The 71532-nt window shown below is 47.1% G+C and overlaps 5 protein-coding genes across 7 annotated transcripts in view; 3 read left to right on the top strand and 2 right to left on the bottom strand.

Annotated features, from left to right (window-relative positions):
- Positions 1-2993, top strand: part of LOC119458115 (leukocyte elastase inhibitor A) — a 210968-nt gene extending 207975 nt beyond the window's left edge. For 2 of the 3 annotated variants that reach the window (XM_049670755.1, XM_049670754.1), the window contains exon 2: positions 1-2993. This exon is cut by the window's left edge and continues 261 nt beyond it. In XM_049670755.1, coding sequence (XP_049526712.1) covers positions 1-899 — 899 coding nt within the window. In that variant the 3' untranslated portion in view covers positions 900-2993. The other variant, XM_037719936.2, reaches the window with a different exon arrangement.
- Positions 2994-6775: 3782 nt separating this feature from the next.
- On the top strand, positions 6776-23354 carry LOC119458117 (leukocyte elastase inhibitor A-like). The gene is made up of 2 exons (XM_037719940.2): positions 6776-6990; positions 17654-23354. The coding sequence occupies exons 1-2, from the start codon at positions 6966-6968 to the stop codon at positions 18823-18825; spliced, it is 1197 nt and encodes a 398-aa protein (XP_037575868.1). The 5' UTR covers positions 6776-6965; the 3' UTR covers positions 18826-23354.
- A 16062-nt stretch (positions 23355-39416) lies between these two features.
- On the bottom strand, positions 39417-41441 carry LOC119458910 (endothelin-converting enzyme 2). The gene has a single exon (XM_037720767.1). It carries the CDS (start codon positions 41439-41441, stop codon positions 39417-39419), a length of 2025 nt encoding a protein of 674 aa, XP_037576695.1.
- A 6952-nt stretch (positions 41442-48393) lies between these two features.
- LOC125946771 (uncharacterized) lies at positions 48394-54743 on the bottom strand. Its single transcript, XM_049670758.1, has 2 exons — positions 54099-54743; positions 48394-48918 (listed from the first exon to the last, which is right to left on the bottom strand). The coding sequence occupies exons 1-2, from the start codon at positions 54654-54656 to the stop codon at positions 48808-48810; spliced, it is 669 nt and encodes a 222-aa protein (XP_049526715.1). The 5' UTR covers positions 54657-54743; the 3' UTR covers positions 48394-48807.
- Positions 54744-68945: 14202 nt separating this feature from the next.
- Positions 68946-71532, top strand: part of LOC119458911 (uncharacterized) — a 3652-nt gene continuing 1065 nt past the window's right edge. Inside the window, exon 1 of the mRNA XM_037720768.1 lies at positions 68946-69494. Within this exon, the coding sequence (XP_037576696.1) occupies positions 68946-69494 (549 nt within the window). The remainder of the gene's footprint in view (positions 69495-71532) is intronic.

A 71532-nucleotide genomic window follows, 5' to 3' on the forward strand; every position in this document is an offset into this window, starting at 1 on the left:
AAGTTGCAACCTATGCACCTGATGTGACGCTAGATGTTGCCAATCGCATGTACTCAGAAAAGACATTCAAAGTTCTGGAAGACTACCTTGCCATACTGAACAAATTTTACAACAGCACAGTGATACCCGTCGATTTCAAGAACGATGCTGAAGCAGCCAGACTTGCAGTCAATGCCTGGGTAGAAGAAGCCACAAAATCAAAGATCAAGGACCTCCTTCCCAATGGTGTTGTGAATTCCGACACTGCGCTTGTGCTGGTCAATGCCATTTACTTCAAGGGTCTGTGGAAAGAGCAGTTCAACCCCAGAGCAACTTCCCTGCAGAAATTTCACACGTCCAAAGAATCAGCTAAAGAGGTCCACATGATGTACAAGCAGTCACATTTTAATATCAACACCGAATGCACTGGCTTGAACGCCAATGCAATCGAAATCCCGTACAAAGGTGGCAAGACGTCCATGGTGATTCTTCTGCCCTATGAAGTCGACGGCCTTCCAAAGCTGGAGGCAGCACTCACGCCATCGAAACTGTCGGATGTATTGAAAGGGCTTGACTCGACACTTGTTGACCTAAGTCTCCCACGATTTAGGATCGAGTACAGTTTTGACCTAAAGAAAACACTTCACGCCATGGGTGTAAGAGATTTGTTCACCGACAATAAGGCAGATCTCTCGGGAATAGATGGAAAAAAGGACCTCGTGATCTCGGCAGCAATTCACAAAGCCTTCGTGGAGGTTAATGAGGAAGGAACAGAGGCAGCAGCTGCTACAGGAATGGTGGCAATGGCAAGGTGTGCCATCATTGGCATTCCGTTCTCAGTTGACCACCCTTTCATGTACTTTATTCGAAGTCGCGACCCGGATGTTATTCTTTTTGCAGGGTCAGTACGTGATGTATAGTGGCTTACGGCTGCTTGATTTTGACACATTTAACTTGTGATCATTATCACACTTTAAAAAAAGTGATCAGAGTGCAATATCTCCAGTGAGTTGCTCATCGACTATCATATTCTGCTGTTGAGCACAGGGTCGTGGGTTTGTTCCTATTGGTGGAGGTTGCTTTCAAAAGAGGGCAGGATGGACAAAAAAAAACACTTCTGTAATTTTGGATGAATGTCTGTGAAGTGCTGTTTATGAAACAGAAGTAATAGTGCAAGAAAGCACATTTGCGAGGCTGCTGCAAGAAAATGTTGAGTTATATATATTCATAATTTAGTGTTTCTGCACTTTTACTTCGGTGTCGTAGTTCAATTATACACTATCATCAAGCATTATTGCAGTACTACTTTCTAAGTCATGCTAGTTTGTTCCGTTTAGGAAACATCAAGTGGATGATATGATTGTGTAAGCCGTTTGTGCAACAACCACTGCATAATATGCATTAGGTGCAAGATACGAACTATGCCCGTCCACTATTCTGTCATGGTCAGTCAATCAAGAACTGCATTTCACTGTCTTATGGTTGTTGCTGCTTTTATATTGATCTTTGGCCTTCCATTATACTGCACGTCTATTTGGGATATTTTGAGCATCTGTGGGCTTGTGTTGTTTTTGGTGGCAGTTAATCTCTGCAGTGCCTTCAGAAGCGATGAATTTGTGCTTCTATTGCTGTAAACTTGTGTAAAGTTCTGAAAGAGCGCCCACCTAATTTTCAATGGCATCATCTAAAAAAATGCGCACTAGACAATTCTTTGTGTTTAAACTCTGAAATGGCAGGAATAAGGGTGCACTTCAAATGTGAGCAGTACGTGGGCACCTATTATGTTGAGTCTCGTCAATATTGTCATCACTATGACATTTAAACCATTCTTTGCTGTTAGAATCAACATTCAGAATTGGCTCTTTGTGTGTCAAGCTGTTCAGGCTTTCTGTGCTGTTGCACTACTTCCAACGGTTTTCTGATATAAAATCAAGTTTCAATGCGCTGGCATGTACCGCTGGACATAGAGAAATGACTGTGATGTTTCACCATGTGGTCACTTCCCTCTCTACTTTGATGCAGGATTGGAGTGCTGAATTGTGGTGAGGAACGTGTCCCTAAACATGATAGCACCAGATTAGTATGGATTATCAGGCATGGCAATTTTAGGTTATTTATTGAAATAGGCGATGGGTACTGAAAAACATGGATGAATGATCAAAATTTGGGATGTGGGCATGTATTTGTGGCTCCATGGTACGTATGTTGTGTGCTGCAGTTTGATATGTGTGCTGCATCAATTGCAATACTCACCACTGCACTGTGAAAGTGCTGGTGTGATGCAAGATTTTTCTTTTGCCTGTCAACCACGCAGATTAGGTTATTGTTTACATGGCAGCCACTGAAATGCACCTAGCATGTCAGTATTGGTTTGTTCCCAGCTGCTCATGTTGTTGGTACTGTCGGTTTATGTAAAAAGGGTTTCTTTACATTTGACTGCATTGTAGCCAACATTTTATTAATCATGACAGAGTAAAACCTGTTTCACCTGTGTTTCTGCTATCTGATTGTGGCACTGACTTCAGCTGTATGAACAAAGAAAAAAAAAGAAATACTGTACAGTAAAAATAAACACCGATAGTGCTTTGTTTTTTTCTCTTCTCTGAATGAACATTGTGTTTGCAGTCTTTCATTGCTTTCTCAAAGGGCCCCTCAGCAAGTTTGGGCATTGCGAACAGACATTGTGGTGCGTAGCTGGCTAGACCATGTCGTGATCACCGTGTCTGCAAAGTACACCGTAAGAAAAGTGTTTACCCTTTGGGGCTTATCTTGTTTCCAAAAATTAATTGTCATCCATCTTGCGTGCCTTTCCTGTCTTTAACGCTGCACACCTGATACTTCCAGGTCATGAATAGCATGCATGTTATCAATGTGACATAGCATTCTCAACAGGAAAGCACCGAGTGCAACGTTTTCAAGAAAGGAGACGTAAGCAAGCCAGACGACGGTTATTGTTTGGGGACAAAACATGCCCCAAAGGGTGTAAACATTTTCTGACAGTGTATTGTACCAATGTACAGCATGAAAGCAGCTGCAAACAAATTTTCGCGCTCAAACAAAGCAGCTCAAACAAATTTCATCAGTTCAAACTGCCATAGGTTCAAACAAAAGCCTGTGTGCCCTTCCTGAGAGGAGTCACTCCCGCCACCAGCAGAGATCGTGGCACACGAGTGAAGCCTTCGCGTCACGTTCATAGCACCTGCAGCACACAAATGGCTGGCAGCAGTGTTAACAATTTGGCGATTCCCGTGAAATCGCAACATTGCCCCTGGAAATGCACCATATGCAACGAGGAAAGCAGTGAGGCAAGAAATGCAGTGGTAAACTAGGCGGTAATGCAGTTCCACTCAACGGGAAGGCTGGGGAAGTGTGGAGCAGTGATTTGCCGGTGTTTCCCTTGTGTTTGTCTTGTTTTATTCCGTGTTTATCTTGTGTTTAGCAATCCATCATCCATTTTGACACCTGTGCTAAGGCACAACTGGTGGGAAACCGCCACGCACATGGAGCAAAGCCTTTACTGATGATAGTTAGAAGCGATTTTAATGAATTTCTGTTAATTAATGCACTTAATACTTGATTATTCCTGTCTGTTAAATTATTGTGAATCATTTTAGTTTATTTTGACTGGTTTCAATCAATTCTGCACTTGTTTTGACCCTGTTTTGAGCCCTTGTAGCTATTGTTGCTACTGTACGGTCATACATTGCGGACAAAATAGTACTTTCAGACTATGTTTGTCTGCCAGTGCCTGCTAGCATCGAAGCCAGTGTCCTCCGCTGTGATTCGTAGAGAGGGCAGTCGCAAAATAGATGTTGGAGAGTTTCAGATGCTTGGCAGCGTTCACAGTTCGGGCTATCCGCATGGCCAATGAGATGTGCATAGCGTCGAGTCAGGGTGACGCCCAGGCGAATCCGGTGAAGCATGCTTGCTTGGCATCGCTTGACTTTAGCCAGTAGGCGAAAAGTCCTGCCGCAGTCTATTTCCCGCAGGTGCCTGTACTGATGGTCTGGTTGAGTCCAGTCATCTGCTGCGCAATCTCGCATGAGTGCAGTCAGCAAAGAGTTTACATCACTTCACGAGTGTGGAATCGTTACGTCGACGGCTTTAAAAATATCGGTTCTTGCTTCCGCATCAGCTAGTTCATTGCTGGCCAAGCCACAATGACCAGGTACCCATTGGACGGTAACTGAGTGCCCGTTCCTCTGAGCAAGATCAGATATTTGTAGGATGTCTAATGCTAGCATGTAATAGTGGCCTCTCCTCGAGAGAGAATTGATGGCTTGCAGTGCTGATTTTGTGTCGGAAAGTATAGTCTATGTACGTGGTGTCAGGTAGGAGACAAAACGGACAGCTTCCCATATTGCAGAAAGTTCTGCAGCTGTTGAATATGATGTGTGGCCTAATTTGTATTGGCGAGATGTGCTGAGCTGAGGGATCACAAAGGCCACGGTTGAGGCGTATGAAGTAACCGATCCGTCTGTGTATATGTGCACAGAACCATCGCATAGCCCTGCCAAATAGGCCAAGGCCAGTGGCAGGAATACTCGACTTCTTCGGAATCCCAGGTATGTGAAGGCACACCATTGGTCTATGCAGTGTCCACGGCGGCACTTCAGAGATGACGGTAGGTGCGAAGCCTGAGGGAATGATATGCCTGTGAGTAGTGAGACATCTTGAGTAGGTGCAGCTTGGGCGGTTTTTTTTATTTGAAGACAAGGGATGGGTGTGTGTGTGTGTGTCGAGTCAGTAGTCGGAGGTGAACTTGAAGTGGCTCACAAGACATGTAACCTTCAACTGGATAGGTCCGTGATTCCTTTATGGTGCTGGAAGTCGATGTACACCGTGGCAGGCCAAGCCATGTGCACAGCACTTGGGCCTATTGGCTTTCCAACAACCGAAGACAAGCTGAACGTACATTGGAAAGCACAGGCATGCTGTATTGTAGGTAGCCCACAAATGACACCTGATATAGCTGCAGAAGACTTTGTTCAGAGGGGCCCCGTCTTAGTCCAGCTACAACACGGAGAATGTGTATTAACTGGATAGTTTGGTCCGCAGAGCACTGACGTGCTTCGACCAAGATCGGCTGCAGTTGATTATGACAATTAAATATCACAGCAGGAATCATTGCTCCGTCAGCGAATATCGGATACCGTGTCATTCATTTCCTTGTGAATGCCACTGCAAGACATTTTGCGTGGAAAGTTGCAAACCTTGACGGTGCAAGTATTTCGATGTCATGGTTGTGGCCCGTTGTAGTCTTGCATGAATTTGCGGACGGTTATTCGAGATGCCCATATGCGTATATCGTCTGCGTGTACGCTGATAACATTGTCAGAGCGCTCAGCTCCAAGGCCAGTAAGCGTGATGTTGAACAACATAGGACTAATTAAGGACCACACCTTGTGGAACCCTATGGCCAACATAGTATCTGTTGGTTTCACCGTCAGCTGTCCACACTAAAATGGTATGCCCGCTAAGGTACCTGAAGATCCATGTGTTGAGTCGACCACTTATGCCAAGGCCTTCAAGCACATCTAGAATGGCCTCATGAAGAACGTTATTGTAAGTGCCTTTTATGTCCAAATTTGAAAAATTGCATCCACTAATCGCCGCCATTGTTTTTCCTGTTCTACACATGAAACAAGGTCGATAAAGCCGTCTATAGATGACTGTTCTCTGTGGAATTCATTGATAAAATCTGGCTCGGTGGAATTTTTCTCCAAGAGCCATTCCAATCTTGTCAGCACCATGCATTCCATCTCTGCCGATGCAACTGGTTAAATAAGTGATAGGCCTATAGGAAGAAAGCTCGTATGTGCACTTTCCTGGTTTCAAGAGAGCCACTATATGGCTCTGAAACTTCAATATTGGCACCAACATTAAAATATGGCACGATAAAGGTGCCTCTAAAATATAGTTAGTGCAAGGAAAAAAATGGCATTTTGCCTAGAGTTCTGAGGAGAGGCATATATATGTACAGAGAAGTACAACACATATATGTAAGTACATTGAAGGATTCAGTAGCTAGCAAATATACACAGTGGTACATACCTAATCGCCGGGATATGAATTGGTAGTCTAAATGAATAAAAAGAAAAAGTTAAGAAAATCAAAGAGGCCTGCGCATGTGCTTTAGACAGCAGACATTATAATATGTGCTGATTTTATTTGTGGTTTAATTAGTGTTTTATCACGCAGAACAAAGGTGCGCTCACTGGCACTTCTTAATTTGTCGGCCAAAATTTCGTGCTATATTATTATAACCCGGAGCATCCGGTGACACGTACGTATATATCTACCCAGCTGCTCGGGAATGAAGAAATTTGGCAAAATCAACGAAGCCGTTGAATGCAATATGTGTGCACTCTTTCATTAAGAGAGTCTCTGTGCTGCTTTTTAATATTTCTATGAACATACGTAATATGGACAGGTTTTAGGTCGTGATTAAACATGCATAGGCGAGCTCTGTTTTTTAGGGGTTAAACGTTTGCTGTGTGTAGCTACATCGGCGATACGGTGTAGCTAGACATATCCTTTCATTTCCGTGATCGTGCTTTTTTTGGTGTTTTCATAGGCAAAGAAAGGTGTGCTTGGAAAACAAAACCAGATAGGCAGGTAACAGCGCGCGCAGAAGAGCACTAGCGAAACGAATTCGGCTCTCCCACGCGTATAGCTAGTCCCTAGCCTAGAAGCGTATTTCTCCCTGTGCATATTCCCTAGTTGGCATCAATACAATTAGTATAGATTCCCTAGAATACTTGTTAGGGAATCCGGACCCTTGACACAGTAGTGACAGCAGACAGCTGCATATGTGATAAAAAAATTCGTATGCGGAGCAACTCCGTACGTGCCGTCCACGTAGTTTCGTTTACCGTTTAGTATGCACCGGTCCGCACATTTCCTTCGCGCTGGGCCGCACACTGCCTTGCATCGATACGGTAGATACGGACAAAGCCTATGAAAGGAGGCAAATACGTACGGTGATGGAGCCTGTGACAGCTGCACACGGTGAGTGCTCCGCGTCGATATCGGTGGCTCACGATCGTCTTCAGTCACGTTTGAAGCATGTTTATGGCACTGACAGCGTGTTCTGTGCTGACAGCTTGTGCTACCATTAGCACATTGAATCATTTCGCGATAGTAGCGCCGTCGTCGACACATCCTCTCCGTGGATTGACCATAATGTTGGCCATCTACCAACGTGCATGAGAACCGTTCACTCTTAAAACAAATACACGAAAAACACATCTCGCCCCTGTTCGTTCTACTGGGAATTGATAGTAAGCTGTGGTCATGTCAGGAAAGCTAATTAGGTATGGGAAACTGCACTGTTATTCAGTAGGAACAAATGATTAAAGAATGATGCATTGTATGCGTACACTAGAACAAATAGGAATTGTTAAAAGAGTTGCCTTTAGGAAGTTTGCGCATTTACAACCATTCTTTTAAAAGCACATTTTGCAATGGTGAGCACCTATATATTTAGACAAGAGCAAAGTTGTGGACCTATGTGTCTATAATGGTGCATAATCTGCACATATATGTATAGGTCGTGAACAAACATGTAACTGTTCAACAGAATGTTGCATTAAGACTTCCATTACACAGCAAATCATAGGCTGTGCAGTGGAAGGTAAGGTAGGTGTCATTACTGAATCAATGCATGCTTCTGTGAACATCTAGCATTGTAGTAAATAGCTAGTAAAGGGTTACCAACACTCTGCAACAGATGGTACATTGCTGCAGTTACTAACTTTTTACTTTTTTCAAGAGTGTTCAGGCAGGGACAAAATATTAAACTTTGGTTGGCCAATTATCACCGCAGGTGTACAGCTGGCTGCTTCCTTATGTGGCGTACATTTTACAACCTTATGATGTCCAGAACAATCCGCTCAAGGGTTAGTTGGCACATCTTCTTGAACTGTACACAGTTTGTGCAGCGCAATAAAAACGAAGACAGGAAAGGAACACAGAAGACCGCAGGTCATTCCCTATACATACACAGAATCAGCTCCAGTCCATGTCATTTCTGTGTTCCTTTCCTGTCTTCCTTTACTGTCGTCGTTTTTATTGCGCTGCGCAGACTTTGTACAATTCGATCTCATGATGTGTTGCTAATTTGCAGCCTGGGGCAATTATCATGTCTGTGTGGTGTATACTTCTGACAGCAAAATATGTATTTGTGTCACAGCCTTTACCAGCCTGCAATTCTTTATGTTAACGTGTATCTGTGTTGGTCTAACACCTTATCAACTTCACAGTAAGGTTCCCTTATGCTTGTGTTCTGGCCTCTTCCCAGCATATTGGTAGTGTGTAATTGTAGATGTCAAGCCAATTATTGAAGCCTAATCTGCTGAGATGGTCAATGGCCAGTCCTGAGTGGACCTTTGTTCCTGCTTATCTGGCTGACTAAATCAACCAGTAGCTAGTTTTCAACTTGTCACCAAACATCTGCCACAACCTCTTGAGCAGAAAACAGATCCCTAATGCCGTTTTGCCTAGCCTGTGCCAGCACATATCTTTTTCTTCAGATCATGACAGGCAAAATTATGACATATCTAATTCTCTTGGTTTCATTTAGGCTCTTTTCAGCTGTATCGACACCATGCTAAATTGCTAGAAGACGGACAGTCATATCCACTTTAAATTTTTCATACCTTCTTTTAGTAGCACACATGCTACTGAAGAATTGACTGATGCATATTACCAGATATGCATATAAGCTCACACTGTTAGAACTATTTGATAGATGTTGTGAAAAAAATCAGTTGATTTTCTAGCTGCAAATATGAACCTGATATTGTGAGTGGGTACAATAGAAGTAGAAGTATTTGCTGATCGTATGTCATCAGTATTGAAAAACAAAGATGGCTCAAGGCTGCATCAAAATCTGCCCCTCAGCACCATTTGCAGATCCCATTAGTGTCCTACCAAAGTGTACTCACTGCTAGCTTTCGTAGCTCACATGAGATGGAATGAGAAGTCCATGATTCTATGTATGTTTAGCTTGGAATGGCATGGGAAAGACTAGGCCAAATTTTCTGGCTGTTTTTAATGCACGTAGACCAAGACAATCTTTGCAGTGAAGACTATGCACAATTCTCATATTGAGCACCACATGATGTTGTATTTCAGTGTAACTTTAGGTAAACATGATTTTAATTAAATGAGACAAACTTATTTTAAATGGTGTCTGAGGCTCTAAGGGTGCAGGTTAGTGCTAGACATGGATTAAAAAATCTAGCCCATTCATTTGAAATCTCATCTGTTTCGGCCATGCGGTCTCATAAGATTGTACCAGCGATGACGTGGGCTTGACCGGCATGCAGCATTATCTGTAAAAGTGCGCTGCTGTCTGGAATAAGCACTCTTCTTGTGTTGCTGCCACTGATGCGTTGTCTGCTGCTTTAGAACAGAACATCTGGCAACAAGGATGGGATCGGCGTGCAGTTAACCGCCGCCGGCCAGCAGCAGTGACGAGGCTGAACTGCTCACGGTGCAAGGCGACACGGAGCCCTTGCTGCCAGGATTTCATCGACGGCCTGGAGTAGTGCAAGAATGTTGCGAGGAAGCAAGGCGTCACGGACCCCTTGCATGGACTTTAGCGGCTGGCTAGAGCAAGTACCCGCCGGGGTGGCTCAGTCATCTAAGGCGTTGCGCTGCTGAGCACGAGGTAGCGGGATCGAATCCCGGCCGCGGCGGCCACATTTCGATGGAGGCGAAATGCAAAGACGCCCGTGTGCTTGCGTTGTAGTGCACGTTAAAGAACCCCAGGTGGTCAAAATTAATCTGGAGCCCTCCACTACGGCGTGCCTCATAATCAGAACTGGTTTTCACACACAAAACTGCAGAAAGAAGAAAGAAGAATGGCTAGAGCAAGCGAACAAGAACCGGTAATACGGACAACGCACATAGAGGAAATCAGCTCTGCAGATAAGTGAACTTTGCTGATTATGGCAGAAGCAGGCAATGGTCCAGAAGGCCATGTTCCCTAAGCTTGGCAGAATGACAGAATTCAGCCCGAAAATCGACAACATACGCTTGTATTTTGAACGCTTCGAGAACTACGTTGACATAAATGATGTCCCTGAAGACAAGAAACTGAAGCTGTTTCTGAATGTACTCAGAGCAGAAGCTTATGAAGAGCTAAAGAAGATAGTCGTGCCTCATTTGCCTTTTCAGAAGAATTTTGAGGACATTAAACAGCTTCTAGAAGCTCATTTCAGCCCAGCTCACTCAATCATTGCAGAGCATTGTAAATTTAATTGCCGAATGCAAAGAGAAAATGTAAGCGTCAAGAATTTATCACTGAACTGAAGCGAGATCCCAATTTCGGTATGTTTCTAAATGATGCCTTAAGGGACAGACTGGTAGCTAACTTGTGTGACGAAGAAACGCAACAGGCTCTTTTCGCATAGGCAGGCCTGACGTTCCAGCTGGCACGGAAAAGGGCGCTACAGAAAGAGCTAGCTGCACCACAGGTGGAGCAAATGCGCGAGTTTGACGGAAAACCATGCAGCGTCAACGTCATTTGCGGCAAACGAGACCGTGATAAGGGAAATAAATCGGATACAATTGCATGGTCCAAAGATGGGTAAGGTAACGAGCAACGAAGTGTTTGTTGGCATTGCGGAAAGCGTAATGAGGCAGAAAAATGTTGGTGTCGGAACCACACCTGCCGAAACTGCAACAAAAAGGGGCACTTGCAAGCTGTCTGCAAGGAAGGAACCAAAACAAAGGTTGTCAAATATGTCGACACACGGACAACGAATCCGAAGACTTGAGTTGTCAAACTGTGTTCTACTCTGGCAAAAGTTCAAGTGGCTACAGCATAGACCTCAACGTTGAAGGGAAGACTATTTCGATGATAATTGACACAGGTGCAGCAGTCAGGATCGTACCAGAGCGTTTGTATAAGCAATATTTTCCACATGTCAAGGGCGTGAAAACAAATCTGTCATTGCACACTTACACAGGGGAAAAGCTGAAAGTACTTGGAAAAGCAAACGTCCTAGTAGAACAGCAAGGAAACGAGATCACTTTGCCCGTAGCGATGGTGCAAGAGAACGGAACGTCGATGCCCGCTGTCATGGGAAGAGAATGGCTGGAAAAACTAAAGATAAACTGGAAAGCAGTATACAGTCTGTCAGCGGATAGACCAGTGGAGCAGAGGGTAGAAGCTCTACGGAAGAAGTTTCCCAAGGTATTCAAGAGCGCCCCGGGCATCGTCAAGAACTTTGAAACTCGCATCCTTGCAAAGGAAGGGGCTGAACCAGTGTTTTCAAAAGCATGGCCAATACCATTTGCTATCAAACATGAAGTAGCAAAGGAGTTAGAAAAGCTCGAGCAAGATGGAATACTGAAGAGGGTCACGAAAAGCGATTGGGCAATGCCCCCAAGAAAGGCAATGCAGGACTGAGATCATGCGGCAACTACAAAGTCACGGTTAATCCTGTTCTGAAAATGGACCATTATCCCTTGCCATTGCCAGAAGGTTTGTACTATTCTATGCTTGCCGGAGGCAAGATCTTCTGCGTCCTAGATCTATCGCAAGCCTATCAACAGGTACCGCTGGCTGAGTAAAGCAAAGTGTTGTTAACGGTGAACACGCATCACGGATTATTTCAGCTTCAGCGTCTTCCATATGGCAACTCTAGTTCCCCCGCTATCTTTCAGTCTTAATGGACGAAGTTCTAAAAGGGATTCCAAAAGTGGGGTGCTATATCGATGACGTCATCGTCGTAGGTGACAACATAGACGACTGTCAAGAAACAATGGAAAAGGCGCTTCAGCGATTTGCAAAGCATGATATCACCGTAAAAGAACAGAAATGGGAATTTTTCAAGCAGTCCGTCATTTATCTTGGGCACAAAGTGACAGCAGATGGAATTTTTCCAACCGCGACAAAGATAAAAGCCATCTTAGAAGCCCCTTAGCCAAGTAACTTAACTGAACTGCGAGCCTTCTTGGGCCTCCTGAATTTCTACGAAAATTCATCAAAGGCTTGGCTACAGTTGCTGCACCAATTTACGACTGAGCTGGGCGTGGACGGATGCATGTTCAAGATCGTTCGTGGATTACAAGCAGTGGCTTATCAACAGTCAAGTTCTGACTTTTTACGACGTGACAAAGCCAACGGGTTTAAGCTGCGACTTGTTGGCCTGCAATCTCGGGGTTGTAATTTTTCACGTCATGCCCGATGGTTCAGAAAGACCCATCGCCTTTGCCTCCAGAACACTGAACGCAGCGGAGCGCAACTATGCTGAAGATGAGAAGGAAACCCTGGCCATAATTTTTGGTCTAAGCAGGTTCCATAAATACCTGTACGGATACAAATTCACGGTGTGTACAGACCACCAACCACTGTTAAGCATCTTTGCTTTGGATAAACCAATTCCTTCTCTGGCTGCAGCGAGGATTCAGCATTGGGCTATCACGTTAGCAGCTTATCAGTATGCACTGCGGTTCAGAAACGGCAAGAACATGGAAGTTGCCGATGCCCTTTCAAGGCTGCCACGTCAAACATAAAGATGACACTCAAGAATATCTTGCAATGTTTGATTCAGCGCCTCTCACCGTTAACCAGGTGGCTGGTGCGACTAAATGGGACCAAATTCATGTAGTTCACCTTATCTGGCTGGCCCATGCACTATGATCAATTTCAGCCCTTTTACGTTCGTCGAAATGAACTTTCATACAAGCAAGGCTGCGTCACGTGGGGCCAGCGAGTCATCATTCCGGACAAACTTCGAGAAGTGGTGCTAACATTGCTGCATGAACAGCACACAGGAATGCGAAGAATCAAGATGCTCGTTAGGTCGTTTGTTTGGTGGCCGTCGATTGACAAGGACATTGAAGCCACTGTCCGTCAATGTAAAGTGTGTCAAACAACCGTGCCTGCAAAAGCACCAGGACCATTGCATCCATGGACTTATCTAACTTGTGTTTGGCAGAGAGTTCACGTTGAATTCGCTATGAAGGTTGGCTCCAACTCATTTCTTCTAGTAGACTCTTACTCAAAGTGGATAGAACCAAAATGCCTTTGCATTACAAAACATCGTATGGCTATCAGTGATAATGGACCTCAGTTTACTGCGCAGGAGTTCTCCGATTTCACCTCTTGTCACAGAATTCGACACATGCATACGCCACTGTACCATACTTTGTTGAATGGGGCAGCAGAACGGTTAGTGCAAACACGAAATCCACTCTACTCAAGCAAGTTCTTCACGGTAACTTGACAGGCCAACACAGAACTTTGCATCAGCAACTTAACGGCTTCTTGCTTGCTTACAGGAACAGCCCAAATTCCGTAACAGGAAGAACACCGGCTGAGCTGTTCCTGAAATGACAACCTCGAGTAAAGCTTTCGCTCTTGAAGCCAAGCATTGTGCAGGATATGAGGAGTCGTCAAGACCGAGTTGCCACCCATTGCAATGAGGGCCGAGGAAGGGACCCGCAGATAGAAGCTGGTGATGAAGTTTTCGTGAACACTACGAGAGTGGAATCCCTGTCGTGGGAGGAAGCTGACCTGGTACGAGTAAGCGACTCCACGTTTGTAGTCAAAATCGGAGACCATTTTCGTTTCGTGCATATCGACCACTTGAGATCCACCTGGACTTCGGGCTTAAAGTCATCACTCCATCCGGACATCGCAAAAGCTCATACACAGTCCACTCCACACGCCCATAATCAGCAGGACATTCCATCAATGCCCGCAGGAAATGATCCCTCTGGTGATTTCATGGTTAGTGGTCCTAGTGCAGGACCAGCTTGAGGATGTACGCTTAGACGATGCCACTTCAATGGAGCAACTGGCATCGCAGCCTGAGCCAGAACACTCGGCAGCGCAGCCTTCAAGCATCACCACGGCTTCAACCTTGGCATCACCCGAAGAGGCCCCTTTGTGAAGAAGTAATTGCACAAGTAATCGCCTGACTGCTATTAAGCCTCCAATTATGATCGCAGAAAGAAACGCGTGTAGCTTTAAATTAAGGAGAAAGGAATGCTCTGTATCGGCCGCGTGGTCTGACAAGATTGTACCGGCGATGACGTGTGCTTGACCGGCATGCAGCGTTATCTATAAAGGTGTGCTGCGGTCTGCAATAAACACTCTCTTTTTGTGTTGCTGCCGCTGATGTGTTGGCTGCTGCTGTAGAACAGAACAAAATCTTTTAATGAATTATTTATTAAATGCATGGGATTTGTATACGTATGTGAGCTAAAATACAAAACAAAATGGGTGCTTTGTGTACAGTCAACCAAAATTTTACGGACCACGGGATCTCCGAAAACGTCCAATTTTCGAGCAGCCTGCAATAGCAGTCAGTAAAACCGAACCTTGCAATGTTGTTTACATATACTGGTAGAAGCTGTAAATGCGAATACTAGGCTGCGTCGTAAACTTTTTGGTTGGACTGCACATAAAGTTTGAAGAATAAAGACACTGCTACAAATTGACGGTTCTCTTAATCCCTATAGCACTTGGCATGAGTGGACATTAGAGCATAACACACTCATTTTGTCCAGCTGCAGGGGCAGTGAAGCTTGTTAATATTCTCTTGCAGTCACATCACGGTATGCACAATCCTTAGCATGTTGCTGGCCTTTTGTTCGATGCCCATTCACTACAGGCTGTAACAGACACTGCGTTTTCTCTCTGCTGGCTTCAAGTGCAGCAATGCTTGGTTGGCTTTTCTCCTTGGAGACCTGCAGGTGCCGTCTTAGCTATAGTTCAATCCAGCTTAACTATAACTCAAGCGTTATAGTTGCTGAATTTGTTCCCATTCGTGCAAGTGAAGTGGTGACAACACTTGCTTGATTTTGCTCATGTGACCTGAACCAATTAATGGCGATAAAAAAATCAAGTGTGAGTAAACCTTCTGATGGTCACATCAGTCTCGCTTTTTGTGGCAGCTTGACTGCCCTATATGTGAAATATAACAACTATGATTGAATATTTCTCTGTGACGACGTTTTGGACCTCGTTAGACCATTTTTTTTTCAGTTTCGCTGCATGTTCGTTAATGATGCGGCAAATGTGGCAGATTGCTTACTTCCTCTTTCTTTCTTAATATTTTTCGCAATTTTGCTTTTTTTTTCAAGCCGAGAGGACAATAAATGAAGACTCTTTGAGCAAACCTTCTTTCTCGCACTAAATTAAGGACACCGATGAATTCCGAGCCCATTTCCCGCATAATTACTTATTGAAAATACTCGAACACGTTTTCATGATAGCCGTGCGCTTTTTATGATTTTGGTGAGGTTAGGCATTTCACTTCGCCACATATAACCACACCTACCAGCGATGAATTATCCATAAGTGCCTGATTAGCCTCATGCACTTAGCACAGCACTGTATATGAGAAATGCATAGCCTTTGACGTTTTCTATGAAACATTTGTTTTCCGTGAGCTGTTGTCATACTGGGCAGCCCTGAAAGACAATGCTGATGCAAAGGGGTGCTCACTAAACACAGCAAAATTGTGCAAAACAAGCAGATGCTGTTCATGTAGTATCTACGATGCACAGCTAGGCCACTTCTGATCGTTCTACAGGCAGCCTTGAGGAGGTAGAAGTTGGCTGTGATGCATAATGTAATGCCTTCGTTGATGAAAATTTCCTAGGTGGATGGTGGGTCGTATGCGTCCGCCTCTTTTCTCCCATGCAAAATCTTGTTAGCTTTCAGGCTTGAGTTTCTGTGAATGCATTAGTAATGCATTAAACACAAATTGATTTATTCTCTTATCGTGTCCATCGAATGGACAAAGCGTTAACCACTGCTAATCAGAAAGGTAATCGATAATTTGCCCAGCCCTTGGGTGAGGTCTCTGAGAAAATCTTACCCAGTAACGTTCATAATGTATACCTTAAGAATGCCAGTTCAGTTAAACACCATTTCCTGCAGAGAATTATGGACCGATGGCTGAATTATGGTGCGATGGCTGAATTATGGTTGTGTAGAAAAAGTTTTCCTCGTGGGTGTAGTTTAATGATGTTAATAATGTCTTATTAGAGCGAACCTTTTCTTTGTGCGGATGCCTGCCATCTAATTTAGACGTGCCCTGGGACAAAGACAATTCATGAAAGTGTACTTAGAGGTGTGAAATTGAACAGTGATCAAGCTGAAGGGTTTGGGTACGGGCTAGTTGGTATTCCATTGCAAACATGACTTACAGTGCATACATAGACAAAGGGATAGTAAGAATGATGAAAGACAAGCGCTGACTTGCAACTGCAATATTATTTCGAATGACATGCATGCATAGCCAAGATACCATGACAAAAGCGCCCCCTTCAGAACACCAAGTCAACATGAGCAAGCACTCAAAATTTGAACTAACCCCAACCGCCCGATTAGGATGAACGAGAGCGCATGTGCGATCCCTAGAAAGCAAGTTCTTTATCCGTTAATGCAATCGACGGCTTACTGATCGAGTCACCCTCAGCAATCGCTGCTGCTTCAATGATAAGTCTAGTGATTAGTAAGCCCAGCCAAGGTAGTGGTCTTTTTAAAAAACGGATTACAGCCGCATTGTGCGCAATGTACTCCATGAAACTCTTCTTGCCCTTTTCGCACTTTATTGCTATGTTCTTGCAGTCTAGCATTTATTAATCTACCTGTCTGCACTACACAAGACAGACGGCATTTCAAGATTATCTTGTAAACTACACCTTTCGAACAATCCGTATATTTTTAGTGTGATTGATACTGCAGGGACCACATTTCTTAGCAGCAGGATTAGTTCTTACACCTCCGTTTACGCGTACGGCGTGCCTCATAATCAGATCGTGGTTTTGGCACGTAAAACCCCATAATTTTTTTTCGTTTATTCTCATTGTTTAAAATTGTGCATTAGATGCTCACCTGCTTCGGTCTTATTGAGACTGGCAGTGTCACAAATAAATAAACAAATAATTATCAGCTGGCATTAGTGCAGTGGTATAGTTTTCCGTGTAGCTTTTATCAAGGGAAGTTACTGTGTGGTGCGACTCCTTGTCACTCCGGGGCTTTTTGTCAATCTTGCGTTGTCTCCACTGCTCAAAAGATCATGAGACAAAGGCAAACTCTCGTCTTCACCTTTCAAAGCTTATAAATATTCAGAGTTCCACAGTTATGAAAGAACACATTCAGGACTAAACAAAGCACATTCTCTTAGTAGATTTCCAAACATGACAGAAGTTGGAGAAGATGGAGGCGATGTGAATGACAGTGGTCAAACCTTGCCGAAATGGCTTCAGTGATATTCCTTGTTCGACTGTTGTTGTTCGCTCGGTCCTAGCAGATTTGTTTTTGTTTTCTGAGAAGTTGTGTCAGTATAAACTTTTTTTGAGCAGAGGGTGACATAATGTCCTCGTTTTTTTTCCATGGCTTACTACACACTCTAATAGTGGTAGCCTACTGTGCCAGCCATTGCATGTTTATTTGCAAAATATGTGTGTGTGTAGTGCACAAAGCTATTTAGTATGAAACAGGCAATTTGTTTAACTGTGAACTGTCGTTTCGATGATGAGTAGTGCTACAATAGTTTGAGCAGCCACCCATGCAAGACGACCAGTTTACGCCTGTTCTAATGTGTCTATTGTCTCGTAGGTCTGAATGATTATCTGCATCTTGTAATTATTCTAGCTCATAACTGCCTATGCACATATCTCTGCTTCTATCTTACAGGGGGCCTTCCAGATACCGTAGCATCGGCCATGTCTGCAGAGCTGACTGCAGCGCTTTCTGCGTTCACTGTTGATCTCTACAAGCAGGTACTTGCAAAGAGCAGCGGAACGAAAAACATAGTTGTCTCCCCATTCAGCATTGCAGCCGCCTTGTCAATGACTCTTGTAGGAGCCAGAGAACGCACAGCTGACGAACTTGCAAATGTCCTACATGTAAAAGACAACTTGATCCACTCGCAGTTCTCTGAATTCTTTGGCAGCGTTTCAGCCTATTCACCAGATGTGGTGCTGCAGGTGGCAAATCGTGTGTATGCAGAAGAAACTTATAACATTCTCGAAGAGTATCTTGCCACATTGAAGAAATTTTATAATAGCACTGTAGTGCCAGTGGATTTCAAGAATGAGGCTGAAGCGGTTAGACTCACTATAAATGCTTGGGTAGAAGAAGTTACGAAGTCAAAGATCATTGACCTTCTTCCCTCTGGTGAACTGGATTCTGACTGTGTGCTTGTTTTGGTGAATGCCGTTTACTTCAAAGGTCTGTGGGACAAGCAATTTAATGCTGAAGCAACAGCACTTAAGAAGTTTCATGCTTTAAAAGAAGCAGCAAAAGAAGTTCACATGATGTACAAGCAGTCGGAGCTCAAGATAAATGTGGAATGTGGTGACTTGAATGCTGCTGCTGTTGAAATCCCTTACAAAGGCGGCAAGACATCTATGGTGATACTTCTTCCTCATGAAGTGGATGGCCTTCCACAGCTTGAGGCAGCACTAACTCCATCGAAGCTGTTGGACATTGTAGGGGGACTTGAAACACATGTTGTTGAACTCAGTCTTCCACGGTTTAAGATTGAACTGAGTGTGGATATAAAAAACGTGCTTCAGTCAATGGGTGTACAGGACCTGTTCTCACACAAAGCCGACCTATCTGGCATAGGTGGGAAGAAAGACCTTGTAGTTTCGGCTGCCTTGCACAAGGCTTTTGTGGAAGTTAATGAAGAAGGTACAGAAGCGGCAGCTGCTACGGGGATAGTGAAAAAGAAAAAGAAAAGGTGTATCATTAGCACAATTCCTTTTGTTGTTGACCACTCTTTCATGTTTTTCATTAAAAGTCATGACCCAGACGTCATTCTTTTTGCTGGTTCAGTGCGAGACATGCCTAGTGCAGTCTGAAGTGTGAAACATATATCTCCAGCTTTAGGATTAACTTTACAGAAATTCACATTATGCTGAATATTTGCCAGATAGGAGCAAAGGCAACAAAAAAGTACTTTTATCATTTTGTATGTACTAGTAGAGAGGCATTAATTTGATGCTGACTTGTTCTTCAAATGTGAGCTGTAGTGAATGTAGAGAGGCTCTACGAACCATGCTTTCTATATATATGATGTAGTAGAAAGGTGGGTGGATTCATTCGGTCAACACGGCTCCGAGTCACTTGTGTAGATGTGGCTGGTGTCTGTCAGCACCCTTCATTGTACGTGGTGTCGGAAGTGGCTGCTGTTCGCTCTATGTAATGGCGAACACGCTGGATGCGGCATTTGCTGGGGTGCCTGGACTCCAACAGCCACCGAGCTTTGACTTCGCCGACCTAAGTGCGTGGTCTACCTGGATTAAACAGTTCGAGGACTATGTCTACATACGCTACAGGACTGCACAGAGCTACCAATGAGGTTCGGGTATGGACGCTTCTTTATTGCGTGGGTGTTCAAGCTCGATGCGTGCTGACTTCTTTCAACTTGTCTGCAGAAGAAGTTCAGTCGTACAGTGTTGTGAAAAGCAAGTTCACCTCATATTTCGTGCACCTGCTAAACGAAGTTCACTAGAGTTATCGTTTTCAAAGCGGACGCAGCAAGGAGACGAAAGTGTTGATGTCTTTTTTTCCGCGTTGCAAATATGCAACAACGTCGAGGACAGGCTTGTTCGAGACCAATTTATTGCTGGTTTGTTGGACAGCAGTTTATTGGAAAAACTCTGCCGCACTTGCGACTTGACGCTTGATAAAGCCCTCCTGCATGCACGGCTGCACGAAGATACCGAACGAGAAAAACGTGAAGGAGAAAACCAGTTATCTGGGCCAGTCTACATTGATGCAGCGCACACAGGCCGGTAAGAAGGCAGTCACGTAATCAAGCATTGGGATCAAGAGAAACACTCCTCGCCGGCGCGCACAGATCATGTCACTTCTGCGGATGAGAAGAGCATCAGCAGGAATTTTGTCCTGCCATGAAAGCTGTCTGCAAGTTTTGCAAAAAGAAAGGACATTTCGAAGCACTTCACTTAGCTAAACAACGCTCGCAAAGCTGACAGTCGCATGCCATTGAGATGCATGCTGTCAAGAGCAGTCATGAGGCAAACGCTAAGTTTGTTTGGGTCCACATGAATGGAGTCCCACTCAAGTTCAAGGTTGACTCAGGAGTGGAAGTTACTGTCGTTCCAAGCACTTTTTCAGGAGTACCGTCGCAACTTAAAAAACCGGAGGGTCATCTGACTGGTCCAGGAAATTATCCTTTGAAAGTAACTAACCACTTCACAGCTACGTTGGAGTGGAAGAGCTGCACCTCGTCAGTGTACGTCATGCCTTTGCAGTCTACACCTCTACTAGGCTATCCTGCTATCCTCGCATTGGGAGTCGTGAAGCTCCAAATGCGAGGATGTCGCACAACGACCTGAAAAGCAAGCCAGCTCTGCAAGTGACACAATCCTTTGCCAGGACATCTTCGAAGGGCTTAGTACCGTAGGGGAGGAGTGCACTAGTCGACTCAAGCTAAATGCCAGGCCATTTGCTCTCAGTGTACCTCACAGAATTCTCATTCCTCTCTACAACCAGGTAAAGGAGGAGCTGGCTCAGATGAAAAAAACAAGGTGTCATCAGGCGCATTACGAAGCTGACGCCATGTTGTGCCGGTCTGGTTGCAGTACCAAAGGCATTAGGCGGCACCCGAATATGTGTGGACTTAACGAAGCATAACAAAGAAGTTCTTTGTGAAAGGCATGTGCTTGCAACGGTCGAATGGGTGCTCGGGCAACTGGGTGACGCAAAAGTGTTGTTGAAGCTGGACATGACAGCAGGATTTCACCAAGTGCGATTGTCCCAAGAATGCCAAAAGTATACAACATTCATCACGCTATTTGGATGCTACTGCTACTGTCATCTACCTTTTGGCCTGACTTGAGCACCGGAGTATTTTCAGAGAGGAATAACTAGAATTCTGGAGGGACAGCTGAACCTCGTCAACATAATAGACAATTTCTTAGGGGGTGGGCAACGCTACCCAGACGAACGACAAAGGAAGAGACAATACAAGAGACGATACTTTGTCGTTCGTCTGGGTAGCGCTGCGCACCCCCTAAGAACATGCTCAGTTCCCAACTCGCCCAGCTTGCTGTGTTAATAATAGACAACATCCAGGTTTTTGGCAAAGACTGAGAAAAGCATGACAAGCGACTTGTGGAGGTTCTTCAACATCTGATGAGAGCCGGAGTTAAACTCAACAAGTCAAAATGCTGTTTTGGTCATGACAAAGTAGAGTTTCTGGGTGTGGTCATCGACGCCTATGGTATCTCGCCAAGTCCCAGCAAACTCGAAGCACTGCGCAACTTGGAGCCACCCAAGGACGTTACTGGTGTTAGGCGCTTCCTCCGCATGGCTAATCATATCGGTCGCTTCCTGCCCAACCTTTCGCAGGCAACCGCCCCTATTCGCACCTTGCTAGGTGAGCAAAATGCATGGCAATGGGGACCGCTTCAAGAGACCGCTATTAATCGGGTAAAGGCTGTGCTTACCTCAGACTTGTGCGTCGCGAAGTATCATCTTGGTCGTAATACCATTGTCTCATGTGACACGAGCTCATTTGGATTGGGAACTGTTCTTCTGCAGGAATAACCATCGGGGAGCAATGCACGGTAGGGTTCGCATCCAGGTCGCTAACTGAAGTGGAACAGCGCTACAGCCAAACGGAGAAAGAGGCGCTGGTGGTAGCATGGGCAGTGCACCGTTTTGACCAGTATGTGTGTGGCCTAAACATCACGGTAGAAATCGATCACCAGTTGCTGCTATCACTACTTGGAAACGCTGACTTGGACACGATGCCCCCACATTTTCTAAGGTTTAGCAGCAAACTTATGCGCTAGCAATTTAGCATGGTCTACATTCCTAGCAAACAGCCAGCCACTGCAGATACTCTTTCAAGGGCTCCGAACGAGTAGCCGTCAATCAGTCCGGTGGTTGTGGTAGAGGAGTTTGTGGAATTTGAAGTTGTTACGCTGACAGAAACGAAGCTGGTTACTGTAGATGATGCTCGCAGGCACCAAGAACTGGACTGGGAATGCAACCAGCTCATCAATTACTACACCCAGGGCCGGCCTCGTCGAGACAGGCTTCCGGAGCAAATCAAGTACCGGAGCCATCAAGGTGATATCTCTTTGTGCAACGGTGTCCTGCTAAAAGGTAATTGCTTTTCCATCCCGGCTTCGCTGCAAAAGGATACGTTCAAACTTATCCATGTAGGCTACCAGGGAATTAACCGATGCCGCCGGAGAGCCCAGGATTCTGTGTGGTGGTTCGGACTTTCGCAGCAAATATGGGGCAGAGTCACTCTCTGCAGACATTGTGCAGTCACACGAGCGCAAAAAAGTGAGCCATTGGTGGCAATGAAGGCTCCAGCGCAACCGCGGCAAGAAGTAGGAATGGACTTGTTTTGTTATTTGGGACACAACTACCTACTAGTAGTTGATTATTGTTCTCACTACCCTGAAGTCATCTACATGCAAAGGATGAACTGTGAGGCAGTCATCAATGCGGTCAAAAGCATTTTTGCTCTATTTGGCATTCCCGCAGTAGTACGAAGTGATAATGGACCGCAGTTTGCTTCACATGCCTTTGCAGCTTTTGCGAAGCACTGTGGCTTCCAACACATCACCTCAAGTCCAAACTACCCACAGTCAAATGGGGAAGTTGAAAGGATGGTGCGTAGAATCAAAGAATTGTTTGCGAAAGCAGACAGTCCTTTTCTGGCTCTTCTGTCGTACAGAGACAATGCAGGCGTCACAGGGTTCAGCCCAGCGCAGCTAATGTTGGGCTGCAGCCTGCGAACCAGACTCCCCAAGGCAGTGGAGCGCCTGGAGCCGAAGTGACCTGTGCCAGACGATGTCAAGTGCCAACACGAAGAGGTCAGAAAGCGGCAGAAGAAAGACTTGGATCACCGTCATGCCGCGACTGTCCTTCCTCCGCTGCAGCAGGGAGATCGGCGTGGGTTCAAGACATAAATGATATGGAGTGTGTTCTCAGCCCAGTCTCCAAGCCTCGCTCGTACGTCGTGAAAACACCCACTGGGGTGCTTGTGCGTAGTAGGTTGCATCTAGTGCCCTATTCCGACCCAACGATGAGCCAGCTCAGAGTGAAAACCGCATGGAGCACGAAGAACGGACCACGGTAAAAGAAACCACGGCAACAGTGACACCACGAGTCTCCCAATGGTCGCGGAGTGAGTCACCAGGTTTGGGTGTTAAATCAAGACTCCGAAAAGACTTGACTTGTGAAGTGTTTGGTTTTTCTTGTGGGCATATCTCGGGGGAGAGATGTAGAGGGGACTACGTGCCAGACTTTCTATATATATGATGTAGCAGTCCAATAAAGGTGAGTGGACTTGTTCAGTCAACACGGCTCCGAGTCACTTGTGTAGATGCAGCTAGCATCAGTCTGCACCCTTCATCATACAGTGAATACTGTTACGTTTGGCCGAGTTCGGTTCCAAGCCGGGAGAAGAAGACGCCGGGAGAAGGAAGAACGTAGTTTTAATGCGGCATGCTTGCCGAAAGAAGGTGTACAAAAGAAGCCGCCAACGGCGTGATCCGCAGTCCTTTATAAAGGAACGCCGTGATCAAAGGGCGAGGGAAAACATCAGCGCACATGCGCGAAACAGATTATCGTCCGGAACAGATGAGCCAGACTTGGGCGCCAGCTGATAAGCGGTGCGCAACGCAACAGCCCCTCCCCACGGAAGAGCACCAAGGGGGTAAAGAAGGCTTCACACGCACTGGTTTTTGCGAAAGGTTCATCGAAGACTTCGATGTAACGGCACTTTCGGAGATTTTCGCCAGTTCAGCCGGCTGCGCGCTTGATGGTCAGGGCCGAGGTGCACAGAAGCGCCAAAGTACTTGGCGACCGATGTTCAAGGATCCGGCGAAGTGACGTCTGACCGTCCGAGGACAGATGACTCGGTGCTCGGTTTTCAAGTCGAAGGATGCGTCCTTTACGGACGCGCGCAGGGTCCGGTGGTCTCTCAGGCCGATGTGCGGAAATGTGGAGTGCATGGCGTGGCAGGAAACTGCAGGCGACGCCGAGGGCACGAATCCCGGGCCAGGGTCCTGGGCATAGGCGATACAGCAAGCACCGCCACAAACACCGCAAACAACTGCCGAGTGCGGCCAGGCTAGACCCTCATACGCAGAGTGTTTTGGAAACCTTCCAATCGGAACAAAATTGGCTGTCGAGGACTTGCGACAGTTACGGTTCTATGCGAATACTGAATCAAGGCTTTGGTGCCACTAGGCCGACCGGCGCCGAGGGAGAGAAAGCCCTGCTGAGACCATCTGCATTTGCGTGCAGCGATCCTCTCTTATGTTTAACCGTAAACGCGTACGGTTGCAAACTGAGGCTCCAACGTAACAACCTGCCATTTTTGTTGGACATCTGTTGAAGCCACTTGAGCGGACGATGATCTGTAATGAAAATGAATTCTGCTCCAGCCAAATAACAGGAAAGTTTTTCTACAGCCCAAACGAGGCACGCGCATTCCTTTTCTATGGTACTGTAAGCTTGTTCACGAGCAGACAGCTTTCGGCTGGCATACAAAATGGGATGCTCATGCCCGTGCTCGTCTTCCTGACTCAAAACTACACCTATCCCCTTTTCGCTTGCGTCACACTGCACAAGAAAAGGTTTCGAGTGGTCTGGGCTCGCCAGGACGGGCTTTGCGGTGAGAGCTACCTTCAAAGAATTAAAGGCCGCTTGTTTTGCTTCGTCCCATTGCACACGTGTAGGAGCGTCTTTTTTCAGCGAATCTGTAAGGGGGCTAGCAACCTGCGAGAAACACTTGATATAGTGTTGGTAGTAGCCTACCATCCCTAAGAAAGTACGGAGCTCAGTTTTCGTTTTCGGCTGAGGGAATTCCTTGATTGGCAGAACCTTTAAATCAAGTGGACTTCGATGTCCTTGACCTAATCTGTGACCTAGGTAGCAGACTTCTGAGTGACCTAACTTGCACTTCTGGGCTTTTAAAGTTAGGCCAGCCTCGCCAAGGAGACTTAGAACCTCCTGCAAATGGTTCACGTGCTCCGGCCAAGTATTTGAGAATACTGCGATGTCATCGAGATACGGTAGTGCGAATGCCTCCGCTCCAGCTAGCACTTGATCCATGAGTCTCGAAAAGGCGAAGGGGGCATTTTTAAGACCGAAGGGAAGAACCAAAGGCCGGAACGTGCCGAAAGGCGTCACGAAGGCAGCCAATTCACTCGCTCGCTCTGTTAGCGGCACTTGCCAGTACCCCCGCACTAAATCGAGCGTAGAGATAAACTTAGCTTTGCTCACCTTTTCAAGGCAGTCTTCTATGTGCGGTAAGGGGTACACTTTGGTAACAGTTACAGAGTTAAGCTTACGGTAATCGATACACGGCCGCGGTTCTTTACCGTTAGCTTCTACAATTATCATTGGGGACATGAAGCTTCCTTCACCTCGTTCGGCCACTTTAAGCTCTAGCATTTGATCAACTGCCTCCCTCATCAATTTTTCATGGCGCGGTGAACATCTGTAAGCTTTACATCTCCTGTTGTGCAACGTTGGGTTGTTCGCTTCTGGTGTAAGCTCAATATCATGAGTCGTCAGAGTGGTACGACCGGGTACCTTTGAGAACACGTGTCTGTGCTCAGCTATCAAATTTGTTAAATCGTCAAGCTGGCTTTCACTTAGAGCAGCACTGTCTGCTGTCAAATTAAGGATTTCATCCACAGAAAAACAAGTCATGTCACGGGGAATGTCAGGAAGTTCAGCTTCTACTTCTTCAGGTTGATTTAACACCAAATTCACAACCGGCACACGTTCTACATAGGGCTTCATGAGGTTGCTGTGATAGATACGTATTTCTTTCCTACGACCTGGCAGTTTAACAACGTAAGTTGTGTCTGAAAGTTTGTGTTGTATCGTACCGGGGCCTTCCCAGTGTACCTCCAACTTGTTAGCTTTAGAAGTACGCAACATGAGCACCTTCTGCCCTTCGTGAAACTGGCGCACACTGCTGTTTTTGTCGTAGCATTTTTTTGCTTTTGTCTGAGCTTCAAGCATATTAGCTTCCACTAGAGCCTGCGTGTCGTATAGGCGCTGCAGTAGGTTGCAAACGTACTCGACCACAGTCGGGTCGCTACCCTTCTCTTCCCAATTTTCACGAACTAGCCTAAGCGGGGAGCGCAGCGCCCTCCCGTACACGAGCTCCGCTGGGCTAAAACCTGTCGATTCATGTGCCACCGAACGTAAGGCAAAAAGCATAGCTGGTAACGCGGCGTCCCATTCTTTTTTTTTCTCATAGCACAAAGCCCGCAATACCCGCTTCATTACAGAATGAACCCTCTCTACACTGTTGCTTTGCGGATGTTGAATAGAACTGTGGTGTATCTTGATACCGCACCTGTTAAGAAAGGTCGTTGTTAACTCGCTCGTGAAGACACTGCCGAGATCCGACTGTATTTCACTCGGAAAACCCACGCGGGAAAATATCAAAAGGAGGGCGTCTACTATTTCTGCTGATGCAAGACAGCGCAGCGGCATTGCCTCAGGAAATTTAGTTGCAGGGCACACCATCGTTAAAAGATATTTATATCCCGACTTCGTCACTGGCAAGGGCCCCACAATGTCCACTACGACTCGACGAAACGGCTCAGTAATAATAGGAACTGCAGTCATAGGGGCCTTGTGTTTCTCGTGTGGTCTCCCAGTTCGCTGACAAACGTCACAACTACGAACAAACTCCTCCACATCTTTAAAACAGCCTGGCCAGTAATACTCGCTTAGCAGCCTCGCTTTTGTCTTGGTAATTCCGAGATGACCAGACCAGCCTGCCCGATGGGAAAGTTCCAGTATGTTCTCGCGGTACTTTAGAGGGACCACGATTTGGTCAGCGCTTGCGCCTTTCTTGCCCCGAAAGTCGCGGTACAAAACGCCATTTCTTTCATGGAACGAGCCACTGCCTGCACCTTGCTTAGCGACGCTTTGACGGCATTTTGTCAAGGTTAAATCCGTTTTCTGTTCTTCGATCAACGTGGCTTTGTCGACGGTAGATAACGCCTGAAAATCGCAACTCGTGGGTGGAATGAAACACGGTGCCTGTTCGCCTTCCTCGTGGGCGGATTCATGCGTGTCTGAGCTTGCCTCATCGCCATTATCTGATTGACCCCGTTTTTGATCCTCGGCACTGACAACGCGTGACGACGGCTCTTGGTGAGCGGCAGTTTCTTTCGCCATCGACCTCGTGACAACCATTACAGGGTTCATATCAAGTGTTACGCCTGCATTCAGCAATTCGTTTGCCGTTCTGTTTGATAGCAAATATGGACACTGAGGCATTACGTTATCCGAGACAGCTGCTTCGGTCTTAATTTCACCGAACGCCCCTTTCAATGTTACGTTTGCTACTGGCAAGCTCAGGGTGCCTTCTTCCAAGGCTTGCCTTAAGCACACGTAATCACCTGTGAAGTCACCAGAATTTACTAGGGAAGAGTGCACCACGTCATACGTTGCACCTGAGTCGCGCAAGACCTTACATTCTCGGCCGTTAACTTCCATGTCATGTAGGTAAGGTTGCAGCAAATCTTCGCCCTGCCCCATAACGAACTGTATCGGCGATACCTTTGGAACGCGACACCCCGCAGCTACGTGTCCTGGTTTCTGGCATTTGAAGCACACGATAGGCTTCCGCGCCTCAAAAGATTGGTTTAACTGTGAATCCAAAGATTCCTGCTTTGTGGTATTGTTATCTTTCTTCTCAGATTTTCTAAATTCCTTCTGCTCTGCTGTAGAGCCTCGTGCGCCTCGCATGTTTCTTTCTGCGTCAAAAGAACGGCGTTTTGCGCAGTAGTCATCTGCATACTCTGCTGCCTTGCGGGCCGTCCTCACATCTGGCTTATCGAGAATCCACTCCCTCAGTTTTTCAGGAAGCGTCGAGCAAAATTGCTCTAGGCAGATTTCCTCAAACATTTTTGCCTTGTCCTCGAACGCGTCAGCACCTTTTAGCCAATTTTCTTGGAAGCTTGCTAGCCTGTACGCGAACTCTGAGTAGCTTTCGTTCGGCTTAACCGATTTCCTAAACTTAAGCCGGAAAGCTTCAGGCGACAACTTGTACTTTGCTAACAAGGCCCTTTTTACGTCCTGGTAACATTCCGCTTCTTCGGCATTTAACCTAGCTAGAATTTCTGCGGCTTCCGCCGGCAACAAACTCAGAAGTCTTTGAGGCCAGGACGTCAGCTCAAAGCCCATTCTTGTGCAAGTGCGCTCAAAGTTTGTCAAAAAGAGCCCCAATTCACTACCAATAACAAAAGGCTGAAGAAAACCTCTCATGTCATAATTGACGGCTCTCGGCTCTGCCTCAGTGGTCAGAGACCGCTTTAGCTGCTCCAATTGGCATTGTTTTAGTTCCTCCTCTCTTTCTCTCACTTTGCGTTTCCTCTGCACTTCATCAACTGCTTCAGCAATTTCGTCGGCACTCGCCCCACAGGCTGAAATTTTGCCCACAATTTCGGGTTTCCGAATAGCTTTGCTAAGCTCTAAGCCGAGCTCGTCTGCTACGGCCAACAAATCTACCTTTAGCAAGCTATTCAAATCCATGTTCACTACCGTAACTGTGACAAAAGTCCTCTAAGCCGCCTTTCCTATTTCCCTGACTGGAAATTATAACACTCGGCGTACCAGAGTACAAAGCCAAAGCCTCACCGACTGCTGCCGCAGCGCTCCCGGGGGTCCGCCATCCCACCGCTGCCACCAGCTGTTACGTTTGGCCGAGTTCGGTTCCAAGCCGGGAGAAGACGCCGGGAGAAGGAAGAACGTAGTTTTAATGTGGCATGCTTGCCGAAAGAAGGTGTACAAAAGAAGCCGCCAACGGCGTGATCCGCAGTCCTTTATAAAGGAACGCCGTGATCAAAGGGCGAGGGAAAACATCAGCGCACATGCGCGAAACAGATTATCGTCCGGAACAGATGAGCCAGACTTGGGCGCCGGCTGATAAGCGGTGCGCAACGCAACAATACCATGTCTTGCTGATAGGTGTTGCAGTAACGTAATAAAGGTGAGTGGACTTGTTCGGCCAATACAGCTCCGAGTCACTTGTGGAGATGCAGCTAGCATCTGTCAGCACCCTTCATCGTACAGTAAATACCATGTCTTGCTGATAGGTGTTGCAGTAACGTAATGTTGCTGTGTGCTTTCTAGTACTGTTAACGCTGTGTGCTTTCTAGTACTGTTAACGCTTCAATGCTTAACAAACTCATTAACGGTGGCTTTGCTTAATGCAAATTTTTATATTTAATATAGTTGAATGATGAGCTGGTGACACAGGTCGGCACAATAGACAGATGCTCACTGGTACACGCTCGCCAAAATTTTCCCAGGCTCTCTGCTCGCTCGCACTCGCCTGTACTCACACTCGTCAGTACTCACTCGTGTTTCTATACTTGTGCTGACTTATACTCACCAACTCTTACTCGCGCTCATGATCTCTTCCATTAACACTTACCTGCACCCACTCACAAGCACTCACTCGCTTACTTACTCGCGTCTACTCACACTCGCCGACAGTGACTCACATTCATATACTCACGTTGACATAAAATCACCATCGGTGACTTTCATTCATTCTCGCGTTAACCGGCACTCACCCCTGCTTATTCTCGTACTCGTTTATACGCACGCCCACTAATGCCTTTGTTCATTCATTGACGCTCTATCTCACACCTGTGAATTGAGTCTGCAGTTATAGTACGAGTCAGGGGAGGGGAGTGCTAACAAATAACCATTTGTTATTGATGTAAATACAATTTACTGCGGCGTCAAAAAAAAAAAAAACGCCCTTCGTTTCTGCTGCTGCTCTTTAGTGTGAAGTCAGTGGGTGTGCTCAGGGATGACAGTTGAATCAGAGCTGTATGATTAAGTGCACACAGACTATTGAAGACACAAGTTGATGTCATTGTTAAAACCCATAACTGAAAGCGCTGCAGCTGGAGAAACTATGTCAAAGTATGAAACATTATGGAACACATGAAACGGGTTGCTGTGCTTGCTTTTCCACACTAATATATAAAAAGATCCTTTCCTTCGCACCAAGCCGACCTGTTCTTTGAAATGTTCATCTAGATTATGCGTGAAAGATGCTTCGCCTGAACAAATTCCTGGAGGGGACCGTCTTGTGTAGTGCATTTTAAGATATGACTTTCCAAAGAATTTGAGCATTTTGATAACATTGAACAATTTGGGCAATCCTGTCTATGACGTACCAATCAAACACTGTTTGCTACAGGTGTGGCGTTTTGTGAAATGTGTGGCTGGGAATCCAGTGCTTTCTTGCTCTTTCATTCTGGCTTGAAACACTCAGATTTTATCAGTGTAACCTACAAATTGGTGAGATAACTTTGCATAGTGGTTTATGTTAATATAGAGTATGCGATGTTATTATGGTGCTGTGGTTGCCTTTAATCTTATTTGTTGCACCTAGTCAAGAATTAAGAATTTGAATTAAGGTGTTTGCTAGGTTCAGATCAAGTCTATAGCAGCAGTGAGAAAATATCTTTCTCTCCGAGTTATCTTTTATAAACAACCAATGTGGCAGGCTGTTTGTAGTTTATAACAGTACTGATTAAAACACCATTTTTGATATAATGCTGAATTGCCATGGCTCCTTCCCATTCATCATGTGTTATTACAGTGATGCCAAGTGCCACTGTGTCGTTTAACAATGGTAGATCGCTAGTGTCATCATCATCAGCCTATTTTTATGTCCACTGCAAGACGAAGGTTTCTCCCTGCGATCTCTAATTACCCGTTTTGCGCTAGCTGATTCCTAGTGTAACCCAACTTAAATATAACCATAAAGTCAAATAGTACATAGTTGAGAAGTGATAAGTTACAGTACTAGAAATACTATCCCAACGTTTCTTATGTGCTAAGATACCTAGTCGCTGAAAATTGAACAGCTCATCTGCAGCAATTCACTGCAAAAACAGATGAAGATCTGTGTTCTTGTTTTGTCCCAAATATTGTGCAGATGTGGCACTTCCTGGCGGCTATCATCATAGTGCCACATTTGGTTTGACTACAATGCCACCGAAACTTGTGAGCCAAAAAATCATGACCCATTCCACTCTGTGAAGGTGGATGACCAGCAAAGCTGTTTAGCATACGACACAGGTGTGGCAGAATTTTGAACAAAGGTACAAATACATTTATTAAGGCGAAAGCCTTATGTGTCTCATCGTTCAGTCGATCTTCAACGCCCTTGAGTGAACACCGTGTTGTCGAAGTGAAATGGTACACGATGATGACTTGGTGTAGTAATTCACTTACTACACCAACCCGGCATCGTGTCTTGCCTATATATGCAAACGCTCACGCTACAATTCTAATGGCGTGCAGGTCACCGTCATCATCATCTTCTATGAGTAAGGAAGCAACGCTCACGCAACAATTCTGATGGTGCGTTGGTCAAGCAAGCAAAGCTCATGCAATAATTTTGATGGTGCGCGGGTCACCGTCGTCATCGTGGTAATTAAGATAACAGTTAATTCAGGCACTCGAACCCATGACTTTCGGTGTGAGTCGAAACCTCGAGCTTATGTGGGAGTTGAAGCCACTACCTTTGTCGTTAAGGCAAAATAATTAATGCACACTTAATTAATATAGAGTTAATTAAGGCACTCGAACCAATGACCTTTGGCGGGAGTCGAACCCACGACCTTTCGGGTTAATTAGAGATGTTAATTAAGGGCCCGTTAATTAAGGAAGCGTCAATTAAGGCACTCGAGCGCGACGTTTGGTCGGAAAAAAGTATAAGTAACAACACATTCGAATGAGAATGTCAAGTAATTTAATGAATGTTTCCTGAGCGCGCAGGCTTTCGCCTTCACCCTCTTTGGCGTATGCTAAAGTGACTGTCAATCTTTAAATCTGTCCGTCACGTAAGACAATGAATGGCTCATACCCCCTTAAGCAATGGCTCCCCATTACGACGACAGAAGAGAAGTGAAATTCTACACTGGAATGATTTGCGGCAACAGAGCCAGTTGTATGAGACGACGACGACGACGGACGCGTATTTCCATTTGCTAGTAGGTACAGCGTTTGACCGCTGGCGCCACGCTGCGCCGCTCGCGCGTACCATGTTTCGAGCCGCCGCCGTTGGAACGGAAGAGGCGTTGACGGAGAAAACGCTGGGCTGGTGGTGACAGCCTGCTGTTGGGATCGGTGGTATTATAAACGCATCACTGTTTTGATGATCCAAATATAATCTCACTATCAGGGAGGGAGCAGTCTACCTGACTGGAGCAGTATTTTTTTATTTGGGGTGTTGCTACGCTGCGCTTCCCAACACCCCAACGACCGCCGCTTCGCGTCGGCGCCCGGCACCACGGCTGCCGCCGTGGCGCCGGGGTTCAAGCGACCGTGCTGGCAAACAGTGAGAGAGAGAAAAAAAGGGAAAAGCTGATATAAAAAAATAATGTAGCCAGAGCGGGTTTCGAACCCGCGTACGCAAGATCCCGAAGCGAGCGCCGTAACCACTCAGCCATACAGCCACTTTTTTTTTTTGAACATGGTATTTATTAGAATGAATGAAATGTATTTACAGGAACTATTTACAATAATATGAGCACTAGGTGGACATAACTAATCAAACGTCAACGAGCAGTCCATATGAAGATAACGTCACACACAGCAACACCGTCCTTCACAGCAAAAATTTGTAAGGGGAAGTTAAACACCTAATCAAAAGTGGATACCAAGCCGGCTGACATTCTTCTTGGTCGTAAATGTCCTTTAAGTGTATGATCATCTGAACGAAATGTGATCTCGAGGAAATTGTTTTTTCTGCATTTCGGTCTTGCATGCGAGATTTCCATAGGCTATGAAGGCCTATCAGTAAAAACATATCGAATGGAACATCTTCATACGGTGCAACAAGATATCGGATACTGTGAGAATTTAGATCAAAATATTTTTGCAAATTTCTATGGATAACATCCCAAAATAAAATGGCATCTTTACAAACAATAAAGCAGTGTTCAATGGTTTCAGGCACGTCGCATAGGCGACAGTTAACAGCCATACAGCCACGCTTCCAAGGGTTGCATTCGTGCAAACCATATCATTGTGTTCGAGCGCCCTCGGTGAACGGAACCACCTAGAAACACGGTACGTGCGAGCGGCGCAGCGTGGCGCCAGCGGTCAAACGCTGTACTACAGTGTACTAGCTGTACCTACTAGCAAATGTAGTGTTGCACGACGGACGCGCGAGCAATGGCACGAGCGCGTTCGCGCGGGTGCGCCGAGGGGCGGCAACGAACCAGCTGTGGAAGGCGACAACGCTCGAGCCATTGCTGATGATGATCGGTTTTTTGCAGAACGGAGCCAACTGTCGAAGAAGACGAACGCGCAAGAAGTGGCACGAGCGCGTTCCCGCCTAACCAACAAGCCAGCTTAGGAATAAGACGACGACGCTCGAGCCATTGCTGATGATGATAGTTTCTCCGCGCGGACGCCACAAAACCCCATCTCCTAGCCATATAGCAGTAGCGTACACAGGATCTCTGCCAGGGGGGGGGGGGGGGGGTTTCGGCGGCTGGTGCGGGCCGATGTCGGGCCGATTCGGCGGCTGGTGCGGCCAAGCTAGACAAATGCGTAACCAATAATTGAGGAAACCTTTAATGAACTGTCGGGAATAACCAACTGATAAACACCGGGCCGCTCATTTCAGCTTCGCTGGTTTACCATCTGTACGTACGTATGGGCGGTGAATTTTTTTTTCTTCAATTGCAGATCTCCGAAAGCATTCGCTGTCGGCTTTATATATTTTAAGATTCCCAGAGCTTTGTCACGCCGTCTATTCCCATGTACGCAGCTCCAAGCTGGATTCACATAACTGACCGAATTCCGTAGACGTGCATTACGCTGTAGCTCATTACGACCCAATCAAGCCGCACGCCAAGACGAAGTACGCAGGCTGATGGCGGCACAATTCGTTGCGACTCAGCAGCACTATGCTCGTCCGCGTCATGCTCGTCCGCGGATTTTAGTCCATCGTGTGAATCCAACTTTAGCTGTTACCAGGTGGCGGTGCATATTTTTCCAAGATTAAAAGGAAGCGCGTTGAAAAATTGGGAAAGGGAGGGGCAGATATAATACGGGTTTACTAAATGAACAAAAGGGGCAGAAAAGCTGCGGGCACAGGAAGTTGCCACGAACCGGCTTGCGGTCTAATTGCGAGTTAAACGACGCACTTTTTTTGTCCGAATTAATCTTGACCATCTCATAAACAATGTTTCTGGCAAAGGCAACGGAACCTTCATCATTCTAGACACTATTTTTAATTTGGATGTCGATCGCTCTACGCCCAACGAAACCGAGAGAACCGTCTACCAATGTTAATTCTGGCATATTTACTTGCCGAAAGAGACATCATTCTGAGGAACACTGCATGGAGTTGGGGTCCCGAAATTAAGTTTGACCATCTGAGGTAGATTACACCCTCATTAAAATGAGGCTGCCACCGTCGGGAATCCAACAAGTATTTTCAGCATCTGTTTGCGTACGACCTTTGGTGCAAGGAGGACATCCCATAGTGTAGAGTTGTGCATGTCACGCACATTTGAAAGCGCGTAGACAGCATGTGATACCACGTGTTTAGCGGTACGCGCGGGTGTGTATGTGTTTATCGTTCTCATTCGGTTCTCGTTTGGTTGATGGCTCAACAGAGAATGATCCAAAAGAGAATCTTAACAGCGCAACAAAAGTACGCAGAAACGTAGAATATTTTCATCCCATGCGTTATGCGGAAAAAGCTTTCAAATATGTCACAGAAAGTCCCACAATGAGGGGAATCTGGGCAACTTTTTTCGTTCTCCTTCATCTAAAATAACTAACTTCACTCTAGAACACACTTAACACGTCATGGGAACATGCTGCGTTCAGAACGCGTGTTTATGCTTTTTTTTTGTTTTGCTTTGCCTAACATAACATCTGTCTCGATCAAAGACTAACAGGTTCGCCTTCTTACAATCAGCGATTTCTGTTCAAGTCACGTCAAAAGCAACGTCCCGAGTACCTGAAGTCCCGAACAATTCCAGATAGACATTTGGGCGTTTTATACGATGGCAGCCATCCTCTCGTAGAAGGATTCTTCCAGCTCCGGGGACACAGCTAAAGAGGCCTCGGACCGCTGGCGCCCTGGGGCGTTCGCAGTCTGCATGGTTGAATGAGCCGTATTGAGACCCGTGGTGTCTTCAAGCCCCGTCGGTGACACATCTATAGTCGAAGCAGCTGCCATGGAACGTGTTCGTTGAACCGACGAGCCCTCAGTCACGGTGCCTCCTTCGGGGTTGCCCTCTTGCGTCTCTGCCTGTTGACCATGTGGCGGTGCTTGGTGCTGGAAGTGGACCGGATGACTTGCCTAAGGGCCCGTCCCAAGACAGGGTTCTCACTGGATGTCATCACACTGCCGAATACGTCAGGAGACGCGTCCGCGCCCTCGGCGATGACCATGGTGTGCGTGTCAGGAGACAACGTGCTCAACGGGGACATGGTGCTCTGCGGAGACAGAGACCCCCTCCTGGCTGTTCGTGGCGTTCCCCTCGTGGCGCCAATCATTCGGCGGTGAAACTTGGACATGTCGGGATAAGTATATAAGTATAGTGTCAGCAATGGAAGTGGAGGCGAGAGCTTTCGGGCCCTTGAAACGAACATTCAAATCGAATTCAGAGAATTGCGGCAGATGCCAGTGGCCGTCTTCCTATGCGTCTTGACCTGAGCACGCTATAAGCAAAATCGGTATAAGCGCCACCGCACGTGCTGTTACGCGTGCGAGTTCGAGTAAATAGCCGGAGCTGTGCGGTCTACCTGTGAGATAGAAAATGACATCGACTAGGTAGTCGATGGCATTTTTATTGGTAGCCCGATCTTTACCGTTTCTTGAACGGGGGTAGTCGTGGCCGTCTCACGCAAGATGAAGCGCTCACGTGACCGGGCATCTGTCGATTGTGGACCCTGGTCTCCAGAGGCCTCGGCGATCAGTTGTCCTCCAGCGGCGTTCCTATTTCTCGCACTGTGTGACGCAGAGGCAGGGTCCGCGACAGTCGTCGGTGGAGGCTGCGAAGGCGTCGGCTCGACGCGCGGGAAGTCTGTTTCCGTGGGCGACTGCAGCCTGGCAAGATGGACGTCGGTGGACCACAATGCCACTATGCTTCCGGCACGGTTTTCAAGGTGCGGAACACCGGTTGACCCTGTTCCAACCTCTGGACAGTTGTCTGTCGCTTTGTGAGGGGCATCGTCCTTCAAGGCATTACCAGGATCGTACGTGGAGATGCCGCGAATTCTCTCTGCTGATGCTGTGGTGGTCGCTTTGGGAGGCAGAACATCGGTTGAGGAGTTGTGCATCTGGTCGGGGGCCTTGCATGATTCTCGGCGGCGGTGGTGGTTATCGGTCTTTTCACTGCCGCGCGTTTTCTTTGATTTCTGGCTAGGCATGGTCGGAACTCTATGCCAACGTGAACGCTTCCTAAAGACACGTAAGCAAAGTTGAAAGCGGCATCCACAATAAAGCTTCAGATTTTATGCGCGAACGATATCCCTGTCTTCGACTGCTTGGATCTGCGACGCACGTGTGGCTCCAGCTAAACGAGGGCATGCCCTCTCCGCGTGAATTCTTCTTCGTCTTCCACCTTGGATCTCTTGCACATGCACCCACAACAGCGGATTTGTCAAGGAGATTCTGGAGGGCACCGTAATATTTTGCTTAGGGGAGAAAGTATGGGTTTTATATTTCGAGCCATCCTTCAATAAATACATTTTTATCATTATCGTATATGATTCTTATTTACTAAGATGAACATTTGGTCCAACCGAGAAAGATACCTGTCAACTGCCTTCTTCGTGTCTACATCCTCGTTTCATGCAGGGTGTTCCCAAGCGTGTACGTAATGAGTTACATGTCGTTAATTACTTGCAATCAATTAAGTTTTTCCGTAACGTTGTAATTTGACGATTACATTGTTTAATCGGTCTACATCCTCGTTTCATGCAGAGTGTTCCCAAGCGTGTACGTAATGAGTTACATGTCGTTAATTACTTGCATTCAATTAAGTTTTTCCGTAACGTTGTAATTTGACGATTACATTGTTTAATCGGTAACACTAACTGCATCATTCAGTAACCAATTGCAGGTAACTAGTTGTATTTTTGAGGAAACCCTTCAAGTTGGCGGAATCTACAGTGTTCCAAACTAGGTGGGGTGAGGAAGTTAGGACATTTTCAGGCGCAAGTTATAATCAGCTAGCGCAAGACAGAGGTAATTGAAGATCGCAGGGAGAGGCCTTCGTCCTGCAGTGGACATAAATATAGGCTGACGATGATGATGACAGTATTCAAAGGGATGACAACATGCACGATCAGCGCCCTGCAGCTACGCCTCGATCACCTAAACGCGGCAGGCTACGAGATTCGCATACTTCTCTTGGAAGTCGGCCACCTGAACTGCTCTTATAATAAATTTTTACATTGCTCACTCTTGGAAGAGCTTTTAAGCGGCCTTCTTAAGCGGCAAGAGCTGCTGCAAATGTAAGAAAATGATTTCCTAAGGCACCTCCACTTATAACAAAATTTTTATTTTTGAAATAACACTAGCTTTGAAATATCCGCAGTCAACGTAGCGGTAAAAGATCACTGTTCTACCTACTTCAATAAAAAGCACTTCAACAAAAGCGCTTTTTATGCATTGAAACTAAAAAAAAATTAATGGAACACAAATGCATTATTTTCTCGCATATTTTGGGAACGCGTATCTTGAAACTGGTGTGTCCTCAGAATATTTTTTCCAAGTGAATGTGACTTTTGAAATCATCAGCTGCAATTAATAAATTGCAATATGTACCGCAAAGTAAATTGTTAGAAAGTTAGCAAATTAGCATTTGTTATTAACTCAAATGTTTATTTTGAATTTCGTGCAAATAATGTGCGCCTTTGAGAGTATTCCATCTCAAGCAGAATAATTGTGCGACATGCCTAAGGCCCCTACCCCACTCGCTAACACGGCGGGCAGGCGCCCAAGACCCATGACCTCACAATCATACCTCAACGCTTTTTCCAAGCGCTATGAAACCAGACTGATAGGTTCACTAAATTGCGCAGATTCTGCATCAGCAACTGTCACCCCATCACTATAGTGTTAGGGTGATATTGAAGGGCCCCATTGCAATAATCAGCTCATTCTCAATATCCGACCCGAACGCAACCAATTAAACATACGCAGCGAGTTGTTGCACATTACCATTTAATACTAAACATGAGTAATGTTAGTCTACTCCTAAAACGGATCACAGCGATTAACCAATACGCGATTGTATGCAGTATCGTTATAGTGCACTCAGTTTTTTACACAAATATTTTTGAAAATGCAAATCGTAGAAACCGTGTCGAATGCAACGTTTGAAGACAAAAGTACCGACCTCAAAATCTGTAGCGCCAAAATAGCATGTTGCCAACCTAAAGCTGTCTAAAACACACGGATAAGTACTCAGCCCGAATAGTTATGTAGTCCGGTTGAAGCACCAATGCCATCTTTTTTAAAGCGCTACCACTTCAAAGGTACCGGTGACGTCTGAGCCATATGATAAATCTACATGTGGCGACACATCGCACAGACGACAGGTACAGACGACATCGCACAGGTATCTGTACAATCGGCGAACACGGTAAATGGAAAGGCGTGAAAGTAGCAGACACACAAACTGCATCGGTGTGTACGCTTGAGAGCATTGATTTCAAGCAGACTCCAAAAAAAAAAAAAAAAAAGAAAAAAATAAACATAGCAAGAAATCACTTCTGGCCTTGTTGGGTCGACATCTCCGATACAGTGCATGTATTACCGCGGAAACGTTTTTTTTCACAAGGACACAGAAAGGGACACAAACACGCTTGTGTGTGTCCCTTCATGTGTTCCATGTGAAAACGTTTCCGCGCTAATATATATACTATGTCAAAAAACAATGCTTTTGAGTAATCTGACCCGAATGTTGTCTCGACGCCTGCAACAAACAGCCAAGCACGCGTCATCACTTAAGCACGACAAACACCGACGGTTTTTCTCGCGACTGATACACAAATAGTTTCGTGATTTCGATACATGTGAAGTTACACGTGTTATGATGGTAATACAATCCAGCACGAAACCTTGAGAAACTATAAAGGAGTAACTAAACTGTCAAACTGTTAAAGCAAACGGTTTGGAAAGGCCCAAATAAACCTTTCAGAATTGAAGCGCCTATATCGTAAGACGCCAAAAGCTTATCGAAAGTTTACGCAAACACTCTCGAAATCCGCATTGCCGAGGTTATGCTCATAAACTTCTACGAGAATAAGTCACACATTTTTGCGAAAAGAGAACGCCATAATCACATGTCATAATACACGTACGCTCAAGTACACATGTCTTTTCATCGCACACCATTATTGTGCATGCTGGAAATCAATCGAAAAAAGAACATTTCTTCTCTGGGTTCATTCTGGATCCTTTTGGACAATCGTAAACCCTGGCGAAATACTGAGAATTCTGCGCCAGCTTGTTGCAGTCGGCTGCCATAGGGTTCGAGTGGCCGGGTGCTGCGCAGGTCATGTAGCAGATCGTCAGGAAGAAAACTTTCCCTTCTGGCAGCTCTGGGCTCAGCGCAAGATGCTCCGATTCGCCGACAAGGGTTCTTTCTTCGAAGGCGGAATTGACGATTTCGAGAGCGGGTATTTCCGGAAACAGGCTCTTTGCCCCAGATTCATTAAGGCAGCGGACCCTTTCGTCATACGCGGGGTGACTGGAATGCGACAAAATGGAGTCGACCATTGATTTGGCGGCCTTCCACTGGACCCCTTCTTCGTCTATTGACTTGACCAGCTGCATGGCCATGAGGAAACCGAGGCCGCCGTAGAACATGGCGGCCGTGCCGTTCCTGTAGTAAGCCGGAGCAGCAGCGACGCCAGTGGCCACATTAACGCTGTTGAAAACGTAATCGTAGTCAATGTACAACGGGAAGTTGTTGCCCAGGAGGCGTGACGCATAGTTGTAGTCGGTCGTCTCGTTCACCTCGAACATGATCCTGCGTGTCTTGATCCAAAAGTCAACGAGCGACGTTTCGTTTTCGGAGACACCAGCGTATATCTTCTCCAGGACATCTTCCGCCAGAAGTGACTGCGGTGGCCACATCCGCTTTTTAACGAGCACCAGCTTGTCGACCATACTTGCCTTGCTTTTTTCGTCCAACCAGGCGCAGCTGTTCACTTTCCTCACAGCCGCGGAGACGAGACCGTCGAAGCGGGCATCGATGTTATTGCGGTGTTCTGCAGCGAAGCTCGCGGCGACAGCGAGCGAAAGCACGAGGACTTTGAACGAGGCCTCCACCTGGTGTGCACAGAACGCGTGAAGGTAGATCTCCGCCGTCGACTTGCTTCCGTAGCGAACCGTCAAGAGGCGGAGGTCACCGAGCGGAGAGTACAGCTGCGTAAACTGCCACACGAGGAGAGACTTCAAGTTCTTGTCGCCATACTTGGCCACGAGTCGCACTAGAATCTCGAAAAAACGAACGTCGCTAAGGATGACCTCGTCTTGTGGCGTCAGCTGCGGCTGCAGGAAAAGGGCATTCTGAAAGTTGTGCATCAAGTGGCCTTTGTTAGGGATCATCGCGTCGAATTCGCCGAAGGTGAGCACAGCAGGTTTGTTCCTTTGGTCGCGAACCGAGTTCAACTGGCCGAGCAGGTCAGCCTCCAAATCCCGAATAGCATTGATTTCGTCATCAGTCAAGGTCAAGGCACCACCATTTTGCAGGTAGGCCGCTATGAATGACTTCATGTACTGGACGTAAGAGTCTGCCACGAGGCGGTGGTGGCTCAGCATTATAGGAAGGTAGGTGCCGGGCCTGACAGCAACTCGTCGCCTCCCGGTCGATGATTGGCGGCCACCAAAGACTGTGACCGCGAGCCAGAGGGGTACCTGCCACTTGTAGGCAAGCCGTACGGCCAAGCTTAATGCCGAAACGTCTTTACTATTCCATTTGGCTAGCTCATCGTAAAAAAATATGTACAGAAACGGAGCGCTGTTGGTTGACGAGGAGCCGGCCAAACACATTTCGTACATCGCCAACGGCTTTTTGCCTACGGGGAGCTTGACTGAGCCATGGCGCAAAGTGTCGTCGAAGTGGCGGTACCATGAGTACTGCAGGCTGTCCATGACCGAGTGTACTTTCTCGCGAAACTCCGTCTGCTTCGCGGCCCAGCTCGAGCAGACGAAAGCCGAGAAGTCGTAGCACGGGTCGACGCTCAGGTTGAGGCTGGCCTTGAGGAGGCTCGCGTGCACGAAGCAGTCCTCTGTGTCGCAGGCCTTGGCCTCGGCATCGTTCTTGTGGCGTGGCTGAGTCACGGCGAAGAAGAGAATGAGGACGATGAAGGTGGCGCAGAGCAAGGTCAAACCGAATGCTGCACAGCCACCAATCATGCTTGACTTGGCCATTGCTTGTTGCGGGCTTCGTCTCTACAGGGAGAAAGGCCAAGCATAATATGGTGTAAAAAAACGCATTTCGCTATTTCCACTGCGATAACACCACCGGACGTTCGTAGCTTCATACGAGCATGCAAGCGTGTGATATTAGAATTTTGAACACAGTTGACAGTGCGCGGTCATAGGTACCACCACCATTCCAGTAAACGCTTTCGGAGAACTGGATCCGAGGGAAAGTAATGTGCGATTCCCACGTATCGGTTTAAGTTATTGGTGTTCGCGCAGTGCTCGTTGTTGCAAAGTAGGGTGCCTTGATACCAGGCTTCTCCGAATAGAGGGTGGTGACAAGTCCAGTTGCGCCGCCATATTGTGTCGGAACATGTAAATGCGCACTATGACACACAGCAGGAATTTAGGTTCTGCGCTCGCTGACAGTGAGAAAATTTATAATTTTCGCTGTTTTCACGCTTACATGCATTTAAATATTCACATCTCACCTTAAAAACGGAGGTTTAACGCTTGCAGTAAAGCAATACTAGAATAAGTTCCGAGCCCAGTAGACAAGAAGTCGTTTTTGCCGCGATTTCGCTTTCGCTCATATATATTTGTTTCGAAAACAATGTTGATATATATGACGTATACTTAAGGTTTTAGAGGTTGTGTTTCAACAAAGCTGACATCTTTTGACCGTAAAGGTATAGCTGCGTACTTCCGCGAAAAAAATGTAAGTCAAAACGAGGTTATTAATACGACAGTGTTACAGTAACTGAAGGTACTGTAGTGATCGAGATACAAACTGTGCGTGTGAAAAACAAGAATGATAAAGAGCACGGGGCCGAAAACAGTCTAACGTTAGTAGATACATATTCTTCAAGTGTCGTGGTTTCAATCAATTCCGCGGCTGCCGAAATTCAATGCGGGAAAAATGCAAAAAACGTTTGTGTACTTAGATTTAGGTTCTCGTTAAAGAACACCATGTGGTCAAAGTTACTTCGAAGTCCCCCACTATGCCTAACAATCGCATCGTGGATTTGCCACGTAAAACCACAGAGCTTATTATTTTATTGCGATAGCAATTTTATGGATACTCCAGGCGCATTTCTGCCGTCGCCGTGGTGTTCCGTCCAAGGGCGATAACGTCGTCGCCGCGCGCCGTACGGCGTATGTGCGAGTGAAAGCGTCAGGGTGAGCCGACGATGGCGGCTTAATCTCTCGCGCGCGAGGGAGGAAAGCGGGGAGGAAGCGCGCCGTCTTGCGTCGTGTGCAAGGCACCAGGGGGAGCCAGGGGGAGGGGAGGGGGAGAGGGGTGGGCGTTTTAATCTGGCGGCTGCTGCGTATGACGCGGCCGCGCGGTACCTATTTTGAAAGCGATTTGCGATGGGGGCAGAGAGCCGAGTGCTGATAGCTTCGTGTGCGCGTGCTTCCGCGACTTCATTAGTTCGCGTTGAAGCGAGAGGCAGCCCGAAGGTCAGTTCGCTCGCTGCTGCAGCTGCGCTTCCTCACTCCAGCGTTTTGACGGCTAGTGTCCGTGGTCATCGAGTGATAAGTGTACATCGGCTTGTGCGCGCGTGGCACCATGCTTGTTAATTTAGTTAGTAAGCGAATATTTACAAGTTTATACGGCCGATAAAACTACTATCCTTACTTCGTATAGATGTCTACTAATTTGCTATCGCAATCGATGCTTCATAAGTGAAAAGCAGAAGCAACGCACAATGTACTACTTTTAAACACTCATGAATGAACACCGCCGTTGCAGCCATCTAGCTTAGAGCATAAGCTTGTGCGTTCGGCTCTGAATATTGCCTTCATGTTGTATAGTATTGTATTTCCTTCCTGTGTGCCTAAATGTTTCGCTGAAACGCAATTTGCCTTACGTTCTGGAATGCAACGACCGATTGATGAGCACAGCAATGTGACAAAGAGGTGCAAAGTGACGCATCTCACAAAAAAAAAAAGGAAAGATTTTTTGCTGAAATATAAAACTGTCACTTCAGTAAAACCATAGGAAGACAGCCTGGAAATAGCGGAGATGTGGCTCATGGAAGCTCACCAATACGTTCACTTGCCTGAAATCACAGGATGCCTTGCGCATAAACTTCAGATCAGTGACATAACAAAACTCGAGTTACATGCTTCTCACAAACGTGAAAACATATCAGTCCAAGTTTACACCTGCGGCCGTTTTACTTCTATTTTCCATCCTCTTCCTTACATCTGGCTGGTATAATCAGTGCAAGTAATGCTGAGCCGCAGCAAGACAAAACTCCCAAAGAACATTTTTCTAATATTTGGACCCTCATCCATGCGTTTGTTGGAAATGAAACATTGGGTTGGAGTAGCCTTCGCGTCGCCTTGATTAAATGACTTAGAGAGCACATGCCTAGTACTTCAGAAAATTACCTAAGACCGTTTGACACGAAGACACAAATTTAAGCACCATTGCTTTGATGATGAAGGTGCTTGCCCACTTTTTTTCTGCGTTCTATGTAGCGGGGAAACCTAAGACATTGGTGTAGTCTTTCCGTTGAGCTGGTGCACAAAGGTGCGCAGCAAACGGGCATGACGGAGGGTTTTTAGCTATAAAACTGTCTCGCAGCTTCCATCTCACGTCGCGAGCGCGATAAGTAACCTTAGCGAACAGGTGCGCCGCATCAGGGAAATTACGAACACCAGGCAACACGACAGCGCCACACTGACTAATGCACGGACATGTATACGGCCGCTTGAACTGCTCCGACACAATATGGCGGACGTGCGGCGCGGGCCTGCTCAAAGGGTGTCACCACCCTGATCGGCGGGAGACGGCACTGGCATCGAGACACCCTAGTTGCAAGAAAAATGCCCAATACGAAGTTGGACTAATTTTTGCCAGGAAAAGCTTCGCTCAAACTAAACACACGGATCCCATACAGGATGACGAAAAAAAATGGCGACGATGGTTTGACGTCGACGGCATAACAACGACGGCGTGACTGTGACCGCGTGCCGACGACGCAATGACGACGAAGAAATTATGGAAAAGGAATTGTAATGGAATGACGGCAATGGTATGACAAAGCTGGAATGACGATGACTGAATGACGACGGAGGCACGACGAAGGCAGCATGACGAGGATGCAATAACGACGATGGAATTACGATGATATTATTACGACGACGTGACGATGACGGAATGATGGACGCTGCATTATTACGGAGGCGTGATGACGTCGAAATGACAAGGGAATGACGAAAGCGCAGTGAATACGACGCAGTGATGACGACGGCATGAGAACAAAGGAAGGGTCGCAGTGGAGTGAAGACGATGAAATGGCGACGACGAATTGGCTGCGACGACGTGTTGTAGCTCATGTCCTGGTTTAACTGCATGAAAAGCCACAACAGTATGCTTCAGTTCGCGCTATTATCCTACAATGTGCCGGTTGGCGCTATAGCAGTATGTCCAAACGGCGCAAGCAGCGTATATGGTGCTTGTTCTAAAAGCGGGGCTAATTATGTATTCCAAGCCTTTCTGATTATGAATTCATTCAGGATTAGTGTGTTTTGCTCTTTGTTCTTTATTCGGAAAGTATTTTGAAGCAGTGGCTTGTCAGTTTCTGACTCAGTGAAGTTCCTCGGTGCGGCCACTATCTGATTATTTTCTGCCTAATCGCTCGCGGGTGTGCTCAGTTCCGAATCCGATAGATTAGTTCTTGCTGCGCACAAGGCTTGAAACGTAGCTGTTTTTTACATTGTAATACCTTGTAGCAAATATATATTACAGCCAGTAACTCGCTTACTCTTGTGGACCGTCACGAAACATTCAGCTTCGACCATTCGTGCGCCATCGGTGTAGTCCGTCATTTATTGTGCGTATACAGTGCGCATATATTTAAGTGTGTGCCCATTCACTTATTCTTGATACGTTGGTGATAGAGTGGCCGTAAGTTTTCCTGTCATTTGGGACAGATGTGTATAAATAACGTGCGCGAAACTTACTATGACAGGAAGCGGCGCTACTCTTTTTGTCATTGTTTAACGAGTGGTACTCACTCTTGCCGACGTTCTGGGGATGAAGCCCTTTGAAGGTTAGCGATACAAGGCTGGCGGATGAGCAAATTTCTGTATCCTCGAGGAAAGCCATACATTACGAATTCAGTGCCGGTAACACGTTCGGACAGTTGCAGCAGCGGTCCGCGAACTTGGCCACACAGATTCATTCTATTCCTTAACATTCCAGTCACTATTTCTGCAGCCAACTACTGCACACGTCTTCAATCCACATGATTCAATCTAGCATGATTGGAGCACAGTGTGTTAGCGAAAAATCAGTTGCATTTCCGACAGCTGATCGCACAGAAGCAAGGTAGAAGCGGTAATGGTTTCGTATTCGTGCGCGGTCGCTGAGACGTATGGCGCGCCGCGGTGAGCGCCATCTCGTTTCTCTAAAACAAACTGCTCCGCGAAAAGGGTCAATAGCCGACACAGGTTACTTGTACTAAACAGCTGCGATCATCTGAAAAGTGGGTTGAAGCGGCAAAGCAGGCTTCGCTTTAAAGAAACTTGCGCCATTTACTTGCAGTCTTTAATTTTCGAATGAAACGCGTTCTCGAGTTTGAGCACAATTATCCCGCTTCTACTGATTACTGGGCAGTTTAGCGAGGTGACACAAACATTTACTTCTTACAGCGAAGCCGCCAAGGTTCCCCAGGATCGTGTCGGTGTGTAGAAAAAAAATAATCATCATCAGCATAAGCTTGGGCTCCATGTGCGTGGCGGTTTCCCGCCTAGTTGTGCCTCAGCACGTGTGTCAAAACGGATGATGGATGACCTATTACACCCTTCGCCACCACCGATGCCTCTTTCACAAATGTCGCGATACTCGGCGGCGGCACCTCCTACCAATCGTTATGCGCCTTTGTCTAGTGACGTAGACATCGCACCAGTGCTGTTTTCAGCAGTTGCCCTTTGGATTCGCTATGGGATATGGACGCTCGTTTAACCACACCTTCCAACAGATCCTGATGATGCCGTGCAGTGTAAATAAATAATAAATTATGGGGTTTAACGTGCCAAAACCACGATATGATTATGAGGCACGCCGTAGTGGGGGACTCCGGAAAATTTCGACCACCTGGGGTTCTTTAACGTGCACCTAAATCTAAGTACACGGGTGTTTTCGCATTTCGCACCCATCGAAATGCGGCCGCCGTGCAGTGTGCCGCGGCTATGAACGCTGTGGCTCATACGCTGTTCTATGACGATGGGGCGGAAATGGCACAGCAAACGCAATACTTGGTCATCGCGCCGGGCGAGAACAATACGACGGTGTTCTTGCTATTCGACGAACATGCCGAAGACGCTCAATATAGTCAACAATTTTAATATATAGATTCACTATAGCAATATTCACTATAGCAGACCCACCATAGTGACAGCTTCACTGGCTTCCATCTTCACAGTAGTGGAAGGGCTCTGAATTTCAGCTCCCCCAAGAACTTTTCTAAGAGCTTTCCGTGCCGTCCATTCTCATGTATGCAGCTTTAAGCTAGATTCGCAAGACGGACCGAATTTATTAGACGTGCTTACGTTAGCTCATTATGACCCAAACAAGCCGCACGCAGAGACGAAGCACACAGGCTGCTGGTGGCACAATTCGTTGCGGCTCATCCACGTCATTCAGTCCGTCGTGTGAATCCAGTTATAGCAGTCGTCAGACTATTTTTCGAAGTTTAAAAAGAAGCGCGTTGAAAAATTGGGTGGAGGAGGGGGAAGATAATCCGGTTTTAACTAAGGAATAAGGAGAACAGGAAACCTGCGGGCACAAGTTGCCATGAACCGTATTGGGGTCTAATTTAGAATTGAACAGGTTGCATTGTTGTTATTGTTGCCTAGTTCTTGAGCCAATGTGCCACTTTGGAGTAACTATCTCCGTATCACTTTCCGACAATCTGTACTGTGAGGGACAATCCTCCAGCTTGTTTAAATTGTTCGGTTACGGATCTTTTCCCTATTAGTATTCCTCTGGTAGATCTGATGAATTGTGTTCCTGACAGAAGTAAATAATAGAACCTTCCTAATCGATCTAGACACTAAATTTGGATGTCGCTCCACGCTATACGATACTGACCAGAACCGTCTGCTACTGTTAAATAATTCTGGCATTTTCACTTGCCGAAAGAAACATCATTATGAGGCGCATGGCAGTTGGGGACTCGAAATTAATTGGAGCATCTGAGGTAGATTTCACCCTAATTAAAATGCGGCTGCCATCGTAGGGAACCCAACACTTATTTCCTGTATCACTGCTTGCGTACGGCCTTGGATGCAATAAGGGCATCCCATCGTGTAGAGTTAGTGCATCGCCGATAAAAGCGCCCCCAAATTTCATGCACCGTTTTAACTGACACTTTTGCAAGCCACGTCGAAAACACGTGAAAGCGCGTACACAGCGTATGATTCCTCTCGTTTAGTTGCGCGCGCGGGTCTGTGGGGGCTTATCGTTCACATTTGGTCCTCGCGTGTTGTGTATATTAAGCTCGAGATGCCGCTTCGTGTTCTACTACACATGGCGTAAGGGCAGCTCCACGACAGCGTCGTCCTGTGTAGAATCGGTTGCTCAGATACAATGCATCAGTCTGCTTTTGATGACCCCACAGCGCAACCAAAGTACACACAACGAGAAACGTGGAAAAATTTCATCATATGCATAATGCCGCAAATGCAATCGTTCAACAGAACTCCCACAATGCGAGGAATCCGTTCTCCTTCATATAAAATTACAACCTTGACCCTAAAACACAGCCCTCGATGCGATGTTCCTGCGTTCGGAAAGTTCATGTTAATTCTTTTTTTTTGCATATTATAACTTCTGTCTGGAATTAAAGAACTACAAAATTTCCTGCCTACAATCAGCGATCTCTGTTGAAGTGATGCTAAAAGCAACGTCCAGAGTAAGCAAAGAATTCCATATGGAGATTCGGACAGCTTACGATGGTAGCCATCCTCTCGTATAAGGATTCTTCCAGCTCCGGCGACACAGCTAAATATGCCTTGGACCGTTGGCGCCATGGGGTGTTCGCAGTCTGCATGATTGGTTGAGCCGTATTGAGACCCGTCACGGTGTCTTGAAGTCCCGTCCGCGACACCCCTATAGTCGAAGCGGTCGTCATGGAACGTGTTCGTTGAGTCGACGAGCCCTCGGTCACCGTGCCTCCTTCAGAGTTGCCCTCTTGCGTCTCCTCCTGTTGACCTGTGGCTGTGCTTGGTGCTAGAAGTGGATCGGGGGACTTGCCTAAGGGCCCGTCCAAGACAGGGATTCACACTGGATGTCATCACACTGCCGAATACGTCCGGAGACGCGTACGCGCCCTCGGCGGTGACCATGCTGTGCGTGTCAGGAGACCACGTGCTTAACGGAGGCATGGCGCTGTGCGGAGAGCGAGCCGCCTGCCTCCTGGCTGTTCGTGGAGTTCCCCTGGTGGCAACCTTTTTTCCACGGTGAAACCTGGACATGTCGGGATAAGTAGGTGTCAGCAATGGAAGTGCTTTCGGGCTCTTGAAGCAAACATGCAAATGGAATTAAAGGACTGCGGCAGATACCAGTCGCCGGCTTCATGTGCGTCTTGACCAGAGCATGGTGTTAATATTCGGTATAAATTGTAACCACCATTGACCGGCCGACTAACCAACCTACCCCCAGCAACGGCTGGCAGGTAGGCAGTGAGGCAGGCTGGCAGGCCGGCTGGTTGGTTGTTTGATTCACTGGTTTCTCTTCAGGTCACAAAGCAGCACTGGTTTTTCTAGTGTCGTCGTTCTGGATTAATTAGGCAATTGTAGACAATGCGCCCGCTTCATTCGAGTATTGCACGACGGCTTCATGCTTAGCGCCAAAATCCCATTGCCACGGAGACACCGCGGTGGATGTGACAGTAAACTTTGGCAAGGAAAATAAAGGACAGAAGGATGCCGAACACATTCTTTGACTCGAACCTCTATCGCAGGCAAGGTAAGCGCGTGAGTCCAAAAAGCCGCCTCACAAGTTGCCAGAAATGCACCTTCGGGAGCTAAAGTTGAGAGACCAGGCATCAGAAATAAAATTGTTCTTCTGTCACAGCGGCTCATAGGGCGAGTGTTTCGTTCTATTGAATTCATCGCAAACGCGCAGATGTGCTACACTACTCATATTCAGACTGCATGCAAAGTTCCTGATGAAAAAGAAAAATGATCAGGCACCTTTTCACACGAAAATTCCGCTCGCAGCTGTACCTTTGGACTCATGATCAGCAATTATTTTGTTATCGGCAAAATATAAGTGTGGGTTGAGTTACAATGGATAATGCCATTGATAGCCAGCGTGGTCCTGCGCTTACATCTCTAGATGTCTCTTCTGACCGAAGACAGGTGAAGGTGTTTTTAAGTTGAATTGTGTAACCAAATGCTATTTTACATACACGAAAATGTTTGTTAAAGAGCACAAATAAATGCTGAAAGCAACATCTCCATGTACGTGGAAAAGGTAACGACATCCTCGCTTTTGCTATAGTAGAGAACCCGTTTGAGAAACAGTGATGAAGGTGCAACTCCGCGTCGGGGATTGCCATGTTTATGCTGCGTCCTGCGTTTTCAAATGACCTCTCTATTTGGAAACACATTTCACAGGTGCTTTTTGTAGCTTGTGACGGCATGACTGTCCACAAATACTTCACGCGATTTTTTCGTAACTTTTATCCAGTTTCACACGTTTCCCACTGGGGTGAATGTTTTAGGCACAGACTTCTCATTCTTTAAGCATTTCTGTACTTAAATACACGTACAACTGTGAGGAAATAAGACAACTGTGAGGTTGATTTGAATGAAACATTATAAATCAGAAAGATCGTTGTACTCTAGCTACCCTGACACGCAATATTTTGATTTAGGACGTCAGATTTTTTAAATTGCAGGAAATCGGTAATGCAAAAAAAAAAAAAAAAAACTATTTGGAGGACGCTTAAGCTTCGCCTTTAAGAGCGGAACGTGACAGCATTAAAAGATCCCTGGCTGCTTATCAGGCTTTTTTTTTGGCACATTCAAATTACAATCCGATGCTATCACGTCTGTAGGTTGGGGCTAAGTCGCACTTTACGATTTTTCTGACGGATTTTACTTTGGGAAATTCAAATTTATTCGGTAACGCCTTGCGCCACGCGAAGGGACTGCCCGGTCGGGGTGGTTCGGGATGATGTGCTTCGGCATGATTATTTCCGCCAACGATGCCGGCGCTTACGCCGACACCAACGCCGGATTTTCTGTGACACGGGGCCCTTAACGCTATCGCTTTGAAAATTCACGAAGAAACTGCTCTGGGAGTTGTTCAAGTAGGCGTAGGCATTGTGTCACTTGCTCATCTCCACGGAGCCCGGTGTCATTATAAATGCTATGAAATTTTATCGAACCATTATATATATATATATATATATATATATATATATATATATATATATATATATATATATATAGCGTTGCATGTAGGCTCCCTAGACCATCATAAACAACAACGCTGCGGCGGCACGAACTGCTGCGGACGGCGGCGCAAGGTGAATTGATGACGTTCCGATCATCACAAGACGCGTTATCGCTCTTTAGCAACGCCATTTTCGGCAGCACGCTCTAGAGGATCTTCGCGGCGAAGTCTCTTTGTGCCTTTTTCACACGAATGAACTCAAGTGTCCGCCCGGCGTCGACGGCGAGGTGCGGCTTGTGCTTCTCTTTGCACCGTGGCTTGCTGATTCGGACGTTGCCTGGTAGCAGCTACTAGCGTAGCCCTATGCTTCGTTTCTTGAGCAGCGGTTCGTACCTTGCGAGGAGGCACCACAACGTGTACCGAAGAATGAAAATTATTGAGACTACGCAACGCACATGTCGCATACGAAGCGACATGTGCAGCTGCTGCTACTGCTGCTGCTGATGATGATGATTTACTGGCATCCCCATCGAAACGGGGAGGTGACAAATAGTCACCTAGCCAGCTTGCTTTATTTAGGTATGCTGTGCACGTTTTTCATTCTGATATTTTTGTATACGTCTTCTTCTTCTTCAAAACTTCTGTGTGTACCTTGTACCATTATACCTATGCAAATGTTACATGGCGTGCCACCTGGTACAATAATATAGAACTCCAATCCAATTTGTGCACGTATCGAGGCTACGCGGCGTGCATCTCACATCGCGTGACTCCTTGCGCCCTAGGCCGCGTGCATAGTTCGTGTTTTCGCGGCAGTTAGCAAGCACTGGTAAAGTCGGTAGAGTAGCTTACTCCCACGCAGAGTTACCGGGCTCCATCCCGGCAAGAAATGAATTTTCTCTCATTCGTAACGATAGCTGCGACGGACAGCAGCGGTGGGGACACCTTCGCAAACCGAAACGGCAATTGGAATGAACTCATAACAGCTTACTCTGTAAAACAGACATCGTTTATCTCTGAACTGCGTGTGTTCGATATAAGAATTTAAGTGACATTACTGCAATGTTGACGATGGTGTTGAAAAAGTCTTACTCACAAATTTGTGATATATTTCAGAGAAGCCCTTAACGCTCTCACGTTAAGGGCCCCGTGTCGCAGAAAATCCGGCGTTGGTGTCGCCGTCGGCGTAAGCGCCGGCGTCCTTGGCGGCGAAAATCATCCCGAACCACGCCGATCACGCCGGCCGTCCGCATGGCGCAGAGGCGTTAGTGATCTCATCGGATTTCTCAAAGTAAAATACGTAAGAAACATCGTGAAGTACGAGTTAACCGCAACCTTCGGGCATGATAGCGTCGCATTCCAATTTGAATATACGAGAAAACATAATGCTGTTACGAGGAAAAACTGAAACACAAACCCCTTTACCAGCATTTCTACCATTTATACAATGGCGCGTCCGCGTAGGTTACTTGCAAAAACACCATTTAGATGGCACTCGCCTCCTCGGTAGCGTAAAACGGCAGAGACGAAGGTGGAGAAAAAAATGTCACAGTTGAATATACGAGAAAACATAATGCTGTTACGAGGAAACTGAAAGACAAACCCCTTTACCAGCATTTCTGCCATTCATAGAGTGATGCGTCCGGGTAGGTTATTGCAAAAACACCATTCAGATGGCGCTCGCCTCCTCGGTAGCGTAAAACGGCAGAGACGAAGGTGGAGAAAAAAGGAACCTGCAGTTTCCGGGAAGCCTGACAGGCATTCAGGGATCTTTGATTTCTGTCGCGTTCCACTCTTAAAGGCGAAGCTTAACTCTTTCCATACCATGGGGAAAATAGGTGTTTTTTGTATGTTACGGCAGATGTTTTCTTTTTCTGAAGGAACTACTGCACTCAATATTTCATGTAATACATAAACAGAAAGCAAAATGAATGTACTTTTCACACATAAAAGCTTTATTAACTAGATGTATGTCATAAAAATATATAAATTGCTAAAATCAAGATTGTGCGATAAAATTGAACGAAGTTTTAAAAACACGTTTGGCATCTACTACGAAAAAAATGTTACGAAAATTATGAGATATACAAAATGTATTGCCGTCTATTAGGCACTATCTCCGAAAAAATCAACCTTTTTCATTGAACAGGTATTTCGCTAGAAAAATTTAACTGCAAGCACTACAGTTGGGCGTGCCGGGCTGCGGCCGCCGATGTTCTGGCCTGGTTTGCGTGTCGTCGTCGCTTTCAGGCTCAAAGTCCGATGAAACGTCAGCGTACTCTGACTCGCTGCTATTCGATGTATTGATATGATCAGCCGCAGAGGCAGCGGAATCGTAATATCAGCGATCTCCCTAAGCGTGCGCACCGTTTACGGAGCCGGACATTTTTGCGTTCTGCTTCGACGATCGCGAAACTTCGGAGCGCTAGGGAGCGCATTTAAAACTCGCCGCTTGGCAGGAAAAAAGCGAAGTGCTTAGAAAACTAAAATATAGTTCTCCTCCTTCACGTCCGATAGCACAGTATTTCCGTGAGCGGCGCGTTAGGTTTCGAAAGCCGCGTTTCAATCCTTCGATAGAGCGCTAACGATACCCAATGGGCGCGATAGGGAAAGAGTTAAGCGTCCTCCAATGTTTTGCTTGTCCAATTTATATGTATTGATACAGGCAGTTTGCAGAGCTGCGATGTTACTTATTGCTGAGTTTCTTTCCGTTGGAGACTTTGTACTTGTGTTAAGAACATTGGAGATTTAAAAAGTATATATATTTCACAGCCTAACTAAAAGATCCGCTACCTAGAGGTGCATTGCAGTCGAGAAAAACAATATTTCAGTTCGTATGTATTTTGATATGACCTCCAGATTTATAGCGTCCTGTTAAAATGACGGGAATGAGCAGCGAAACGACAAAGATTCCATTGTTTTTTTATTTATTATTTATTTTTTCGCACGGCCAATTTATGGCATTACACTAGGCGATATACACTGCCTCAATTCAGCTGAAACCATCTTTGAACAATGACACAACCAAGCTGTGTTGTGAGAAGTGCGACCATACGACGCCACTATCAGACTATATACGCACTATTTTGTAGCTGTGCTATGTTTATTATCAAGAAAAAGGCACGCAAACTCTTCCCAGAAAAATATTGGCGTTGTTCAGTGAAGCACAGAACACATGCCAAGACACAAATGACCAAAGGTAAAAACGAACGCCCGCAAAATATTCGTGACACGATAATTACCGTCTCTTGAACGGGGGTAGTCGTGACTGCTCGCCTCAAGATCAAGCGCTGACGTGACCGGGCATCTGTCGATTGCGAACCCTGGTCTCCAATGGCCTCGGCGTTCAGTTGTCCTCCAGCGGCGTTCCCGTTACTCACTCTGTGTGACGCAGAGGCAGCGTCCGCTGTAGTCGTCGGTGGAGGCTGCGAAGGCGTCGGCTCGAGACGCGGGAAGTCAGTTTCCGCGGACGAATGCGGCTTGGCAAGGTGGACGTCGGTGGACCACAATCCCACTACGTTTCCGGCACGGTTTTCGAGGTGCGGAACACCGGCTGACGCTGTTCCAACCTCCGGACAGTCGTCTGCCACCATTTGAGTGGCATCGGCCTTCAAGGCATTACCAGGATCGCACGTGGTGACGCCGCTTCTTTCTCCTGATGATGTGGTGGTCGCTTTGGGAGGCAGAACATCGGTTGAGGAGTTGTGCATCTGGTCGCTGGCCTTGCATGATTCTCGGTGACGGTGGTGGTTGTCAGTCTTTTCACTGCCACATGATTTCTTCGATTGCTGGCTGGACATTATTGGAGCTCAATGTAGGGGCCGCTATCAACGTGAGAGGTTCCTAAAGACAAGTAAGCCAAGTTGAAAGTCCACAATAAATCTTTACATTTTATGGGCGAACGAAATCCTTTTCTCCGACTGCTTCGATAGGCCGTGCAGGCGACGCTCGAGCTATGCGAGGCCACGCGCTCGCCGCGTGAATTCTTCTTCTTCTACCTTCAATTTCTTGCACATGCACCCGCAACACCCGATTGGTCCAGGAGATTCGTGAAGGCACCGTTATACTCTGCATAGGGGAGAAAATATGAATTTTATGTTTGCTCCATGGTTACTAGGATTAATGATACATAGTTCAAGCTAGAGAGAAAAAAAGTCAATTCCCCATTCTGTGTCTGCATGCAACATTTATGTTGCATGCAGACACTCGGAGGATGCATGAACTAAAGAAACCAACCTCTGCAAGCCAACCTTCCTTGTTTCATCGTACCTTGAAGCCAATCGGCACTTTTGACTGTTGAAGAGTGCGCTCGAAGTTCAATTTGATATACCATAAAACATTTTCGTCCCTTACATCCTGTGGAGATGGTTGAGCAGCGAAGCTGAGAAGGCGTGGCCACGGTGTTTATCTTAAGGTTTTATCACGCGGGTATTTTAAAGTGTTTGTGAACTATGTTACGCAATTATGTGTCGCTTAACGAGCTGCTTTATGCCGAGCAATGAAGATACGGAAACGTTTAGCGTTGGCGGAACGACAGCGGCGGGCAGACTCCCGGCGCTGTTCGCGGCCCCGTTCTTCGTATAGCGAGCTGCTTCTCGGGAGAACACACGACAAGTGGCTGTACCATTGCGATGTGGATGACATATTGTAGCGTTAGCTACACTGGCCTAGCGAAGCCCGTTTCGCGCGGCACATCAAGAGCCGTGCTGCGCATGCGCAAGGATCAGTGATGTCACACGGCTTGCGCACCGGAGCCACCGGAGCCGGCACCTCTCGCGCACTCCGCCGCCGCCGCGCGCGACTCACCGCCGCCGGTCTGTGCATTCCAGAGGAGTGACGTCGTAGCCGTGGTAGACGCACTGGCGCCGGCGCGCGCTCGCTGTGCAGTCGCCGTCTGACACTGCGCTGGAGCCGCTGCGCTTCTGACTGGCGTTTGTGTGTGGTATTGGAGCAGCAGTAAGCATGACAATCAAGCTAATCCTTGACAATCTAGACAACCAGGAAAGCTAAGAATAATCAGCTGAACCTTTGCTAACGCTACGTATATCCTGGCATAGCCGAGCTAAGCCACTGCAACATTTTTGATTGTCCTTATTGGTGGTTTTTGTGACGATAGTTCCACACACACATTCGCGTATCACCGGTTACTAAATCATGAATGAATGGCTCATGCCTCCTTAAAAATGCCTCATACCCCCATAAACGCGGCCTCCCCATTACGACGACAGAAGAGAAGGGAAATTCTAAGCTGGAATGATGAGCGTCAATGTAAAGTCCCCAGATTATCTGCTCTTTTCACACAAAAGCAAAAAAAATATCAAGAAATTTTACGTCAACGGATCCAGCTGTAGAAGAAGTGGCAGGAGCGCGTTCGCGCGGTTGCGCTGCTCTCTTGGGTACGGACGGACGTTTCACCTAGGCATATACAGCTTCTCTGTAAAAGAAGTAACGTTCGTATTTTTAGTTTCATAGGCCGCATTACTGCAACGCCAGAGGTGGGGAGGTGACGGGGCGAGGGCAATTTACCCAAGAACCTTACTTTGTATGTCTTATGACTTGGCTTGATTCACATCCTCCTGTTGTTGTTGTCGCCTTCAACATAAGACACGTACCCACGAGGGGGGATTGGCCATGGTTTGCAATGGAAAGACAAGGAGGTTTAAAAAAAGCCGGCAGATCCCACGCCCCGTGGGAGTCGATGTTATGCGGAGCGGTGTGCCTGGAGCCTACCAAGTTAACGAAACGACCAGGAAAGCACCGAGACGTAGGCGGCGGTGAATGTCATTATCGCGAGCAGCCACGCACATGCTACCCTAATAAGGAGAACGGTATGAAAGCCCCGCTGGCCTTACTTTCGTGTGTGTGTGTGTGTTTTCTTTTATTTTTTCGCTTCTGAAAGACTACCTCCGATGTGTAATATTTTTGCTTTTCTTGCATGGGTGCAACCCACTACAGAGGGTAGGGCGACAGCCGACAGGAGGGGGGCAAGAATATAAAAACAAGTTGGTAAACAATGTCATTTACGATGGAATAAATAAAGAAAAGTAAGCAATCATTACGTTCTACTATTGCAATACCCCTACCACAACCAGCAATCCTTTCAGACGGTTGCCAGGTTTCATTTCGTGACATCACTTCGTTTAATGTATCCGCCAAATTCTCGCTACTGATAATGGTATGTCATATATATCCTGAAGATTAGCTCGCTCCTTCGATGCATGAGTTAGCTGAAGGCGTCTGAAGCTTTAAATGCTTTGGTGGAGCACTCTGTAAGGCCAACTTTCCTATTCTCCCCCTATGGCCGTCGCGGTACAGGAGGATAACTCTTTATGAACTAACGCTTTTCGAAGAATGTTTTTTTTTTGCTGCGATTCTTCGCATATAAACATGTTTTTTTGGGGGTAGGGGCTTTGCTCGTATCGCTTACAATCTTTAATTGTTCTCATTTTGAACAATCCATTCGATTCTTGGGCAATTCCTCGTAGTGGGTGCGGGCCAAAGGCTACTTGGCTCGCACCAACAACACCTACTAAGGCGAACGACTGCAAGGAAAGCAGGAGGAAAAGGCTTTATTCGAGAGAAATTTCATGGTTTTGTAGATGGCCGCTTGTCTGCGACGACCTCTCCCGCCCAGGCAATGATTGCGCTTTTGTAAATTTTTTTCGCGGTCTCCCATGTCGTTTTCGTGGGAGCTGGCAGAAACTCCCTGGGCGGTGGAAGGCTCTCGCATTCCCAGGGGATGTGGTTTTGGTTTGCCCATGGCATTTTTATCCCAGCTTTAGCATAAAGTGGCCCGAGGGTTAACAAACCGGGTTGCGGAAGGAAAGGAAGCTAAGGCGCTAAGCCTCCTCCCCTCCCGTCAGCCACATCTTCTCTTTTCCCCATAACGCGAAAGGCCGCCTTCTACGGAATGTATCCGCGTGTCCCAAGACAACCATGTGATCGGTGGAGCACCGGCCGCCGTTCCCGGGCAACAGTCAGCTCATCGAGGCCATCACCAGGAGGTGCCTTGACGTGACGCCCGAGGCCGATTGAGTAGCTACTGGTGCCGGTGAGGCTCGCAAGCGGAGATTAAAGATTGAGGTGAAGTACGAGAGAAAGAGAGTGAGAAGGAAGAAAGGGTTAAAATGGACGTTCACCAGATTAACCGTTCTGTTTCTAAATGGCTGCACTAGGGGATGGGAAAACGATGGAAATGATGTAGATAGTAAAAGAGAACACGCCAGAAGAATATTTCCGCACAAACAGAAGAACGAGGAAAACTACGAAGTGTTCCCGTGGATCAGTTAGACGTGTTTCTAGCTGAGGAGAGCGCGGGAGAGAATGACTTATGTCATATGTTTGGTGCCATTGAGTCGACACTAATTCGGCCTCATGGACTGGCGTCGTGGTGCAGAAGCGACACAACGTGTAGAAAAAAGGGTCTGTACGAATGGAAGACAACGTAACTCCGCCGCTGTGGCCATAGAGTTTTCAGGAAAGATAAATCGAAATAAATGCGGTTATCATAATGTTCGCGCGAGTCGCATGTAAGGCGGTTCAGCTTGAATGGGAATTAATGATAGTTAGTATTACATGGATTTACTAAACATCGTCCGTGCGTCTTCAGATTACTTTCTGAGTATGAGTATTGATCATTTTCAACCAAAGATTGTGTTATCAATAGATGAGTTTGCGACGATTTATCCTTGCATACAGAGTCTTATCGTTTCACGAGAGTTTTAAAAAATGTCGCTTTCTTCGAAACTTGGAAAGATATAGCGCAATATACAGCTACAAGCATACGTCTGAAGCCACCGACAAGATGATTAGAGAAATCCATGCATTACCTATAATTTCCGTGATAACTTAATAATCGAAGCGCCAGATTTCCTTACAGTGGGTATAGTAAGAAGCTTTATGGCTTTTATAGCGCAGGCGTGACGTTATATGCAAGTATCAGGACTCACAAACTACAAGTGATGGTCGGCCAGAGAGGGCCAGAAGACATACAGGAAGCTCGTTCAGGAAGACATACAGGAAGTCGTTCAGCTGCTGCGTTTAATAATGCTCAGCATTCCTTTAGCCGACAGGACACTGCGAGGTCTTCCTTAATATTGCCATCACTGAAGAACTATCTGTGGTGTTGTTGCTTTCTCTTTAGCGTCATGTAAGATGCTGTTGAGAGACATCGGTCTGATTATGCTTGTACAGAAACCAGGCATTACATCTGAAATAATAAAACGGAAGCATAGTATTTTTAATGTTATGTGTGACGAAAAACATGCAGCGAAGTTATCGGGCTAATATCTATACTATGCACACGCCACCCGGGGAGAGGGACGCTTTCGGGGTGGGTCTGCTCACTTAATTGATATATGTGAGGCTCCGTGTATTGAGCCAATCAAATCTCGCAAAGAAATGGTAGAGTATCTATGGCAGCCTCGAATCCCAGGGATTAGGGTTAAATTACCCGAATTGTCTTAACAGCTTAGCACACGGAAAATATCCGCAATTAGATAGTACAATTAGTGACGAAAGACAAAAGATTTGGACAGGCATGAAATGACGTCGCAGTTTCGCCCGAAAGGCGAAACATCAATTGCGAGCTATACGAAGTAAGGATAGTAGTTTTAACGGCCGTATTAAGTTGTAAATATTCACTCTACTAACTAAATAAACAAGCACGGTGTCACGCGCGCACAGGTAAACATGAACACATCTCGCTCGATGACGGCGGAAACTCGTCAAAACGCTGGAGTGAGAAAGCGGGCCAGCGGCAGCGAGCAAATTAACCATCGCGCTGGCTCTCGCTTCATCGCGAATTAAACGTCGAAAGTGCAGTGCATACGAAGCTACCGTTACTCGGCGCATGCACTTTGTCCTCATCGCAGATCGCTTTGCAGATGAGGTCCCTGCGGGCGCACACGTCGGCCACATCGCAGATCGCTTTCAAGCGCACCTCCGTGAGCAGCGGCAGCGGAAGCAGAACACCCCCGCCCCCGTCTCCATCGCCTCCTCTCCGTGCCTTGCGCGCGAACGAAGGCCGCGCGCTACCAGTCTCTTTCCTCTATCGCGTGCGCGAGATGAAAGGGGCCCTGAACCACCCTTCCGGCTTCGTGAAATAACGTAGTCTGCGGGTAGCATACTGCCACCAGCAGTAGTGGGTACAGTGCTAAGAGGCAGGCACGGACAAGAAGAAAGAAGTGCGCGTGCTTCTCCGCCCACTCGATAGCCAGCCCCCAGCGCCGTGTTTTTCAGGAGCCGCTACCCTCAATAAACGTCGCGTCGCCAGTTCTCTCACAAGGCGCGTGACAAAGTGGTGGAGGTGCTGGGTATTCCTCACCCATGTCGCAGACCCCTTCTGGCAGTGGAACCACTACCCCCGTGCCAATCGATACGCCGGTCCACCGGGCCAGCCGCAGGATCCGGGGACTGCCTCCTGAAGACCCCGCAGCGCTTCAGACCATCTCAACCGGTATGGAAGGCACCGCAGTGACGAACCGGTACACGCTTCAAAATCCACGGGTTCCAAAGTCGTTCCATGGCAAGGCCTTCGAAGACGTCGAAGACTGGATGGCCGACTTCGAGCGCGTGGCCGAATACAATGACTGGGACGACACAAATAAATTTCGAAGTGTCTACTTTTGCCTGGAAGACGGCGCGGTCACATGTTTCCAAAACCGTGAGCAGCAACTGACGTCGTGGCCTGAGTTCCGCCGTCAGTTACTAGACGCCTACGCCAGTGCTGATCGCCGCGAATAGCCGAAGAGCAATCCAGGTCCGCGTTCAGCTTCCCAACGAAAGTGTTACCACGTTCGTCGAAGATATGACGCGCCTCTTCAGACGAGCAGACTCGGGAATGACCGAGGACAAGAAGTTGCGTCACCTGATGCGAGGAGTGAAGGAGCAGCTCTTCGCTGGTCTTGTGCGGAGCCCTCCGAAGACTGTCGCCGAATTTTTATCTGAAGCTGTAAGTATGGAGAAGATGCTGCAGCAACGATCGAATTTCTATGAGCGGCAAGTGAACGTGACATCCACCACCGATATTTTCACGGCCCCCAGAAACAACGATGACCACCTTCGCGAACTAATCCGCACTGTCGTGCGCGAAGAAATACAGAAGGCTTTCGGCACGTCACAAGCGGTGGTGAGCTCTATTGAGAGTGTCGTCAAAGATGAAGTTCACCGAGCGCTCCGGTCGACCTGTCCTCTTCCTTACACCGCGCCTGCACCTACTGAACACCGCCGTGCGACCTACGCGGAAGCCCTGAGACTCCCTGCACCAACGCCGCTGTTAGTTCACGCGGCTCATCCGGTTACGCTTTCATCTGCACAACCGGTACCATACATCGCAGAACGACGCGCGCCTCCAGCGTTTCCCTCCGCCGCTCCTCCCGCTGTGGTTCCGCCGACGATCGACGCATGACCCCTCGGAAGTCGGATGTTTGGCGCACACCGGACCGTCGGCCTCTGTGCTTCCACTGCGGTGAGGCAGATAATTTGTACCGCCAGTGCCCATACCGATGTCTCGGGTTGCGGGGATTTTCCACCTATACTCACCGCCACCCCGACTTGGCCAACGACCTCAGGAGATAGAAGATTACCTTGCTCAACAACGCATGCCACCGTCTACCGGGCGACAGTCACGCTCGCCGTCACCACGGCGATTTTCACCACCGCCCCAGCGATATTCCGGCACACGATCACCAAGTCCCCGCCGGGAAAACTAACCACAGCGACCTTTGGGGGCGAGGCCGCTGACAGTCGACACGCTGAAGACCTCGGATCGACGCGAACGAGCGAGGACACCGACACCGATCCGACGTCAACTGCAGATGAACGGAATGGCCGGCTTTCGCTCGACATACCGGTGGTGATCGACGGTTACGCGGTTAGCGCTTTAGTAGATACCGGTGCGGACTATTCCATCTTAAACGGGAAGCTGGCGACGTTGCTGAAGAAAGTAATTACCCCTTGGAATGGCTCGCAGATTCGTAGGGCTGGCGGTCACGTCGTTACTCCACTGGGAACCTGCACGACAAGAGTTCGGATTCGAGGATCGACATTCGTGGCGAGCTGCCTTGTCCTACGCGTATGCTCCCGTGACGTCATTCTCGGGGTTGATTTTCTCCAAGAATACGGCGCTGTTATTGACCTACGGGGAGGTGTAGTCACCTTCTCAGCAGACCGAGCACTCGACGGGTAAGACCACAAGCGTCGAGACGACGCCCTTCGTGTCTCCAACGAATGTGTTACGCTTCCTCCGCGAACCAGTGTCCTAGTCGAAGTGATGTGCGGTGGAATGCGCGAAGGTGAAGTGGTCGCTGAAAGTAACTTATCGCATCTACTGATGCAAGGTGTTTGTGCTGCTAGAAGTGTGCTGCAGCTTAGTGATAGCCGTTCCCAGTTGCTTGTCACCAACTTCAGTAACGAGCATCGACACCTGTTCCGCGGTACTTCGATAGCGTTTGCCGAGGAAATAGAGCACGTTGCTGAATGTTTTACCCCTGAACCAGTGAGGATGGCTGACAAGTCACTAGGCAACGTCGACATTAATTCAGAGTTATCTCCAGACAAACAGGCGGCACTGCACGAGCTCTTGCTTGAATTCAGGGAATGCTTCGCAAGCTCGTCTAAGGTACGCCAGACTTCAGTTACAAGGCACAGGATCATCACCTGCGACGACGCACGCCCGATACGCCAGCAGCCCTACCGCGTGTCGGCAAAGGAACGTGAAGCGATTCGTACGCAAGTACAAGAGATGCTTGAAGATGGCGTAATCGAACTTTCTAACAGCTCATGGTCGTCCCCGGTCGTTCTTGTGAAAAAGAAAGACGGAACGCTACGCTTTTGCGTCGACTACCGGAAGCTCAACAACGTAACTAAAAAGGACGTGTACCCACTGCCGCGTATCGACGACTCGTTAGATAGACTGCGGCGTGCCCAGTACTTTTCGTCACTCGATTTGAAAAGTGGATACTGGCAGATCGAGGTCGACGAGCGAGACCGCGAGAAAACTGCCTTTGTGACTCCCGACGGCCTTTACGAATTTCGAGTGCTCCCTTTCGGTTTGTGTTCTGCCCCAGCAACCTTCCAGCGAATGATGGATACTGTCCTCGCTGGATTGAAGTGGCATACCTGCCTTGTGTATCTTGACGACGTAGTTGTCTTTTCTGAAACATTTGAGCAACATCTTCATCGCCTGCGGCATGTGCTAGAAGCGCTCCGATCGGCTAATCTCACGCTTAAACCAGAAAAGTGTCACTTCGGTTATGAAGAGCTCAAGTTTCTCGGACACGTCGTCAGCGCCAAAGGAGTTCGACCCGATCCCGACAAACTTGCCGCTGTAGCAGCTTTTCCTCCTCCTGCCGACAAGAAGGCCGTCCGACGCTTCCTGGGCTTGTGTGCGTATTATCGCCGCTTCATCGACAACTTTTCGAAGATTGCGGAACCCCTGACTCGCCTTACCAGGGATGACACGCCATTTGCCTGGACGCATGAGCAACAGGCGGCCTTCGCTGAACTACGACAACGCATGCAGTCAGCACCCGTCCTGGCTCATTTTGACGAAGAGGCTGACACCGAGGTGCATACTGACGCCAGTAACATCGGCCTTGGCGCAGTACTCGTCCAACGTCAAGACGGCCTTGAAAGAGTAATAGCTTATGCTAGCCGCTCGCTGTCCCGTGCCGAGGCGAACTACTCTACCACAGAAAAAGAGTGTCTCGCGGTCGTCTGGGCGATCACGAAGTTTCGCCCTTATCTCTACGGCCGTGCCTTTAAAGTGGTGACAGACCACCATGCTCTATGTTGGTTGGCGAACATACGCGACCCTTCAGGCCGACTGGCACGATGGAGCTTGCGGCTACAGGAATTTGACGTCACTGTAGTTTATAAGTCTGGCCGCAAGCACGAAGACGCCGACACGTTGTCGCGTGCTCCCGCAGAATCTGTCAGTCGACAGCCAGAGGACGACGACGGCTTCCTGGGCGCCCTTACTACGTCGGACTTGGTCAAATGGCAGCGTGACGACGCTGAAATTCGACCTCTCATCGACCACTTCGAGGGCCGTCACACATCCATACCACGCCATCTACGTCGCGTCTTGACGTCCTTCTGTCTACGAGACAATCTGCTCTACAAGAAGAACTCCCGCCCGAATGACCGAGCCTACCTTCTAGTAGTTCCCAAAGACTTGCGGGACGATATTCTTTTCGCTTGCCACGACGAGCCTACATCTGGCCACCTCGGCTCCTCACGAACGCTTGCTAGAGTGCGCGAGATGTATTACTGGCCCGGGCTTGCGGCAAGCGTAAAACAGTATGTTAAAGGCTGCCGTGAATGTCAGCGACGAAAGTCACCACCCCTGAAGCCCGCCGGGTTATTGCAACCCATCGAACCACCTCATAAGCCATTCGACCAAGTCGGCTTGGACATTCTTGGGCCTTTTCCCCTGTCAACCGACGGCAACAAGTGGGTGATCGTCGCCACTGACTATTTAACCCGCTATGCCGAGACGGAGGCGCTCCCACGAGCCACGGCTTCTGAGGTAGCACAGTTCTTCATGTGCCACATTGTATTGCGTCATGGTGCCCCATCCACTGTAATCACAGACAGAGGAACGGCATTCACGGCACAGCTCATGGACGAAATTTTTCAATTGAGCAACACCAGGCATCGCAAGACGACTGCTTACCATCCGCAGTCCAATGGACTTACGGAGCGATTAAACAAAACCATCACAGATATGATCTCTATGTACATCGACGTCCAGCACAAAACATGGGATCGCATCTTGCCTTACGTGACCTTCGCGTATAATACCGCCGTACAAGAGACGACACGGTTCGCACCACTTCGCCTCGTTTACGGCCGCGAAGTACAGACGATGCTGGACGCTATGCTTCCGTGTCACGACACCGAGCACCTAACGACTGACGCCGAAGAATTTGCTGAGCGCGCTGAGGAAGCCCGCCAGCTCGCGCGGCTGCACATCGGTGAGCAGCAACATGCAGATGCACGGCGCTATAACATCCGTCACCGGCAAGTGCGCTACAGTCCCGGAGACCAAGTGTGGGTGTGGACCCCTGTTCGCCGCCGTGGCCTTTGTGAAAAGTTGATTAGCCGGTATTTTGGCCCATACAAAGTGCTGCGCCGCATTAGTGACGTGAACTACGAAGTCGTTCCAGACAGTGCGGCTCCAGACAGTGCGGCGCAAACACGGCGTAGACAACAACCTCGCCCTGACGTAGTTCACGTTGTGCGCATGAAACCATATGTTGCGCGTTCGTGATTATTATTTTTTTTATTCATCTTTCTACTTACGCTACTGTTTGCAACCTCTCTGTTTCTTGAGACTGTACCCGTCGCGCTTCCCCGCTGCTGTGCTTTTGATTTTCCTCTAGCTGTGATTGTGACCTTTGCACCTGCCTTGCCCATGCTGTTTTCCCCTCCTTTTCTAAAACCGCTTCTTGAGCATCGAGCCGATGCTCTTTCCGAGGAAGGGGGGAAATGCCACCAGCAGTAGTGGGTACAGTGCTAAGAGGCAGGCACGGACAAGAAGAAAGAAGTGCGCGTGCTTCTCCGCCCGCTCGATAGCCAGCCCCCAGCGCCGTGTTTTTCAGGAGCCTCTACCCTCAATAAACGTCGCGTCGCCAGTTCTCTCACAAGGCGCGTGACAATACGCTGTTGGGAACATCTTAGCCAAGTTCTGCTGTCGTACGCGGTCCGTGGAGCTCGCAAGCGGAACGCGAAGTCACCTTTCTCTCAAACGCTTTCGTTTTAAAAGACCTCATGATCCTCGCTCTTTTCTGTGTGCTTTATTTCGTAATAAAGTGCACTCCAGTACACGGCTGCTATTGGTCGCTGCGGTCGGCTATACCGCGGCCGCCGCAAGGTGCCGCCACGAGTCCAGTGGCTAAGCGCACTGCGGCTCGCTGAGGACAACCGCGTTTGGCTTACGTTTAGCGCTTCGTAGGCACCAAAATCGGAAGTCCAAAATGAAATTTGAACTCCACGCTACGGTGACGTTTCGGAGGCGGAGCGTTGTGGCTCCGCCCCACTTCCTTCGCACTTCCCGCCCCACTGCCTTCGCAGTGCAAGGCACTGAAGGAGGAAGGGTAGCATAGCGAAGGCCGTGTTTGACTGCCAAGAACTCCGATTCTGCTGAACGCATTGAAGTACTTTTTGCGGTAAAGTGGTTCTGGAATAGTTTATTTTCACTTCAAATGTCTTTCTGCACTTTGATAAAAAGTGGTTCAGGGCCCCTTTAATCTGCGGTTGCCGGGTCATCATCGCATATTTTCACTCGCACACACAGCGTACGGCGCGCGGCGATGATCGCCGTTGGACTTTATACGGAACCTCACAGCGACTACGACTGGGAAGACGACGGCGACGACGATGGCGACAGCGACGGCAAAAATGCGCTTGGAGTGTCCATATAAGTGCTATCGCAATAATAAGGAGTGTTGACACTGCGAGAGGATGCATACTCCTAAAGAAAGATCACTTAATATCTTTAGCAACCTGTATGATAAAATAAAAACAGCAGCAGAATTCTGCACTATACCGTATCGACAACAGCCACGTACACAATTAAATGCAGTTGCAAAGAAGAAATCGAATACTAACAAAGAAATAGGGATGACAGCTAGGGGCTACGCAAGATATATCTGGTAGTATATACATAGTAGAAAGGGCAGGTGTTATAGGAAATCACAGCCACTACGATAAACGTTTGCAGGAATGTCGTAGACGAACATCTTGCCAGCATTTATATGGAAAGCCTCGTAACTTCAAGTGTAGCAGAGATTTGGAAGGGTGCAAACAAACTATTCATACGAAATGATATCATGAATAATTTATAAAGTATACGCCCGTCACACATGATCGCGGTATTGTACGAAATATTCGCTCATCTTCACCCATCATCGCCCATCATCGCCCATAAATCTTTGAGCCCCGTTTTCTCAGCTTCCATTCTTTTGTGCAGTTGCTTTCAGTCATCCCAGTGCCATTTAGAAACGAATGAAGACAAATTCAATCTGTCTTTTGCACTTATATCCTGAAAAATTGATGAGTGCATTAAAGATGTACATTTTTATCTGCACCTGATAGAAAATATATAATGATTTTTTTTGCAAAAGTCGTAAGGCAATAGGTATATAGGAAAGTTCAAAAACATTTTTTTGGGCTCATTTCTGCATTTAAAGAACAAAGCAACAGCTTTGTTGCACAGGATGGGCCTGAAAATAATGTGAAAAAATCTTGACGAACTTGTCTGTAAATAATTTGGGGATGACCATTAGGGGCTTTCAAGTGTTGTAACTTAAACTATAACAGACAGGTTAAAATTGATTTCAGTTACGATATCTGCACAACAAATCACACCTGCATGCAACATTTGATCAATTTATTCTTTAACTAAAAAAAAAGATTGATTACTACGTCCCCACAGCAATATTGTTCAAACTTTGGATCTAGAATGATGTTGTCCAACACTTCGCTTAGATGATCCAGCTTAATGTGGCAAATGATTGTGCCACGCTACTGAGTGTCACCAAAAAGCTTCTGTGTTTTAAATTTTGCGGGTGCACTAGCGAAACCATGATCGTATAAGCACGCCGCAGTAGGTGACTCCGGACTTGGTCTGGTGAACAGCCAAAGATCCCCCCCCCCCCCCCCCCCCCCCGTCCAAACTGTCGGACTTCAGTTATTTAGTGGAAGGGCGAATATATTGCCCGAAGTTCTCATTGAAAAGCCTTGGGGTTCTTCATACGAATAGCTTGTCCATTGGTAGGTACTAAAGCCACAGAAACGGTATTGGTTCCACTGCGCAGAAACAATTCCATCGGTAGATCCTCAGGGGAAATGGAAGCAGACCAGAGGGTAGCCCTCTGGCCCGGAGATGAGACAGACATCACCTTATAAATAACCAACGCTTCCAATCAAAGGGATAAGAACGAAACAATGAAGTTAAATAAAGAAAACTAACCGCCGGCTATTTGTCAGCAAACCCGGATGAGTTCCGGACCAGAGCGGACCCGGGCTTTGGCCTTGTTCGAGCCGTGGTGACGAAGGAGGAGCTCTGTGCTTCACTTGCGGTCATTGGGCTTAGTAGCTGTTGTCGGGGTTGTAGATGTAGGTGTAGAGCCTAGGTGGTAGTGGCGCATAGGAAGCCAAGAAGCCCATGGCTAAAGACCCACGCACCGGCACATGCTACTCAGAGAGCTGCAATATTTGCGTTACGCGACAAACGCGACCCGCAATCCGGTTGTGCGAGCACGTGACCTTGAATCATTTCCTTGGTATCGAAGGTGAAAGTCCGACCACGGCCGATCAACACAAAAACTGACAAAAAGCATAGGATAGTCTTTCACTTTAATACCTGGTCCTATATGGCAACGCGCATCATAATAAAAAACAGGACAAACGCTACGAAACACGCAAACATATTCACTTAATGGTTTAGGGAGTTGTTCATACAATGCCGCTCAGTTGCGGCAAAGGGAACATTCGACAGATCGGATGATGTTTTAACTACACTTGGACAAATGGGTCAGGCTCTATCCATTTGGGCGTTGCACCCGCCCATCTGGATGGACCCGAACAATTCTAACCTATCACGTAAGGCTAATGGCTGGCGCAAATTCGCTTGGGAACACTCAACATAAATGAAGCTAAAAAGGCAACTGACAGAAATGCTTTTCTGATGGACCAGCTGTATAGTATTCACCCTAGTTCGAAGCAAACGTACAAGATCGTTTTTCTCTCCTATGCAGAATACTACAGTGACTTGACGAATCTGTTTGACGAATCCGCTGCTGTAGGCGTCTATGCAAAAATTGGAGAGAAGAAGAAGAAGAAGAAGAAGAAGAAGAAGAAGAAGAAGAAGAAGAAGAAGAAGAAGAAGAAGAATTCACGCGGAAAGCGCGTGCCCTCGTTCAGCTCGAGCCTCGCTTTCACCGCCTATCGAAGCAGTCGGAGACAAGGATTTCGTTCGCCCATAAAATCTGAAGCTTGTTTGTGGACGCTGCTTTCAACTTGGCTTACGTGTCTTCAGGAACCTCTCACGTTGATAGCAACAATTCCATCGAGCTCCGATAATGTCCAGCAAGAAATCAAAGACATCACGCGGCACTGAAAAGACCGCTAACCGCCACCGCCGCCGAGAGTCATGCAAGGCCTTGGAGCAGACGCGCGAGTCCTCGACAGATGTCCTGCCTCCCAACGCAACCACCACAGCATCGGCAGAAAGAAGCGGCGTCGCCACGTGCGATCCTGGTGATGCCTTGAAGGCCGATGCTACTCAAAAGGTGACAGACGACTGTCCGGAGGCTGGAACAGCGTCAACCGGTGTCGAAAACCGTGCCGGAAACATAGTGGAATTGTGGTCCACCGACACCCGTCTTGCTAGGCCGCAGTCGTCCACGGAAACACACTTCCCACGTGTCGAGCCGATGCCTTCGCAGCCTCCACCGACGACTGTCGCGGACCTTGTCTCTGCGTCACACAGAGTGAGGAACGTGAACGCCGCTGGAGGACAACTGAATGCCGAGGACTCTAGAGACCAGGGCCCACACACGACAGATTCTCCGTCACGTGAGCGCTTGATCGTGCATGAGATGGCCACGACTGCCACCGTTCAAGAAACGGTAAAAACCGGGCTACGAATAACGTGCCAGTGTCAGTTTTTAATGTTGAACACTTGAATCTTGGCACGTGTTTTGTACTATATCGAAGAACGCCGATATTTATCTGAGAAAAATTAATGACCCTTTTGCGTGTCTTGTTCTTGATAATAAACAGCGCATCGACGAAAGACTGCGCATATAGTGGTACAGTGACGTCGTATGGTCGCTGTTCTAATTTAGCATCTTGTGTCCAGGGAGAAACTAAGGAACGCCACATTTATTCCCCCGCTTGTTGACCAGTAAACTTTAAATCTACAGACATATCCATAGGTCTCTCAATTCAGCTTTATTGCGGCATTGGGCATGGATGCGTGCATTTCAATTGAGGTAGGGTATATCGTCTAGTTTAATGCCATAAAGTGGCCGTGTGAAAGAAACGAAATTAAAAGAATGAAATATTCGTCCTTTCGCTGCTCAGTTTAAGCCTTTGGTTTAAGAGGAAGCTATGGCTTGGACATTCCTTTGTAAACACTTTGGAACGCAGAAATTGTTTTTCTCCACTGCATATTGTACCTCTAGGGAGCGCATTTTTTATTTATGCCATGAATCACTTAATTTTCTTAATATCTCCAAATTTCTTACAAGTACACAGTTTCCAACTCTATTTCAGCAATAAATAACATCGCAGTTGTGTAAACTGCCCCGTCTGAAAAGATATATTACCGATAAACCAAATTCATGCCTTTTGCAGAAATCTCTGAAACATATAACAAGTTCGTGAGGTTGGCCTTTTTCAAAACCGTAGTATGCACTATGAATTTCATGTAAGTGGTATATGCATATATAAACTTTGTTCGGTTGAGGTGGCTCAAACCTTTGTAGAGCAGCAATATCTCTTTTTTGTTTAGATTTGTATATTTGTAAGCTTCTCAATTCAATTTTTTTTACCTTACCGATTTTCTGCGAGATAAAGAAAATTTGACATCCTAAACCAAAACATTGCGTCTCGGAGTATCCAAAATATTAATTTCTGTCTCAAGTAGATTAATTATTAGTCAAATCGGTTTTATCAGTTGCCTTATAACAGTGTTTCAGTGTTTTACATGTATTTAAATGCAAAAATCGGAGTTCGCCCTGATTTAAAGCTTCCTATATTTGCGGGTGGATAAAATCTTAAATCAAAGCAAAAGACGCCGGCACGTCCTCCAGAGACTCCTCCCACATTGTAATGGACGTTTATCCTAAAACCTTCAAATTATTTTACAAGTGTGTGCCTAAAATATTCACCCGATATATGAAAGTCCCGGAGGGTTAAAAAGCAGTTTTTTTTTTGTATTCTTGACTGCTTCCGAGAAAGCTAGCATTACGTTTTTCTACGCACCCATGCGTTCACAGGCGACAAGAAGCACCCGTGAAATGCGTTTTCAATACAGAGAGATCTCTTGTGTGGACACAGCAATCCGTCACGCGGTGTTGCACCTTCATTACTATGTTTATGAAGCGAGGCCTACTATAACAAAAGAGCGACAATGATTACAATGTCCACGCACGTGGGGATGTTACTTCCAGCTTCTAACTGTGGTTTATAGCCGAAAATAGGAGCTGTCATGCATGTAAGATAGTACTCTGTCATAAAAATCAACTTGAAAAGACATAATGTGCCTGATCTGTCTTCTCTCTCAAGAGGAGCTGGAGATATAAGCACCGGGCCACGCTGGCTATGAATTACATTATCAACTGGAACTCATGGCGCACGTACATTTTGACTATTAGTATACTTCAGGCGATCACGAGACCGATCGCACAGTCGCGATCAAAAGCTTCGAGACCACCATGTACCTAAAATTTATTTTCTTCTCAAACTTTGCATGTATAAGTTTGAATTTGAGTGGTACAGCACATGTTCGCGTCTGCGATCAATGCAATTCAGCGATAGACTTGCGCGATGAGCTTTTGTTACAGAAGAAATATTATTTTCTGCTGCTTCGTCTCAACTTTATCTGCCGAGGGTACATTTCTGGCCACATGGGAGACAGCTTTTCGGGGTGCGCGCGTGCAC

Source organism: Dermacentor silvarum, chromosome 7 (genome assembly GCF_013339745.2).
Source record: "Dermacentor silvarum isolate Dsil-2018 chromosome 7, BIME_Dsil_1.4, whole genome shotgun sequence".
Taxonomy (NCBI): Eukaryota; Metazoa; Arthropoda; class Arachnida; order Ixodida; family Ixodidae; genus Dermacentor; species Dermacentor silvarum.

What these genes read in the sequence shown, in the direction of transcription:
- LOC119458117 (XM_037719940.2), top strand. Translation starts at nt 6,966, where the DNA reads ATGGAGCCTGTGACAGCTGCACACG. An exon ending in GCCTGTGACAGCTGCACACG is followed by an intron (nt 6,991 to 17,653) that starts GTGAGTGCTCCG and finishes TCTATCTTACAG; the next exon opens with GGGGCCTTCCAGATACCGTA.
- LOC125946771 (XM_049670758.1), bottom strand. Translation starts at nt 54,656, where the DNA reads ATGTCCAGCCAGCAATCGAAGAAATCATGTGGCAGTGAAAAGACTGAC. An exon ending in CTACCCCCGTTCAAGAGACG is followed by an intron (nt 48,919 to 54,098) that starts GTAATTATCGTG and finishes CGACATGTCCAG; the next exon opens with GTTTCACCGTGGAAAAAAGG.
- LOC119458910 (XM_037720767.1), bottom strand. Translation starts at nt 41,441, where the DNA reads ATGGCCAAGTCAAGCATGATTGGTGGCTGTGCAGCATTCGGTTTGACC.